At 35.5% G+C, this 72,089-nt stretch overlaps 1 protein-coding gene and 1 non-coding gene across 2 annotated transcripts; both read right to left on the bottom strand.

Annotated features, from left to right (window-relative positions):
- Window positions 1–37,414: 37,414 nt before the first annotated feature.
- On the bottom strand, window positions 37,415–65,635 carry LOC149805928 (uncharacterized). Its single transcript, XM_089950713.1, has 3 exons — window positions 65,440–65,635; window positions 46,951–47,009; window positions 37,415–46,366 (listed from the first exon to the last, which is right to left on the bottom strand). Exons 1-3 carry the CDS (start codon window positions 65,543–65,545, stop codon window positions 45,170–45,172), a joined length of 1,362 nt encoding a protein of 453 aa, XP_089806839.1. The 5' UTR covers window positions 65,546–65,635; the 3' UTR covers window positions 37,415–45,169.
- Window positions 42,680–42,756, bottom strand: Trnas-cga (transfer RNA serine (anticodon CGA)). Its single transcript has one exon. It is a non-coding gene; the product is annotated as a tRNA-Ser (tRNA).
- Window positions 65,636–72,089: the final 6,454 nt, after the last annotated feature.

Below are 72,089 nucleotides of genomic sequence, written 5' to 3'. Positions count from 1 at the left end.
TAAGTAAAACAAATTTTGTTTCCGCTGAAAGCACAATATAACTTGATGACCTCGTAGGTTTTACGAAGTCAATTTGCAATGATCCCACAAAATCAGAGACATAATATATAGAATAAAGTCGGTTGTAAAACGATTCAAGGTGACTCAGTAAACAAAGCTGCTACGGCAGAATTCTTCTTTGCCGAGTCAACGATGTCAACCATATGATTTAAAAAAAAATTGACACAAAACCTGAAATCACTCACACTGCTGAAAAAAGCACTTATTTTGGATGGTGGTCACGATGGCATGTTGATAACACCCAAATATAATTTATCAAACAAACTTTTCTCTTAATTGTTTTGTATCGTTTAGCAGGATGAAAAAGAAAAAAAGAAAAAACAGATTCGAAGATGTTCACTACAATCCTAAAAGTCCAGTTGCTTACACAAATATCATCCTATTACGAATAAAAAAGGACAACAAAACTAAAACTAAACACACGCACAATTGAAAAATGGTTAACTAAAGCACCTACGTACATATTAAATAGAAGCGCAAATAACATTTCACTACAAAAGGTCCCGTGTTATACACACAGATGACAGTGGTTAGTATATTTTGTTGACATGCAAAAATAAGAAAAATATAGCAATGGATACTATATATATATATATATATATATATATATATATATATATATATATATATATATATATATATATATATATATATATATTCAAAATACTCTTATGATGGAAAAGTTAAATCTGAAATGTGCATGACATACACGATGGACATTATGGTGAAGGAAACTAGTTTCACAACAGAGAAGTTCGGTAATTGTTGAAATAAGAAAACAATAAATACTTCATGTTTTACTCAGAAAAAAAGTATCCGTTGAGGAAAGGTTAAAAAGAAACGAAAAAATGTAAGGTAGAGATATTTCATTCAAAATGAAAGGAGAAAATGGGTTGACTTTTACTAAATTTAATCGAAGGACATAACAGTACTCATCACGCGTTGTTCCGTTTGAAGAAAACACGGAAGAAAACAGGTTAAACGTATGGATCATATTCATTTCCTTGACAACTGATATATCTGGAAAAACCTAAATTAAAAAAAAGCGAAACAATCAAACTATTAAAATACAAACTAAATTTAAAAATGGCTACCATCCTAACTTTCTCAGGCAAGTAGTTTTAGATGATCCAAATCGATTCCAGGCTGAGAGACTTTAAGAGAGAGGATACATGGGGCATGTTTTGCAAATAAACTTTGTATTAATACAATAAAGAAGATCTTCAATACGAAGTTAAAAAAAAAATATTGAGGATTAACCTCACTAAATAAAAACTTACATGCGTGTGAAATGGAAAGATTATGACGAATCGTTAACAGCTGGGACCAGCTGAAAATCGTATGTCATTCAAATAATTGATGCACCAAATATACACCTCTCCCCCCGAAGACGCAGGAAGCACAATGCATAAGGAACAGTATCAAGAAGCAAGAAAGGTAATTAGTCTCTAGAAAGTGATAGTGTTTAAAAGACAGTGCATCAGAGCATGAAATAATTAAACCATAACTGATATGTGAACTGTCGCATGAAAAACAAGGAAGAATATCATAAAACATCACAGGTACATAACAAAATGATACACATAAAAGTGCGATAAAGAGATTATAATGTAGACAATATCTGAGCAGGGTTTTGAGTGACATCACAAAACAAAAATGAGATATCGTTAAAAAAGGTGAAACTGATTATGTGGATAAAGGATACTGTTTATATTTTTCCTTGTGACATTGACCTTGAGACATTGGAAGTGACTATACTAAGGATTGAAAAGTGTCGTCATGATTTCTAACTTGTTAAAGCCTACTAAAATACAGGGGCCCCGAGTGGCCGAGTGGTCTAAAGCGCTCACCGTTACGGATCATTGCCATCTCACCTCTGTCTGCGTCGGTTCGAGTCTCGGATTCGGCTAATGTGGTTATGTGAGAAAGCTTGCCAGTAGCTTCTCGTGGGTCGGTGGTTCTTTCCGGGGTTTTCCGGGTTCTTCCTCCACCATTAATACTGGCCGCCATGTATAGCCTATCTTGTGCTGAAAAATGGCGTTAAACCCTACAACAACAACAACAACAACTAAAATACATATAGTAGTTCAAAAGTTATACTCCAAACAACAATACAAGCCAGAGTTAGTTTATCTTGCCTTTCACTTCACCTTTAGCCCGGGGGCGGGGTTACAGTATGGGACATACTTTCTATACCTGACATAAAATTGGCTAAAGCATCATTTGAAAATCTTCACTAGTTCAAAAGTTATGACTATCGCAGGATATAAGTCAACGAATTTACATTAGCCCTTGCTGTGACCATGTCAATGATTCAAAAGTTGTACCCGGAAAAGGATACAATTCAGGGTTTCAGTTCCTCTTGCTTCAGACTTCGTGGCTACAGAATGCGACATAACGACTATACATTAGATGTAATTTGATAAACTTCATCAAAATATATTTATTGATTCAAAAGTTATATACCTGACAAGGATACAAGTCACAGATTTACCTTTTCCCGTGCTGCAACATTGACCCCGCTGCAGGGGGCGTGGCTATGGTGCGCAACAAGGTCTAATCACCATACATATTTGGGTATAATTTAATTTGCATAGCTACAGTGGTTCAAAAGCTACAGTCCCATAAAAGATAAAAGTCACGTAATTACATTTTTCTTTGTGATGACTGACCATGAGGCAAAGGGTGTGACAGGGGGCCGGCAGAATAATGGCGAGGAGGAGGGCAAACATTTTGTGGTTAACTACTAAGATTTACGGATGAAAGCCAAAACATATCTGCAGGTGAAATCTACAAGTGCCCCCCTCCCTCATGTGCGAGTGTGCAGGGACGTAGAGACCGATTAAGGGATTAGGGGTTCGGCCCTAGCCCCCTTGCGGGCCCGGGCCCCGGCTCCGGTCCCGGGGATATATCCCCGTTTGCCCCCCTCTTGTCGGCCCTGCGGGCGTGGTTATGGTATACGACACACTGTCTAGTCGTGCTATATACCTGGTCAAAGATCAATTAAAATGAATTAAATTTTCCAATGCTGCGATTTTGAGCTTGGTTCAGTGATGTCGTAATGTATACTTGGGCAAAGTTTAATGAAAATCGAGCTGTTGCGAAGTTATTTTTTACTGGACAAGGAAATGTTAACCGACTGACAGACCATGCCATAACATACTACCCCGGTCTTTAAGAGGTTGTTTAAAAACAGCTATGCAGAACTTTACCAGTGTCTTGCTATATAATTTCGTACAGTATCAACTCAGCATAGCAAATGCTTTTAGCGATTTAAAAAAAAGCAACGTTACAGCTATGGCCAGACAAGGAAAAATTAACGGAAATCACCGTGACATCATACTTCTGACTGTAGACGGGCGCTTAAAAACCCATCTTCGCTAGCCAAGGTTCCGTTAACCTATCTACACCTTGGCATATCGAGCAGATATTTCTGAACTTCGGGTCTGTGAATTTCATTGGATGCGGCGGCTAGCTACCACATCCAATCAAAATTATGTTGTTCAAATCTGAACACTGTTCCTACGAAATCGGGTCAAGGGGAGCACTCAGCTTAAATGGACTGATAAATAAGCACTTTTCCAGTGCCCGTCCTTGTTTGCACAAATACCTTTCACTCAAATAGACATGTAATGACTTCCCTCTGGAACGTAGTCTTATGTTACTTGTTTAGGCTCGAATAAACAGTAACACAAGAATGAGTGAAAACAACAAGCTTAGAAAAATTTGACAAATTATTTATTTTCGTGGAAAAATACTGTAAAAATGAAGAAAAAAAGATAAGAACTTACGGTTTTAATTATCAAATCCCAAAAAATCCAAGAATAATATTTTAATAATGAAATGTTCTAATAAATTCAAGTTGGAGTCCCGACGACGAATCCAAAATGGAAGGCGATGACGTATGGTGTATCCTGTACTGTGTTGAAGTCTACAGTTCATTGTAGAAACACAAGAAATAATCCAGTGTTTGAATTAATGAAATTTCTTTGTTCAAGAATTATGCATGAGCACTCAAAATATTTCCAAAGAAACGAATTAATCTCTTCGAATCCAAATAATTCGAATAAACATTAAAATGTTATTCCCAAAATGACAAAACAAAAGAAATACCTTTGCGTCCCAGTGTTTAGAAGCCAGACTGATCTCTCTCTCTCTCTCTCTCTCTCTCTCTCTCTCTCTGAGCATCACTATTAAAACTAAGTAATGCGCAATTTCGGAAATGCCTGAGTTGCGAAATAGAGGTTCACGTGATCATGTTTACATATAAAAAGATCACATACCCCCGTATGACCTTGATAAGAACCAATAATTTTACTCCGAGAATAAAATTTTAAAAAAGTTGTTTACTTCACTAAAATCTATTTACAAGTCGAGGGTCACGTATCCAACACAGCCTCGATCTCAACCTTGTTTATTACCATAATAAAAATAAATTAAAAAAAGACTTGCTCACTTGACTGTTACTAATTTTGAATTAAGGTCGGGAACTAGGTCAGCTTTATGTTTTTACAAAAATGAACTGTCAAGGTTAAAATATTTTCTGGAAAAAGTATCGAGTTCCTAGTAAACAGAACTACATTATTTTGACATAATGAAATTAAAAAATAAAAAGATTTCTAAACTTACAAACAATTAAATCAGATATAAATTAAATCAAATATACATAACAATATTCATTCTTTCAACTTTAAACTTACAAAGTGTCCTATTTAGGTCAATTGCCACTGCACAATGCACCACGCTGTTGGTAAGTTAGCATTACATACTAAGGGAAGCAACACATGAAATCCAATAGATGTCGCTAGGACAAAGCACCGATATAGCTATTCGATCCGCCAAGGTGTAGATAGGGTTATCGTAACCTTGGCTAGCGAAGATGCGTAAAAAAGGCTAGTACCGAACATCATCCTTGTATAGTGCTGTAGGTTAATTCAGTATACCATTGTATTCAATCTAGTCGTGTTACATTTGCAAATGCATTTAATTAGAGTTTTAAAGATAATATACCGAAATTCACCATCTCAGTTCAATGCATCTAATATATTGGTTAACTATTTGCTTTAAAAAAAGCACAGACCCTGATCTGCATTATTGTTTGCAGTTTGACTCGATTTTAAATGAGTATATACGGTTGCCTCTATTCATTCATTTTGTTATCATTAAGAATTTTTGGCAGATCAGGGTCTATGTTGTTTGTTCCACTGATCATTCCACATAAAAATGCACAGACCATATATGCATGTGCATTTGCGGCGACAGATCTGGGTCTGTGCAGTTTGCATTGAGACTCCTTTTATAAGCGAATACATACGGTTTGTGTAGCATGAGATTCTGTTGACTTATCTAAACTGGCAGTGAGTATGGTAACATCAAGTTGCAGGAGTTACTACTCGCTTTTAAAATTCACAACAGTGTCGGGTTCGCGATTCTCATATATAGACTGGTATATTTTATTGGATTTAAATTTGGAGTGCCACCTCTAAGATTAGAAAGGCCAAAAAACATTTGCTGTGCTTTTCTACCAGCGTTGAAGATTCGATTAATAGAACGAAGTGACCTATCTTTTAATAGACCCATGTGAGAAGCCCAGTCTGTTTCCTGAATGATTGCATCACGCAGTATTAGGGACGACGTGTGGTTTGCATCTCTAATCTTTCCAATACAACAATACATGCCTTTTGAGTATTTTTGTCGAGATTAAAACCAGAACTCCACAGTCCTACGTGTTGATCTGAGAGACACCGATAAAAGTTCATGTAATTGTGACCTTTCGAATTCTCAGTCCACTTATTTTTAGTATCCTAGCAAATAAAGCACTGCAGATTCGTATTAGGGTGAGTTATCGTTCGTAATTATTTGTTCCGAACGACGTGCGTCACGTTCAGAAATTTGAAAGTTGTGATTTGATTGGTGAACCACAAGGTCAACAGAACTTCTTGGTGCCCATCAGATTTCCCCATAGGACCTGGTTTTAGTCAGAATGGATTATCAGGTGAGTTCGCAAGACACGAAATGATAGGATAGGAGTAGTCTAAGCTACCTGTTTTACAACCTAGGTTGCTTCCGACCAGCTAAGGTGCAACTCATCTGCGGATATCAGATAAAGAAAGGAAAAGAGGACGCCAGCCTATCGGACGCATTTGTCTGATTTTAATCCATTTGGGATGATATTTGTTATTTAAAACCGCAATTTGTTAGCTTTTGCAGGCATTCTTTATCCTCCAGATTCCAATATTAAACATTCTAAAGAAGATTGCATCATGCCAAACTGTATTAAACGCCATTTTGTTATCAAGGAAGGCAGCGCATGGCAATGATTTCAAAAATTTTAGAATAACTTCACAAGTTATTCTGTCTTGATCAGCGTGAACTTAACCATTAAGTCTGACATATGTGTTAGACTCGCCATAAATTGCTGACTGCGAGGGATGGAATCTGCTCTGTTTGGGTCATGACTTGAATTTTAATTAGGACTCGCTCGGTTAGAGACAGACAGTGCAATGTTAATGCATGGTCAATAGCAGTAAATGTCAAGTGTTGAGACAAAAAAAAGGGAAAATTTGGAGAGGCTTGGGTCATTTGAAACAGGTGTCATTAAATGATATATTACAGAATATTTATTAATTAAGGCGGTATAGAGAGAATCATTCTGATTTCAATGCGAGTGATACAAATTTTGGCGGTTAGAGAAGTAATCCTGATTGAAAAAGCTAAAGGAGGAGGTATTTCCCAGAAGAAATTCAAGGTTTTAAAGTAATCTCCCTCGCGATATTAAGCATTCCAAGTTTCTGCCGAGGGCCAAAGTCTTAGGAACTCCTCAGAAAATTAATAAGTAATTTCTCTCTTTAAATAAATCGTGCAAGGGTCGTTATTTTGTGTGTGTTATTTTCCGCTTTATATACTATGGCATATGAGTAAACACTTCATAATTCTGAGTTTGGCACGCGATATTATGGTCACGTTACGTACGATAAATTTTGTATCTACGATGGAAGTTCGTAATATTACACCTGGCTCTACTAAATAAACAGGCTTATCGTCACAATCCAACCAAACAGGCCAGGTCTCAGCATAGATGAAAGTTCCTCTAAACTGTAATCGGGAAAACATAGATCAAGGTTCTTCCAAGCTGTTATCGGGATAACATAGTTAAGGTTCCTCCAAGCTGTTATCGGGATAACATAGATCAAGGTTCCTCCAAGCTGTCATCGGGATAACATAGATCAAGGTTCTTCCAAGATGTCATCTGGATAACATAGATCAAGGTTCCTCCAAGATGTCATCTGGATAACATAGATCAAGGTTCCTCCAAGCTGTCATCGGGATAACATAGATGAAGGTTTTTCCTAGCTGACATCGGTATAAATTAATCCTTAAATTACTCCTAATCTTCCAGAAAATTTTACACCAACTCGTACACCATTCTCTTCTTTGTTGTAACCAAATAATATAAAATGTATTGTGAAGCTTATGCATTTGCTCTATGGATTACATTCTTTCATGCATATACTCTATGAATGGCATTCTTTCATGCATATACTCTGTGGATTGCATTTTTTCATGCATATACTCTATGGATTGCATTCTTTCATGCATATACTCTGTGGATTGCATTCTTTCATGCATATACTATGTGAATTGCATTCTTTTATACATATACTCTGTGGATTGCGTTCTTTCATGCATATACTCTATGAATTGCATTCTTTCATGCATATACTCTGTGAATTGCATTCTTTCATGCATATACTCTATGAATGGCATTCTTTCATGCATATACTCTGTGGATTGCATTTTTTTTCCATGCATATATTCTGTGGATTGCATTCTTTCATGCATATACTCTGTGAATTGCATTCTTTCATGCATATACTCATTGAATGGCATTCTTTCATGCATATACTCTGTGGATTGCATTCTTTCATGCATATACTCTATGAATGGCATTCATTCATGCATATACTCTATGAATGGCATTCTTTCATGCATATACTCTGTGGATTGCGTTCTTTCATGCATACACTCTATGAATTGCATTCTTTCATGCATATACTCTGTGAATTGCATTCTTTCATGCATATACTCCATGGATTGCATTCTTTCGTGCATATACTCCATGGATTGCATTCTTTCATGCATATGCTCTGTGGATTGCATTTTTTCATGCATATACTCTGTGAATTGCATTCTTTCATGCTATGCATATGCTCTGTGAATTGCATTCTTTCATGCATATACTCTGTGAATTGCATTCTTTCATGCATATACTCTGTGGATTGCATTCTTTCATGCATATACTCTATGGATTGCATTCTTTCGTGCATATACTCTGTGGATTGCATTCTTTCATGCATTTGCTCTAGGGATTGCATTCTTTCATGCATATACTCTGTGAACTGCATTCTTTCGTGCATATACTCTGTGAATTGCATTCTTTCATGCATATACTCTGTGAATTGCATTCTTTCATGCATATACTCTATGTATTGCAGTCTTTCATGCATTTGCTCTCTGGATTGCATTCTTTCATGCATATACTCTGTGGATTGCATTCTTTCATGCATATACTCTGTGAATTGCATTCTTTCATGCATATACTCTGTGAATTGCAATCTTTCATGCATATACTCTGTGAATTGCATTTCTTCATGCATATACTATGTGGATTGCATTCTTTCATGCATATACTCTGTGGATTGCAATTTTTCATGCATATACTCTGTGGATTGCATTCTTTCACGCATATACCCTGTGGATTGCAATCTTTCATGCATATGCTCTGTGGATTGCATTCTTTCATGCATATACTCTATGAATTGCATTCTTTCATGTATATACTCTGTGAATTGCATTCTTTCATACATATACTATGTGAATTGCATTCTTTCATGCATATGCTCTATGGATTGCGTTCTTTCTTGCATATACTCTGTAAATTGCATTCTTTCATGCATATACTCTATGGATTACATTGTTTCATTTCCATGCATATACTCCATGGATTGTATTCTTTCATGCATATACTCTATCAATTACATTGCTTCATTTCCATGCATATGCTCTATGGACTGCATTAGTTCATGCACAAATATATCTTTAAAAAAACTTATCATACGATCAGCTGTTTTGATTCTGCTTCGACGTACCATTTTACATATTGCTTCTCAAGGTCGATCAGTTTGGATGCTATCTGGATATTAATGACGAAAGCAAGTCTGATATTATGGTGATCTTTCTTGTCTTCCTTGTCGTCGAAGGCCGTATTAATATCTTTGACGTCTTCTCTAGATCTTTCTCTGCCTTCGACCTGGTGACTCGATTAACATCAGTGATTTGCATTTTTTTAATATAATTTCCTGCAATGAATTTTATGGTATTTATTACATTCTTTCAAAGTTTTCACCGTGCTCGCTCCAAAGGAATTCCTAACCAGATTAATTTATCAAGTTACTCCGATTTACGTATCTGAAAAATTGTATAGCATTGGGGGGGGGGGAGACTCACTGATGAACCGATATGACCCATTTAATCTAACTAGCGATTTAATATTTTCTTTGACGTTACAAAAACACCATAGGGCTGGTAATTTATTTTCGTCATTGGCAACAGTTGTGAATTCGTTCACGATACTATGTGTGTCAAATTGTGTTTAATGGCATTATTAATAATCCACTACAATTCTCTAATCGCTGATGTGCTTTCAGCGTTTAACGACCTATCTGCGAGCTCACAGCACTGGAGCTCCCAAATAATGATGTGGGCTGGAGAAGAAAATCTTTCACATGGTCGCATATGCTCCACAATCACAGATGCGCACGTGCCATACATTTCTAGTGATACAATTTATGGGGAATCTAGCAAGGGTTTCAGACTGGAAAAACTGAAATTGAGCAGATGGTATAAAATCCCCATTGTCATATTACCACATTCAACATGATAACATCTTTAGTCAATACACATTGGAGCATTGGGAGCAGAGGTGTACATGAATATTTCGATCGAGCCCAGTTTGGTGAAAAATTGATACCTTGAATACAGTTGAAAGATGAAAGATTGCAACCCACATCATTCTGTCCTAAAATGTCTTGAAATCCATTACACATGGAAACGTTACACCTGAGAAATTTATTGCGCTAGCATTCATGTCACTGGAAATTATTGCATACCGTTCTTTCAAATACAGTTTGTAACAGTCATCAAGAACTTCTTTTCTCTATACTTTGATATCATATAATGAAGGCAGGTATACAAAAATATAAGTATGTCTTTGTAAAATATATCAGTACATATTCAAATGACGATTCTCAGTTGCAAACAGCCCATCCAGATTACTAGACTGATACATAATGATAAACAAAAATGTAAACAAATATTGAACTGCGAACTATTCCTAACAGCGAAGACGCGTGATATGATCAGTCTAAAATAGTATAAAGTTTCACACAGATATCTCGAACGATTTTGGCGTTTTCTACAGAAACGAAAGTGCGACGGCGGATGGCTGAATTTTTTTTGCAAGTTTTTGCAATTTTTTTGTTAGACTATTTACGTAGGCACGTTTTCACAAAACTGGTCGGCGTAGAGATAATATCCGAAATTGTATAGTAAATAGCCAGAGAACAGAGGCGCCCACTTAGCGGCGATGGCGCAGTCCACTCTTGGGTATCACGGTACCAATTGTTTTTCCATAGACCTCAATGCTAATGTTTTGTAAAATAAATATACTTGCTATCTTACCTCAGCATGCATGTCACACACTGTCATAGAAAACAATGTTAGGTTGTCAATTTGACAAGGACAAAACCAGGTACTTCAATGCATTTAAGAGAGATAACTCTGCTGGAACTAGACACGGGTAAGAGTTATCTAGTCACAACAGACATTTTCAGCTATGTGTACCACATTTTAAAAAAATCATAAAAAATACAAAATATGACCTAGATATGAATTAACATGATCTCACATGTTGCCAAGAGGTTCAACATTTTTTTAAGCGTAACAGAAAGTACAACTCTTAGATAATGCAACAATCACAGATAGTGTTGTTGTTTATTTCTGAATGCAATGTTCCTACACCTCAGGTTCCGCCCACCTGGGCTTGTACAATTCGTACCGTTATACCTTTAAGGTCTCACTGGATAGTTTCGTATTTTGACACCCCCCTAATTTTTAAAGTAGAAGGCATTAGCCTAATTATCACAATCCTAGCATTTATCAATTTACACATAAGCTAAATCTGTGATGTGGTTTACATTTACTTTGAGTTAGGCTTGGAAATGGGTTGGCTTGTTGGTGACTGCTGTCACAGTTGGACATAGTACACAATTAATTTTACTATATGTTCTCTACATTTGTTTCTCAGTACTGACCTTTCCACTGTGTGACAATCAATGCAAATCATATGTTAATCTAAAATACCTTCAAAGATGACTTCACGGTAAAGTTCTTGTCAAATGTTGACCTGCTCTTTTTTTAGATGATTGACTGTCAACATAGCAGCATGTAAACAGAACACAGATTTCACTTCCGGATCATCACCAAGGCCTTATTACTCACTGTGCACTGTCGCCAAAATACATACAGACAACAACACCCTGAGCTCATATTATCAAGAAGAAACAGTTACCTTTAAATCCCTACCAAAAATGCATAAATAAAACTCTTCTATCACCACCAAAATGAGAGAGGAAAAAATGTTCTAAAAATAGACTAGAACTACATTCGTGGGTACTGAACTGGAAGTATTAATTGTGATGTAATTCCAGTTAGACGAGCATTGGAGATCAAATGCGTAAATTGGGCTGCAAATGAGAAGCCGACTTGGCTTACGTATTCACGTGTATCTGCTACAGAGGTAAATGTCTAAAAATCTAGATGGTTGAAGAGTGAAGAAAAGCATGCTAATTTGGTATGGTACTAGTGAACTTCATTCATGCATAAGGCACATGCTGATTCTTTTAGCTGCCTTGTCACAGGAAAATATTCAAAACTGCTCTTTCCTGTCAAAAATGAATGTAAAAAAGGGTTTGGTGGTAGTGTTGGTTCAGTATAAAAGCCACCAGTTGCATATGGAATTAACCTTAATACCTCAGTCAGAATCTTACAAGCATCCTTTTAACAAAAATCATTAATTAGTTTTTATTTGTATCTTTAATGTAATATTATATCATTTTTTCTGCAAAAGGTCATCGTCAGATGAAAATATGCCAAAAAACTGTCCACTGAAACCTAAGACGCTTCGAGAGCTATTCAAACTTTGAGACCGTCTCCATTATATGCAATGTCGCTTAGCGATCATACGATGTACATATACGAAGACCTATATTATATTCTTACAGAGAATATATTTTGTTCTTGGATCTTAAAATGTTTTAAACATCCTCTACTTCATAAAGCACACGATGAAGCAAATACTGTTTTAAACTCTGAAGGTTGTCACAGTCTTAAGCTGTACAGGAAAGAAATCCAAAAAAGGGAATGACAAAAACCGTGAGAGCTAAACAATTGAAGAACCGAATGTCTAAAACACAACCCAGAAGTTGCAATCACCACGAGAGACAAGTACACAAGCATGTTACCAACTGCGTTGCTAGAGAACTATACAGACGTGTACTACATCTAATATAGTAAGTGTGTGTTCGAAACCTAAAGACTCATACATTTATACAGCTGACAATAAATTAACTATTATTTGACACCCTAGTCAATCAGTTTAGTAATTGCTAATTTATTTTCAACTTGTTTCTCCATGTTTTGATATCGTTAAAATTATTTATTCTCCAGATCCTTACGTATTGGAGTAAGAATGTGAATTTGAACAAACCGACTAGTAACTGTTAAATTAACATGATCACATAATGATACCGTTACCGAGGATGTTTAAGTCAAAGCTAATTGTTTGATCTAATATGATATAATTTTTGTGTCAGCATTTGAAGGTTAACCAAATTCATCAATTCCTATCAGATACATTTCTGACATGGTTTTATTAGATTCAATAAAATCTCAGAATCACAGAAACCGAAAACAGACAAAAGATTTTAGATGTAAAGGAACCAGAATCTTATTTAGAACTGAGTCCTATTGCAGGTTGTACGGGAAAGAAGATATTGAGTACTGAGTCCTATTGCAGGTTGTACGGGAAAGAAGATATTTAGTACTGAGTACTATTGCAGGTTGTACGGGAAAGAAGATATTTAGTACTGAGTATTATTATATGCTCATTTTTTCCCCTGTTAACTTTACATTGTCAGAATCGTTCAGTATTCACCGATACTAAATGCGCGCGACAATACATATATAGCATTCACGTGCATAAAGGAACTACTTTCTATTATAAACAATCACGCAGACGCCAGCACTTTTGATTTGTACACAAATCATGTACACTCGCGTAAGAGGCTCTTTACGTTGTGGTTGTTTAAATTTGTTTCTGAATGAACTAAAACATGTTTCGTGGACTGCAAAAAAACTTTTGGCACATTCAGCGTTGATACAATGTTACGGATTTAGGCTAGCTACATTATATAAAAGACGGAAGATAAGGTCCTTACAAATAACATACAAGTGACAAGGCATATGCTGTCTTCTTTAGCTGGTGATAAGAATGGCAAAATAAAATATACTTACAGTTTTACATCCTGAATTTCCTCAAAATGTATTTTCTTAATTCTGCAAATCCGAATTACATGAGCCATGTCATGGGTTTTCAATCTGGATTACACATTTCGAAATTGTGCTGTAATTTCAATGATAAGTGCAATTGCATCCTCCTTATTGCACTCAAAATGAAATAAGCATTAAATTCCATAGCGTCTTTTTGATAATTGCAATTGAAAGACTTCATATTTTCTCCACATTATGATTTCAAACATTCAATGACAGAAACAGAAACACATTTGCAGACGTAAACACGCTTCTCCCGCGCCACTTCAATCCGATGTATTTCATGTATAATTTGCACAGATGAATCCAGTCCAAAATCACGAACTTTCGTCGAATCGAAACAAAATACCAAAATATATTCATTCCAGATCAAATGGAACAGTTGTTGCAATGCGCATTCATTCACAATATGACTGCAAATTTCAATTTTAACTAGACACGCCATTTTCTTTCGAAAGTTATGTCCAGCGCGCGACTAAGTTCAAATTTATCTGGGCGGAGTTATGTACGCATCAATAATGATGTCATTATGTAATGACAAATCTGCGCTTGTGTATTTAGTTTGGAATACGGCATTCATTCATTTACGTTGTTTCTTGTAGTGTATTTTGTTTATATAATTAAATCTTAGGTAGAATAAAAAAATGAGCATATAATAAAAAGGTTACTTCATTTGTATGGGAAAATATGAACTCGTTTTGTCGGAAGGATATATTACACTCACAAGTTCGTGCAGTATTCCATCCCAAAACTCGTTCATATTTTCCCATACAAATGCAGTAACCTATAACTATTCCAGGTTGTACGGGAAAGAAGATATTTAGTACTGAGTACTATTGCAGGTTGTACGGGAAAGAAGATATTTAGTACTGAGTACTATTGCAGGTTGTACGGGAAAGAAGAGATTTGCAAATAGTAGTGCCCAATGTTAAACAATGCTTACAACAGATAGAACAGAATGAGAGAAATGCTTTTGCAACTGACGTGGAGAAAATATGAAATCAATGGAAGATTATAACACACTGTAATCACAGTTATCACATATACAGGGAGATTTCCATAATGAAATCCTATCAAATGATCAAAAGATTGAAAAGAGAATGGACGTTTCCAGCATAACGAACTACTTACTTGAACACGAATAAAATGACTAAATGTAATATACTGTTAACATTGCTAAAGAAAATTGATTTAAAAGGGATGACCAAAAATAAGTACAGACGGCTCAAAATACAACAAAAATGTAAATAAATTCAATTCCAAAGTTATGAAGATAACTTACGATTTCTCTTCAATTGATATGAGTGTTAAGATATAAACTCAAATGTACATGTGTTCAAGTTTACAACAAATTATAAATTCAGGTGAAACAATCAAATACGGATATTTAACAAATACTTTGAACGATAAGTGATTAAGACTACCGACCTTTGTTAAAACTAGTAATGACTAATTAAACAACAGAATGAAACATGTGATTTTCCTTTGGCTTTCAACTCTTTGAAAAAAGGAGTTTGCAACGGAAATAAGCATTCAGTGCTCAAATAGATGTAAAAAGAAGACTCTTGTATTAAGCGGTAAAATTAACGCAGTGAAAACAGAAATAATGAAAACTTAGAAACATTCAAAGCTGAATTTAATAAGGAAATGCTAGTTTGAAGCGGAACTTAAACCTTTTCATGGCTGTATATTGCATTTTGGTTTTCGCTATGTGCTAGTCAGAAATATCTGTATAGTATTCGTTTACTTTTACATTTAAGAGATGTATTTTCAACGATTAAAGAGGCATGTACATTCAACTGGAGTACTGTTAGCTATGCAACCAAGTTATGGTTGTTGTACAGTTTTAAGTCTTAAAAGTACACCACAGACGTTTGTAAGCAGGTATTATGTAATTAGATGTTTTACATCAGTATGAGACTGAAATAGAAACAAATCAAGCTATCAAAAACTTTTGTCCATTTGAATATTAAAGACTTTATAGTCTTTTCTTTCTTGTTATTGATACTCTGAACGTTTAAAATAATCTGAACATACCTCTGGTACAGGCGCAGAGGAAGAAGAGAATACTTACAGTCTAAAATGAATTTGATCAAAACACAAAGTATTTGGCTTTTTTTTTCAGGGCTTAAAATAAAATGAGCAGTAGTTTCAAAATAATCTGCTCTTAAACAGTATAGCATATAGAGAAACACAGCGATGCATAAATGTAATAACTGGAAGAGAGAGAGAGAGAGAGAGAGAGAGTGGTTTAGCATTCACAGGAAGAAACTACATGTTCAAATTAAGGACTTAATAGTGTTCTTAGCGGAGCTTGAATTCTCAACTTTAGGTGATATAAGCGTGATGGCCGAGTATTATGAGAGCGCGCACTTATCCAACCACCCGGGGTGGTAGGGACCTACCTGGCATTGGCGAGGATAGAAGACCATTGAAGTGGTATCCCAAAGACGGAATGGTCAGAACGGTGGGAGACCAGAGGCCGGAAATCCCAGCCGAGAACATTTCCGTGGATCGGGGAAGACTCAGGGGGCAGAGATGGATACCACGGGGAGGAAAGGTGAGCTGGTGTGTTACGGCTGCAACAGACCAGGCCATGTTTGTGAAGGATTGTAGGAAGTATCGACCGACAACTATTAATTCGGTAACTCCGAATACTGTTAAGAAACAGAAAACAGTGGAGTTGACAAACACGGCGGTAGCTACGTTTAATGGTGAGATGGCAACCGCTATATGATACCGGTTGTAGTTATCCAGCCTTAATAGATTGTAGATATGTCAAGCCTGGAGATTACACAGGCGAGACGGCTGAAGTCCAGTTTGCTAACCGGACGAAAGATTCGCTCCCGGTCGTTAACATTGATCTTGATTCGTCGTACGTAAAGGGACGAATTCAAGCAGCTTGTTTGACGGGACTGTCTCATGACGTAATATTAGAGTGTATGTATGTGTTACCAGAGCAGAACACTACGACGTGTACACCTGTACACGTTTGGTCCGTTGAGACGAGGACTATGAAGCGTGGGTCAGGGTCAAAACCGCTAAGACCCAAGACTTCGCCCATAGGCAATTTGCTACATGGAGAGTTGAGAAAACTTCAAGAGGAATATTTGTCTCTCAACAAGCTACGCAGGTACGCAAAATATGGGTCCATACGGAAACTGCCAGACGGCGAGGTGAAATTCGCGACGAAACGCTGTATTTTGTGCCGGTAAGCCAGGAAAGGGACCGGTACGTTTAAACAAGGTGTTGTGCCCACAGTGAAGCGAGTAGAAACGCTTAGGCTGGCACATGAGGGAATTCTACTGGTCAGGTGTGTACGTGGGTGTTCGAGGTTTTTGTTTGTCGCGTGACACGTGTCAGCGGGTGGCACCTAAGACCTCACATCGCCCAGTGCCACTAGGAACCACTCCACTGATTGACGAACCTTTCTCGAGGGTGGCGATGGACCCTGTACGTTCGATAAAGCCGGCGGCAGAAAGCGGTAATCGTTATATATGATAGTCGATCACGCCACCCGGTACCCGGAGACCGTGGTCTTAAAAAAACATTGACTCAGTCACGGTAGCTGAGGCCTTGTTAGGAGTTTGATCGAGAGTTGTTGTCGTTAAGAAGATACTAACTGACCAGGGGACGCAGTTTGTGAGCCAAGTAATGGAAGAGGCAAACAGATTACTATCCATTAGACACCTTACAGCTACCCCGTATCATCCGCAGTGCAATGGTTTGGTGAAGCGTTTCAGTGGAACAGTGAAACAGGCTCTGAAGAATCTCTGTGAAGGGTCACCTGAGGAAGTGTAAATGAATCAGATTACATCTCCAAAATGTGGAGAGTAACAATCCCTGATTTTACTCTTCAGGAAGGGGGAGGGGGGGCATATGTAATTATGCATATTTCTGTTGATCTATAAAAAACACATTAATTTGGGCCAGAGAAGAATTAATTAGATTTATGGGAACAGGTGCGTGTTAAATCGCTATACTGCAATGATTTTTAATGTCTGTATCGTGAAAGGAAGTGATTCCTAATTAAGCCTTCGTTTATTTAACAGTCAGACAGACTGGAAAGAAAAGGTTAACTTTGATCGTTGTATCGAAAATGTCAGAGTTGAGATCGTCCAGAATCAGTTATTTAGATATCTAGAAGTCAGGCTGACAGCGATTTTTGCGCCTAGTTTTAATAGGCGGTAGATATATTTAATACTCATTGGTTACGCTAAATAAGGGGCGTATTTCCCACACGAAATGTCTTGGTTTTAATATGTCCCATTGCAAAATTTAGTCCGTCTACGTTTTCCTGCAGGATGAAAAATATAGGAGACTCCGAGATGAATTTAGAAGAAATTCTCTCGTAAAACATTTATCCGAGGGACCGGATGTATGGAAAGTCAACGGACACAATTCTGGCGGTAGAAACGAGCAAAGCTTGAAAGCACAAGGTATTTTCGTCAATTTCATGTAATTCGTTGATACCAATATAATGATTTGCTTGAATTTATTTGCTTATATTTGCATGACTTTATTTGTTTAAATTCGTAGATCAATTTTCTTCATATGAGTAAAACTGTATTAAGTTCGTCTATCTGAATTCGTACAATGATCTTCTTTATATAAGTCTGACGAATTGTTTGAATTTGTTGTCTTGATTTTTATAGGAATCAGGTATTCTAAGGATTTCACGCATTACTGTAGTTGATATGAGTTACGAGAATCCGTGTGAATTCACCGATCTTAGATAATTTCACGTATGATAAAGACTTGAGTGCGTATTGAATGAAATTAACGTTTTTAAGCCATGAAGTGAGATTTCATGTATGTTAAGGACTTGAATGTGTGTATTCACTGAAAATAACGTAGTTAAGAATGTAATGAATTTCATTCATTCATTTGTATAATTGAGACGAGAACGGAACTGTTATGTCTTGTGTGATGTTAATGTGAGTCGTTGATGAAATAGCTGTTAGGAAGTACATTAATCTTATGAAACTAGGTTTGTTTATGGTCTTCCATATTTGGCTTGATCAGATAGCCTTTGGTATCTGTTTGAATTCCGATAGGACGATATCTGACATAACGAGAGGTGAGTAATAATCTATTCCCAGTAGGATATCTGACGGAAGATATTAGGTTGCTTTTCTGTTTATTTTGAAAGGGGAAATAGCTCCACTGACGTATCTATGTACCTACTTATCCAAGTATCTACGTATCTACGTACTTACGTATCCACCTACCCATACAAATGTGAGGGCCGAAAGAGGCGAGACAGTAAAGAGTTTGGAGAAGAAAAAGCGAAAGTACCAAGAAGAACAGCCACAGTGAAGTTGGAGTGAACCGGAAATAAGCAGGTTCTGAAGTTGTACAAGGCAATGACTTCGATTGTTCACTCGATTCTATGATGAACCAATTCCATCATTTAAATCAGATAGGCTATTTATTTAAGTATTTTTGTGTTTGAAATTCGGTGAATGATTTATTTCAAAAGAGATGTGTATCCTACTAATGTAACGTATTATTACAGTTGTTTATGTAATTGATTAAATTGTTGTATTTCATGTACGGGGGTTCGTGTCATTCTGTTCGATACATCTGCTCAGATCTCTATTTATTTCCTCTATAAGTTTCACACTTTATATTAATATTTACTCGACCCGGGCAACAACACCGAGGGCGATCACACTCTAGATAACGATAACCAAATAAAGCGTGCACCTTATCAGAAGATACAATCCGCCAATCAACCCCACCAACACCTCCAGCCCCACAAGCTGCATAAAATGCAGTGATAAACAATTTGGGTGGAGTTCTCATAAAATATATTACGATTCCTCTTGGAAACTGTGATATTTTCAAGCTGAACGAATGCAACGTATTCGTGATATTGAAACGCTTGCGTATACTTGATTTGGGTATAGAAATTGGGGTTAAACAATGATATCAATGTCAAATAAAGAAAGCTGAGATCAGGGGCAGGTAATGTATATAATATGGGTAATATAATATGAGTAAATTCATAAACTAAAATTTAAAATACCACTGGCCTTCCATGTACTAATAAATCCTTGTCCCCTTTATCTCTTCGCTCTTCCGCAAAATTTCAGATTTACAGAACCCTTGCAAAATCTCTCATATGAAAGAAGGTGGTAACCAAGACGATGAAATAGAAGAAATTGCCTCCAGTACGATACATTCGAAGCGACTGCCTAATTGGCTAATGATAAACATTCAAAACAGTCAACGCAAATTAAGCATGTTTTAGGCATCACTGAATGTTTTATGATGTTACAAATGTAGTAATACAATGTTTGTACCAAATTTGATAGAAAATTAATACATGAACTTTTTAAATACATCGTTATCTGTTTAGCAAGACTTACAATAGAAAGTGGTTACCCGATAATATGAATGTGCTCCTGTGATTGAATCGGACAAATGGTTTGATTTGCAGGTTGATGTCTATCAAGGAACGAATTATATATTTTATGTTGATGCCTGTGGCAGTCTTGATATGGCTTTACAGAAAACAACTAACCCATCTGATCAGATTTTAATAGTAGAAATTTTAAAATAGCAAAATCGGCGATTGTACAAACAGCAACTCTGTAATTACAGATTTCGGAAAAAATACACGCTTTCTGTGTTTAACAGCAATGGCAAAAGAACAATGGAAGCTGTGTGGAAAGAGAACTATGTTATTCACGACGAAATGAAAATCAAAACTGAAGATATTGTGAACGAGAACAGAATAAACTAATTATGATTGGACTTGACCTTCCTTTTCTATTAAATGTTTTTACGTGTCCGTAGGTAATATACCCAGGTTGTTAACAAAAACAGCAGAAAGAAAACAAAAACAATAACAAATAAACACATAAGCAACCACATTTTTTGTAAAACAACTGCTGTTTGTTATGCACGAAAAATGATACTTGTTGCAATGAACATTGTACATCAGTCTCTAAGATAACTTTAACACTATAAATCCACCATAAAGGGGTTTTAATTTTCTTGGATTCTTTTTAGTATCACTAAGTCATCGTCAACAATTATTCTCCTAACTCATGAGGTATATTTCTGATATTTGAACATTTCAATTTCATCCATATATATTTTTGATGTTGTTCCTTTTATAATATTTTCCATCTTGTTACTAAACGCACTCGAATTCATTAGCTTGAATAAGTCTTTCTCGAAATCATTGCTTTTTTATGTTGGACTCAAAGTAAGACTTGAAGCCATGGTTGTTCTACAAATTGGACAAATTTGTATATCCTTTTCAGTATTATACCCAATTGTAGGTAGTTTTAAGCTTATATGGTGAGTGACACATATGCAGTATTTTTCAATGTATATTGATAACTGTGGTTTTGGACCATTGTAATCATCAATCAATTTGTTTTGCGAGGAACATACATAATTTCATCTGGAAATAAATTGCTCTTGAGCAAAAGGATAGTCCTTATAAAATGATGCAATTGAAATGGCAACTCTTAACTGACATTTGTATCACAGTTGTTCGATATTTCTAATCTCCAAATGCACTTCACAAAATCAATTTGCATGATAATTGTCCGATATTTGGAACTATTCTTCTTCTTCCCATCTAATTATTAAATAATTATCCATTTAAAGTTTGTTTGTTTTAAATTTCTTTTTTTCATTCTACCAGCATGACCATGACCAGAGCACAGAGGCTGTTAGAACCGATGTACATAATGCAAGAGCTTGACCATAACCTTTTGTACCCATCATCATTGATGTCCTATCATCTTTGTCGGGAAGTATTCTTCAATGCGACTTCGTGCTAATTCCACCCTTATTTTGCTCAGCAATTAAAATTGTGTCATGGTCTGTTAAATATCCAAGATTTACACCTGATTTATTTAAATTTTCATCATTTGATAATTAAGGAACTCTTTAATAATGACCAGTGTCTAAATTATTCGTTTTCATGGAGACATAAGATATGTTAAGAACAGATGTTATATTACATCATTGTAAATTTCATGGTATAATAGTCTATATTTTGGTATGGCTACTAACAGACAATGAGGGTGGCAGTGGGTGAATATTTAAAGTAAAATACAAATGTGAATGGATGCATAAGGGCCGGGTCTTTTTTCGATTAAAGTTTAATGTAAAACTATTTTATGACATTTTACAGATATATCCCATTTCCAGATCTCTCAGCTCGAGAATCTCAACTCCGCGTTTTTACTACTTTACCGAAAACTTTGTGCTGACGATCATAAGATTGAATTAAATCACAATTTTGTCACGGTGCCGTAGGGATTTATCTGGAAAGAAAGTCTAGAACAAAAGAAAATGCTATTCATAATTTTAGCAGGAGGTCAATGTATCAGGAAATGGTGATTTAATTAAACGTTTCTTCCGAGATGTTTGCTGCTAATTCCACCCTTATTTTGCTCAGCAATTAAAATTGTGTCATGGTCTGTTAAATATCCAAGATTTACACCTGATTTATTTAAATTTTCATCATTTGATAATTAAGGAACTCTTTAATAATGACCAGTGTCTAAATTATTCGTTTTCATGGAGACATAAGATATGTTAAGAACAGATGTTATATTACATCATTGTAAATTTCATGGTATAATAGTCTATATTTTGGTATGGCTACTAACAGACAATGAGGGTGGCAGTGGGTGAATATTTAAAGTAAAATACAAATGTGAATGGATGCATAAGGGCCGGGTCTTTTTTCGATTAAAGTTTAATGTAAAACTATTTTATGACATTTTACAGATATATCCCATTTCCAGATCTCTCAGCTCGAGAATCTCAACTCCGCGTTTTTACTACTTTACCGAAAACTTTGTGCTGACGATCATAAGATTGAATTAAATCACAATTTTGTCACGGTGCCGTAGGGATTTATCTGGAAAGAAAGTCTAGAACAAAAGAAAATGCTATTCATAATTTTAGCAGGAGGTCAATGTATCAGGAAATGGTGATTTAATTAAACGTTTCTTCCGAGATGTTTGCTGGTTCAGTTATGCATACAACGGTGTCTGTATTTCATTGAATTTCAAATAACAAGTGTGACCAATATTTGATGAAATACTGCATGTAATAAATCACCTGTATACAGCAAGGATGATTGACATAACTGCACTCAATAAACTATTTAGATCTGTAATCTCACAAAACACGTGCACTTGAATCAATGCAATTCTTCTCACCGTTCACATGAAGTTCAGAAATAGTTTTATTGTACCAATCAGAATGTTAAACTCATCTTAAATTCCACCAGTGGTTAAAATTAGAACATATTAGTGGCCTACAAATTTATCGCTTCCACACACGAATGCGAGCACTCACTCATTCGTGAGTGCATGTATGTATGAATCTTTGTATCTATGTATGTATGTATGTATGTATGCATTATATTGTTTCTGAAAAGAAATTAATGAGAAAACAGTGGTTCCACTCTTAAAAGCCACCCATTTTGCATGGAAAAGGCGACTTTGTAATTGGGGTCAACTTCTCACGCTCTCTCTCTCTCTCTCTCTATATATAAATATATATATATATATATATATATATATATATATATATATATATATATATATATATATATATATGGTGCAAATAGACTATTTTGGAACTGGACATGCTGATCAAAGGGTGATCTCTCTTGGGAATTGTGCTTTCTCAGAAGGAGTGCCACTGTATTTTTGAGATTTTAACAGCTAGGAGTGTATTTTAAGTTCTCATTCTCAACTGAAGTTTTATGTAGTTTTTGGCAGTAATTGAAATATAAGCTGTTGATCACATTGCAGAAATGAAATAATTCCATTTAAAGCATGTGTTAATATAGGTTTCATTACAGTGGTGAGGCTTATGCTAGACTCTGATAGAAAGTAATTTAAATTAATAAAAACAGTATAATTAATAATTTAGACATCTTGAATTTTAAAAAAAGATGCGTTATCTGAAAAACTGAATCAACTAATTGAAACCCACTCATTTTTAACTTGTACTACTAGTCGAAATTTTTTTCTCATCAATTCATTTAATTTAAAAGTCAGAAACACTTAACAAGCTGCAAGTCTGACTCATTTATGAATGTCGAAACTAACAGAAGAGATTTTGTTTATTTAAAAAAAAATCGTGCACATGAAAATTAGAACCTAAAACAACATCAATGGTTGTCTTTGTCTCAACCCTTCCATTGGGTCCAAAATATTAACTGAACTGAACCTGCGACGCGCAGGGCCTCCATTTGGGGTTCATAAGGAAAATAACGTAACTTCTTATATTGAATAGTTCAAAACACATAAAGCTTTCAATATTCACTATTTAATTTAAATATGTCAGGGATGTTCATAAATTACTGTAATTTATAAGATGCAATATATTCGTTAAAAAAAATATTGGTAAACAAAAATTCCTACAAGGTTAATGCATCTTCCATCTGTTGCTATTTTAATATGTGATTTATTTGCACAAAGAACTGTTTTCATCATCAACCTATTTTCACAGTCCAATCAAACTACGAACTAGTTCATAATACAACATATAGGGTCTAAAGCCGTCAGTCAAAGCTGCAATAAATCACATCGGTTACAAAATTTAATTTATATTAACTTTTCATCAGTTCAATGATAATGTGCACAGATCACATTTGAGTTGGGAGTTTCGTATATGGTGGTGTTGTTTGTGATGGGCGGGGGGGGGGGTGACCTTTTAAAAATATTTTATGAATATAGTAGCTGTATGATTCTCCATTTCTCGCGCACTTTTCTGAATAGGAAGGGAAGTAATGAGGTTCGATTGACAAAGAAAATGACGGTCAGCTTTACACCACGAGAACACTGAAATAATTTCAAAAGAAATAATGCAAAACAAAACACAGAGTGGCAGAGAAGTAATTAAGCCTTTGTCAGAGTAAAGTATCCGCGCATTTTTCGGTACAGTGAAATAATACTATAATACCAAATCATTATGATCCTTTATATGCACAGCAGTTAGTGAAATGTTAATATCTTGTGCCCTGTGTTGAATTTAAGCTTATCAGAAATAACTGAAAGTTCAAGGTCATACACAAAGATTGAACTGCACGTTTAAACTCAGAGTATGACCTCGGATCTTCTATATTTCGGTCTGTGGAAGACGGACACCATCGAAAAGTTAGTTTTAAAAAACTGAATGAAAACTGAATGAATACATTTGAAATCGTGTTTACAATAAAGGGTTATGAGTTGAGTGAATATAATAAATTATTTAAGAAGTATAAACTGGTACTATCATTTCTGACTGATTGTAGCGGAACCTTCTTTTGCCAAGTATGAAATCGAGAACACCGGGCATTCTTCACCACACACCTATTAAGAGTAGCGCCTTTACGGGGAACACGATTTTGAATTCTAATGACTGATACGTACACTCAGATACGAATTGTTTCAGTTTTCAAGATACATACCTTAAGTAACCGAAATTCTGCTTTTATGTTCAGGACTCGGGCGATACTAATGATATGAAAAATCAGATGATATGAAAGAATGTGAACCAGTCTAGAAATGGGTGAACATAAAACAGTATATATGAGTCTGACTGGCCAGGATTGGTTGATAATGAAAGTAAAATTGTAGTGAAAAAATCTTTTGAAAGTTTATCTTAATTATAAGCTAACTGGCTCTGTCGTAGGAATGGGATGTTTTCCGTGTGTGTGTGTGTGTGTGTGTGTGTGTGATTAAGATTTTTAACGTAGCTTTAACAATTGTCCAGTCATATCGCTACGATGTCTGCAGCGTGGCAGTTTAAAGTGATGTCTAGCATTGGGGCATCATGCCGCAGACATGTAGCATGATGTCCCACCAGTAACATTAACACGTCAAACTATTCATAAGCCAATATCAAAGCCAAACGTGGAATAATTTCTCTAGTACTTATTTAATTTCTTAGAAAAACAGCCCACTGGATGATCTACACCATTTTTGTCTTCTTGAATCAATTATGTTCGAACCAAATATCACTTTCATCAATATATATTTGAAATGATTGATTGAAATTTTGAGCTGAAAGAACTGGTGTACTCTTAAGTATGGCCTTAACGTATCAAAGCCTCCTGACCAATGAAACTTGGTTTTCTTACTCAGTAAATTTGACAGGGGACCAGGAATTATGGACAAATTGGTACAAAATGTCAGTTAGTATCCAGCCATACCCAAAAATCCAATCCGGTGCTTTTTACTAATAGGCATAGGGAATTCAGAAATAACCTTGTCCTTATAATCGATAGGTTTAAGTTGTCCATATGTCCTAAAAATGTAACACATGCAAGACAAAACTCACCCTTGGATCAATTACTTTTCAAATTTTTATCGGTGAGTCTGTCAAAGAACTTCCGATTTGTCTCTAAGTGTTCTTTCCATGTGTCGTTGTAGCTGATGATATCATCGATGTAAGCATCATAATTATCTACACCAGAAGTAATCATGTTCATTAAACGTTGAAAAGTACCAGGAGAATATTTCATCCCAAACGGCATCACTTTATATTGATAACGTCCATCTGGAGTCACGAATGATTAAATTTCCTTTGCCCTTTCTGCCAGTGTAATTTGTCTGAACCTTTTCAAAAGGTCAAACTTGGTGACATGTTTTGCATTTCTAATTTTGTGAATGCAGTCGTCGAATAGGCAATGGAAAGCAATCTGTTTTTGTCACACTGTTCACCTTTTTTATAGTCTGTGCACATGCAGAAAGTATTATCTGGCTTCGATACAAGTATACACGGTGAATTCTAGCTCCTTGTACTCGATTCTATGAAATTATTCTCCAGGAAATACTGAATTTCTTGTTTGATAGGGTTCATCCTGTATGGATGCTGTTTCACAGGTGTGGAATCTAGACTTTCAGCATCATGGTAAGATTGTATTTGTTCTTGTAAGAACATCTGGAAATAAGTGCTTATATTCTAGTAATGGCTGTATTAGTTCGTTATTTTCTTGTTTCTGCAGATGTGAAAGTTCCCCTTTATGTAGACCACCAGCCACATTAGGCTGCCTCCTTGTATCCTGCTTTCTAAAGCACCCCATATTTTTGCTAATGACTACAAATGATTACACATGATACAAAAATAATTTACCCAGTGTTAAAATGTCATACATAAAACAACATAAATAACTATTCATCCCAACTACATAAAAATGTCGCCAAATCACTAGTAATATGTACATTACTAATTGTACAAAAAAAAGTGTCAACTCTTTCCCTATACTTGGCATATTCGACACACCGTCGAAAAGCATATGGATGTATACATAAACACATATCATAGTCATCGCCATTAAGCATGTTACGGTATCCTTAGTTTAATAGTCACGATTAGTGACAATCGTAACATCCAACAGAACTGAACTAAGTACCATCTTCTAAGGTATGCAACTGCTTATATATCTAACCTATTCAGTTAGTAATTTTTTTAATTTGTCTTTTTTTTAAAGTTTGAAGCAGATTCTTGCTTTGCGGGAAATACCTTTTCCTACACGAGAGGAAACACATACGACAACTAGAATAGTGATCATACTTCCAAGCAAATTAAATACATATCCTATGTATGCATATATAGAAGGTTCATTTAGGATAAGTAACTAATAGCAAGTATTTTTCGTTATCTTTAGACGGGTTATAAAAACGAAGGGCTGTGTATTCACGAAGATATAAACTTTGGCTGATTAATATTTCGCGAACTACATGCGGCGAAAGAAGAGAGGAAAAGCAGTGCAAACATATAACTGATTTTAAAGTATGCATTTAAGAAATTTTCGGAATTTTCTTTGTTATTATCAGTACCAACCATAACTGCGCTTTTGATATGGAAGGTTTGAAAGCCATCGGTTTACAGGTATGCTTGTAATATGACTGTCAGTCAAAGGACCGGGTTGACTGGAAGAAGACCAATATGGCAACCCCCACTGCTTGGTATCATGCTGTTTGTCACATATAGTGTTCACAAGGCCCAATGTGTATGAAAAATGTAATGCTCGTTTCATCTTGATAAGCCTTCATGCACCGAGATATTTACAATGAAATGGCCCAATACTGTCTTAATGCAGTGATCTACTGCGCTCAAAATTCAATAACATATTGTGTAAATACAGTTACCGTAAATAGACTGTTGCTAAATACTTAAATTGCAGTTATAATAATAATTAATATCTTTTCACTTATTACGTAGTATACGTGATATTTGGCTATACCGTACACACACATCCACACACTCTGTTACACTTTTTCGTCATTAGCCCTTAAGTTGTTTACTTTGTAGAACTCGCTGTTTCAATTTAGCGTGCAAAATAGTGGAAATATTGTATTGACATTTTACAACGATCATTCATTTGATAAATAAAATGTATAAATGGGTGCGATGTTTCATTGTTGTTCTTTCTTTTATAATACCTCGTGTGTAGCCCCTTTTGTGCCCCTTTAATGATACAAATATTACTTGGACTGTTTCATGACCGCTGACACAACCTATGACGGTCATGGGCAGTAATTGTTTAATAATCTAGCCTCTTGCTTAGTTTTAAACTGAGTTTTTTTAATGTAATTTTGTTCTGTTCTTCTGACATCTTTTATATGAGAGTGTTAACCATGATGTTACCGATAATCGTAAATCTTATTTAAATGTTTTGAAACTGCCTTTGAAGAAATTCAGACCAGTAATGTTGTATGCATCGTCGCAAGCCACGGGCGATACTCCGCCATGCGCCTTTATCACCCGCAGCCACGAGTGCAGAGATTTCCTTGTTGCTCTTGAATATGCCTGAAACTGCATAACAAATCTCTGTGAGCACTAATAATTTTTTTCCTCATCATTGTGACCCAACAAGACCTTTTACGCTGTTTCAGCGAGCCAATCAAAGTTTCACTTTCAATGTCTGCATTGTGGCAGTTTATAGTGATATCTAGCACTGGAGCATCATGTCGCAGACACGTAGCATGATATCCCACCCAGTCACATTATCCTGACACCAGGCCGACCAGTCCTAACACTAACCTCTTAATGCTGAGCGCCAAATGAGGCAGCTGTTAGTACCTTCTTTGGTATGACTAGGCCGGGGATCGAACCGATGACCTGGTAGAAGATTCTAATACTGTGTTTTTGACATGATGATGTGTTTTTGTTTATGTGTACACACGAAAACGAGGAAATCTCAGCACAGGTCTCACTGGTGAAAAAGGAGCATAGATATCCGCGGCTCGCGACGATGTATTTATGCTGCATTCATTATCGCACCTCTGTTTAAGGCTTGAAGATAATATTTTGGAAGTATTACATATTTGGCACATTCTAATGATTTGGTACAAAAACTTTCAGATTATAAAGTTTCAGTCATCTGGAGCCATAAGTCACGTGTCTTTTAAACCTGGTTTTATGCGTTTGAATCGTTTCATAAAAATAGTTAGCTCTAAATTAAAACGAGTGTCCAAATTGGCAGTGAATTTTAATTTCTGAGAGATAGCCATTTCATGCATCAATCCCGACTAAGGTAATATGAAGTCATATCTCAGATTAAATATAAAATACATGGATAAGCTGTTATAATATTTGCATAGGGGTAAACTGTTATGTTTTTATATGGATAAGCTGTTATGTTTTAAATGGATAAGATGTTATTATGTTTTCATATGGATAAGCTGTTATTATGTTTGCATATGGATAAGCTGTTATTATGTTTTATATGGATAAGCTGTTATTATGTATTTATATGGATAAGCTGTTATTATGTTTGCATATGGATAAGCTGTTATGTTTTCATATGGATAAGCTGTTGTTATGTTTGCATATGGATAAGCTGTTATGTTTTTATATGATAAGCGGTTATTTTTTATATGGATAACACTGGACAACAAATTTTTACAAAAGTCATGTTACTGAAATAAAATTAGTCAATTCTTATCAATTTTTATGTGCTGAACACGAATATGACAGTCAAATTGCAAAATTGGCTCTAGTTTTTTTGTAATCTGCAAGAAATTAATGTTTACATAACGAAATGCATTCCAATAGTAAAAGGTCAACTGTAATAGCCTACCTATAAAAAATCAAGTCATTGACTACATCTTAGATTTCTTCGCCTGTCTCTTGTACAGCTGTTCGGGAGCATCTCTGAAGAGTGTCCAGCAGTAGTCAGCCAGCATTGTAGTGGACCATTTTCCCTGGTATCTTTGTTCCATTGTTGCGATATCTTGATGAAAACGTTCGCCGTGTTCATCACTAACAATACCACAGTTGCTAGGAAAGAAATCCAAATGGGAATGAAGGAAGTGAATCTTTAGAGACATATTGCAGCCAAGTTTCTTATACTTCATCAACATGTCTTCTACTAGTTCCTTATAGTTTTCTGCCCTAACATTTCCGAGGAAGTTTGTAGAAACTAGGCGAAAAGCATTCCATGCTTGTTTCGCGTCACCTTCCAGCAAGTTGTTGAACCGGTCATCTTTGAAAAGCTCTCGAATCTGAGGACCCACAAAAACTCCCTCTTTAATCTTTGCTTCGCTGAGTCGAGGGAATTTTTCATGCAGGTATCGGAATGCTGGCAAAGTCCGGTCAATGGCTTTCACGAAGTTCTTCATCAAACCTAGTTTGATGTGAAGGGGTGGTAGCAAGATTTTCTGAGCCTCAACCAGAGCTGGGTGTTGGATATTCTTCTCTCCAATGGCTACATTCTGCCTGTGAGTCCATTCCTTCCTCATGTAGTGCATTTCCCTTGCTCGGCTATCCCACTCGCATAAGAAACACATGTATTTTGTATATCCTTGCTGCAGTCCCATTAAAAGGGCAACTACCTTCAAATCACCACAGAGGTGCCAGCTGTACTTGTTATACTCAATGGAATTCAGTAGCTGCCTTAAGTTATCGTATGTCTCTTTCATGTGGACAGCATACGCTACTGGAATAGATGGAAGAATGTTTCCATTGTGCAAAAGCACAGCCTTGAGACTCAGTTTCGAAGAGTCCACAAATAGTCTCCATTCTTGTGGGTCATGAGTGATTTTTAAAGCATTCATGAGGCCCTCAATATCGGAACAGAATATCAGATTACTTTCCTTTCTGAAGAAAGGCTCCAATTGCTGGTGGCGCTTTCGATATGCAGTAATTGTGACATCTTCTTCTAGAAGATTCCATTGTTGGAGTCTTGATCCTAGCAATTCTGCCTTGTTCTTTGATAAGTCCAAATCACGAATCAGGTCATTTAGTTCTTCCTGTGTTATTCTGTGTGGGGTTGATGATGCACCACAGTGAAAATCTGGATCACTGCATGCTGATGGACCAGGAGAAGAACAGGTCGACTCACCTTTGTCTTCGTCAGATGAATCAAGAGAATATTCTGCTGGAGGTTCTGGAATAGGAAGTCCCTCACCATGTGGAACTGGTCTCAATGCAGACGGAATGTTTGGGTAGACTATTCTCGACTTCTTTCGCTTCGTTATTCCGCCGGAAAGAGGAGGAACCAAGCAGAAGTAACAGTCATTTAGGTGGTTGCTTGGCTCTCTCCACACCATTGGGACTGCAAACGGCATTGATGACCTTTTGCAATTCAACCACTTTGAAAGCTGTGTTGTACATGTAGCACAGCATATATGCGGAGCCCAAGGCTTGTCTTGGTCACCAACCTTGCATCCGAAGTAAAGATGATATGCCTTCTTCACTTGAGAATTGATACTTTTCTTCTGGTTGGCAAATGTCACTTCCCCACAAATATAGCAAAAATTGTCCGCGGTATTAACACACTTTCGAGGCATTACTGTTCTTTATTGTACGTAAATGGATAAAATAATAAGTTTTATGTAACAGTAGCTTGAACTGTCTCGCACAACGTCTAAAATATTTTAAATGCTGAACCTATCTGATTGGGCTTTATATAGTACACTGCTTACGTCAGCTTCAGCAGCCGCCTGGCATTAGTATAATAGGCCTACACATGTATAGTACACTGCTGACGTCAACTTACTTCAGCAGCCGCATGGCATTAGTATTGCATTGCATCAGAAAATGATGCAATCAACTGTGGATGATGTGAGCATGATGGTATTATGCAATGTTACATCATTATTCCGGATGTTGCTGCAGTCCTACTGGAGAAATTTACACAGTGAAACATAGAAAATGAGGTATATGAATATCTTCAAAACGAGAGCCAATACAAATTTTTCACGGTTATATTCGTGTTCGGCACACCAAAATACTACAGATTAGGGCCTTTTCAAGTCAGTAATGATTTCACTGTTGACCAGTGTAAGCTGTCATTATGTTTGCATATGGATAAGCTGTAATTATACTGGCATATGGATCATAATTAGCAGCCGTAAGAGTCTGTCATATTCCACATCATGGTCTCCGTCAGCCCAATTCCACAAATAGGGTGAAGCTATTTTTTTTTATGATCACTGTATTTAAACTTGTTTCATTTCTGATAATTCATGGAAGTGAAATATCTTCTGAGTTTATTCATTCTTTTGAGGTTATTCATTCTTTTGAGGTTATTCATTCTTTTGAAGTTATTCATTCTTTTGATTTTATTCATTCTTTTGATTTTATTCATTCTTTTGAGGTTATTCATTCTTTTGATTTTATTCATTCTTTTGAGGTTATTCATTCTTTTGAGTTTATTAATTCGGCAGAAAATGCTGCTGTTAAAGAGCTATGTACTTTTGATTGCAGTAAACAGAAGACTAATATAACGCTAGGATGTAATTTAACAAGAAATATCTGTAATTGGAATTCTAACAGCAAATTTCGCATATCCCTTTATGTCCCTTCCATTATCTTTTCTTTCTTCTTTTTGTCTCTCTTTCTCCATTTTGTATTCAGCTACTGTATGATTGACATATGGTGAAAATAATCAATGTAGCTTGTTGATTTATACTCCCATTTTATTCAGGGTACGACATTTTAACTAAGATGAGATGGGGGGAAAAAAGAAAATAAGCGAAGCCACATCATGTGTGGTACTTAAAACCCCAATTGCTACATTATATCATTATGTTTCTTTTAATCTTTCAATGATGGTTGTGTAAACATACGCTTGTACATCTTTAATTGGCATATAAAAATAGATTTCTCAATTTGTGTAGAACAATATTAGAATGAATTCGTTCTTTTGGCGGGCCGACAAGCCACTGCCAAGATAGACTGCATATAGTCTCGTTCGATTCACATCCAGTTTCACTTTATTCACAATTATGAATTTACAAATAACAAAAACAAGATTGTACACTTCAGACAATGCAAGGACGCATTAGTTCTGTCTCAATTATGTATTCAAAGGTCATTTTAGTTCATGCAGTTGACTTGGTTACCGCCATGATTATTCTTAACACAGAAAAGCACCGACTGGCTAATCTTGGTTCGTGTGACATTATCAAAACCATAAAGTACGTTAGCAGACATTGCAAAGGCAGATAACTCTCAAAGAGGCAAATTAGAACATTGCAAATATCTAGGAACATATATTCGATCCAAAATCCCAAAACATCAGTCAGAGATGATAAGTGAATAAATACATATTCGTAAAGAATCAGTATCTAATTTTGCTTAATCCTAAATTCAATTTTACTTATTCTGGACAAATGTTGAGTAGATTAATTATTATTATTATTATTATTATTATTATTTGAATTACCATCACGTCTGTTTGCAATATGCACTTACTTGTATATGAAGCTGCTACTATCTCTTATCACAAAGGAAAATCATTTTAACGAAGACTGGAAAACGATAGATATACAAAGTTGAAATACGTGTTTCAACAATTCGGATAACAGCTAACAGTGCAGAAATAATCATTGCAATTTTTATTGGCCACATCAATTCACGACTGAGTTAGATATGACACTTTATTATGTAAAGCTAATAGTGTTGTAAATCATTTTGCATGCAGATTAAATCGGACTTTTTTTCAGATGAAACACGTGTGTTCTATATTACCTTTATTGTTTCTTTGCCTTTATTTTAAACTGTGGAACTTAAAACAATGGTGCTACAGAGTGGGGATTAGATCGTCTGAAATTTGTATTGAAATATATTTGTATGGACAAATTGATTTGGTATTGATTCGTTCGGATATCCTATAATAATGATGAATATTTCTCACTGCATTTTCAGCAAGCTATTTGTTATCAGCCTTAAAACAAACAAGGGCATGAAAAAAGAAACCTAAATAACGTTTTTCAAATTCCCCAATGGATCTCTGATTTTGGTACAAAATTAACTCAAGATTGTATAAAAGTAACGATCCCTGTTCTTTTAATCGATAGTTCTACTGAGTTTTGCCATTTATTTTTGGGGCCCCAGGTGTCCAAGTGATCTAAAGCGTTCTCCAGTACCGATCACTGCCATCTCACCCCTGTCCATATAGGTTGACGTTACGGGGTCAGACAATGTGTGTATATGAGAAGCTTACAAAAGCTCTCCGTGAGACACATGCTCTTTCCGGGTTCTTCCTCCACTGGTTGTACTAGTCGCATGTAAAGTCTATTATGTCCCGACAACAACAACAACAAAAACAACAACAATATTATCCTGTCAATCAGGCTCGTAGCTAAACCATTTTCTCGTCATACGCAAGCATAGAATGCCTAAGTCATTCCCTTCGTCGCGTAGCGAACAGCAAAGAAAGTGGTTGCATACATTCAATGTAAACACTGGTCATGAAATCATCGAGTGATTTTTCTCATATCAAGGTTGATTGACGTAATAACAAATGATAGAAATAATTGGTTTGAAATCCATTCTTTTTCTTGTCAAACTTTTCTTACGCAGCTGCGTTTCTGCGTACAGGCAGTTACGCGCCTGTCAGTTAAGCTGAAACAGGTTCGATGACTTGATTAATAATAACAGTTATCGCAGTAGATATAAGAGAAAACAATGGATACTAACTATAAGATTATCATCTCCAATTTTGCAAAGAACATACCTATTAGCATGTACAAAATGAAGTAATCGTGACCTGTCGGTTTAACGCTCAGTCGTCATTAGCTTATCATGTTAATCATTCCTGTTTCCTGAATTGTATAAAACTGAAATCTTACAACAGTTAGGAATTGATTATTCTATATCATGTGGATGATTGTTATAATTTCAAAATATGGAGGAAAAATGTCTTTAAAAAATGTTGGCGCTTAGTCACCTTGTATAAGCTGATTACACTTCCTCCGTCATTTTCACGCCAAGTAAAATGTAAAGAACCAGCTTCTCTCTCTCTCTCTCTCTCTCTCCATTACAATTATATATCTCTTCATCAGGGGCGCCAGAATATGGGGGAGGGGAGGGCAAACATGTAGTGGTCAGCTATTAAATTTTACGGATATAGGCCAATACATGTTTAGAGGAGAAAATCGGTGGTGATGCCCCTCCTCCTTGCCCCTAAGTGCGGGTCACCATGATCTTCATCCATGATAAATGTTGGTACATGTTAAAATTTTGGAATTAAGGAAAGCCATCTTACCTGGAACGGCATACATATTTGGATTGATAGATTCAGGTAAATTCCAATTAAATCCCTTAATTTTAGTGCGCCGCAATTATTGCGAGCATATATTTATTGTAATGACAGAAACTGGTACAGATTACAGAAACTGGTACAGATTACAGAAAGCTCGCTTTTTGCGCTTTTGAACATGAATTTTGTGCATGAAACGCAAATTCATTGAGGAACGGCTCGAGTAAAGCTTACAACAGTTACGTCCCATGTTATCTGTGAACTACAGACTTTAAAAAAGCAGACAATACAGTCTTATCCCTAACCTGGTACAGTCATCGATATGTATGTTTGCTTTGCCAAAGTATTCTTTTCTTTGTATTGAACGGCTGATAATCCATCAAAATTATCTTTAGTTAATGGCACCCTTTTGAGACTGTGGCGATATCGACAATCTAAAACTTCAAGAAAGAATATTGACAGGACTGTAACTAGGCTATCTTATCCGTTATACTTTGTAAATGCAAAATGGTTCTGAATAATTTCCTGTTCACAGTGGAGAAAAACTAAGTAAATCGTTTAGTTTTTAAAGTATTATATAACAATATACCATATATATATATATATATATATATATATATATATATATATATATATATATATATATATATATATATATATTCTGGTTTAAATCGCCTAAGGCAAAAATGGTGAAATGGAATTTAATTTTTTGTTTTGTCTATATGTCACCGGAATACTTCTTTGTTCAAAGGAAAATGTATATACCTTTGCAGAAAATAAAATAGCTACCTTAAAACGAAGTATGCTGGATATACCTACATGATTGTGGATGATTTTATGCTTGCGTGGGTACAAAACCAGATTTTATCAAATATGATACTGTTCTTGACCTACTTCAAGAATTTAATTATACAAAAGATGACGACGTGTATGGTCGGAATAGTCACGACGTAAGGGAGATAAATCACTATGGAGAAAAACTTCTGCAACTATATCGGGAACATAGGCCAGTTTTTATCATCATCATCACCATCATCATCATCATTATCAGTCCCGTAGTCTGGTAGACCGTTGGGGCACCGCAGAAGACCAAACAACGAGCTTCATTCATTCCTCTCGATTTTCCGTCTTTCTCAGTGAGTCGCTCAATGTCAAGTCTGTCCACTCTCGAATGTTATCTTCCCACCTCTTTATTTGCCTGCCTCTCTTTCTTCTTCCTTGTACAGTAACTTGCAGGATTGTCTTGACAAGTCCTGATGATAGTAAGACATGCCCATACCACTGCAGTTTACGTTTTTTTCACTGTGATCAGGAGGTCATCGTGAGGCCCAATGACTTGTCTTATCCTTTGCCGTATTTCTTCATTGGTGACACGGTCTTTGTATGTGACGCCGAGGATCTTTCGGAAACATCTCATCTCTGTGGCCTGTATCCTTTCCTCTAAGTCAGCTGTAATGGTCCATGATTTGCAGGCGTAGAGAAATATGGAGATCACCAGTGAGTACATCAGTCTGACCTTTGAACTGAGTGCGATGTTCTTGTCGCTCCAGATGGGATTCAGTTTTGTCAGCGCTGCCGTTGTCTGTGCAATCCTGAAGAGTACTTCAGGTTTCGATCCTTCATCTGTTACAGTTGCCCCCAAATACTTGAAGCTGTGGACTGTTTCTAGCTTCGTACCTTGGACCCAGATGTGAGGGTTGATGCCCTTGGTGTTGCTGGTCATCATTTTGGTTTTCTCTGTACTGATTTCCATGCCGTAGGCTGCAGAGGTTTTCTCGGGGCTCTCTACTAAGCTAGCTAATTCTTGCTCATTTGCTGCTAGTCTATCAGTGTCGTCCGCAAAACGTAAGTTGGTGACTGTTCTGCCTCCGATGCTGACTGTCCCTTTATTCTTTTCAAGCGCGTCAGCCATGATTCTCTCCAGAAAGATGTTAAATAGTGTGGGAGAGAGTAGATAGCCTTGTCTTACTCCGACTGTGTTCTGAACCAGTCCCCTATGCAGCCGTTGAAGTATACTGCACTTACGGCCTTGTCATAGAGGTGCTCTATTACTGTGATGAGCTTGGCATTGATGTTGTACAGTCTCATGGTCGCCCATAAGGCATGCAGCCTTGTGGGCGACCATGAGACAGTTTTTATGCACAAATTTAATGCCGCAATCACCGGCCTAGTATAAAAAAAATCATAAAAAATAAAAACACAAGTGAGGTTAAAAAAAGTCCATATTTTTTATACTTATATTTAAAAAAATGCACAAGAATATTATCCACTTGACCAGAGAAGTCAATGGCAGTTCATAACAGAACAAGTTTATGCACCCTAATAGCAAATGTATACATGCAATTTTCACATCCGACGGTCAATTTTGACACCATGTGATGCTCACAGTGCAAACACATGCCCTTTTCCTAGATGACAATTCTGCAAAACACTGTGTACCAAACAGGCTGATGCAATTGAAAATAGTTGTCATCCAATCCGTTTTTTAGATATTATACTTGCCCCGAACCCACGTGTTTACTGCTATGGAAGGCTAGCTCTTCTTCCTAGCCGACTGCTAGTATTTAACTCTCTACATACTACTGAATAACTGTGGAAGGTGTAAATGCCTGACATCGGTTTAACAACACAAGCCCGAAACACCTAGTTCACAAATATATGCATATCTTTAATTAGTAAACAATAATAGCTGAAAAAGTCACACCATAGCCTTAAGTTAAGAAACTTGCCAGGGTCCAATTTACGAGACTAGCTCCTGACACCTCATATGACTGGGTTAAGGATCGCTAATGGTAGATGAAAATCAGATAAAGCAATAGGAAATTTATATGTATTAATGGCAGCTCTACCTCATTAATTGATTATGTTTTAGTTGAGGTATGTGTTTTACAAAATAAAATGTCCTTTGACGTAGATGTTAGACTGGAGTCTATGCATATGCCTTTTGTAATTTCCCTTCATTACATGGGTAAATTATAACAGAAAGCTGTAAGTTATTCTGGAGGTAAAGTAGTAAATAAATACATATGGAACAAAGAAGGGCTGTCTTTAATTTAAAAAATATCATCTGTTAATTATATAAAAAATCGTATACGATATTAAATTATATCAGCTACAAAAAAGCTCAATAGATGCATCGAAAGAATTAATGGAATTTACCATGATGCATCAAAACGAAAGGAAAACAGTCAATAGAAAGCAAAACCTAGCTGTGACATCTCATTGAAAACTTTCTTAAGCGCATGCTTGATTCGAGAGAGAATAAATAGCAGCGACAGTTCAGAATACAAGGCATAGCTAAATTGCTTGAAGATTATAAATTCCATAGAAATATGAACGATAATAAAATTAGTTGTTTTTGTAATCAGCATAATACTCGAAAACTATGCAACATTTCTGGAGCATTGTAGAGAATCAGAGCATTCGTGCACACAGCAACATTTCTGGAGCATTGTAGAGAATCAGAGCATTCGTGCACACAGCAACATTTCTGGAGCATTGTAGAGAATCAGAGCATTCGTGCACACAGCAACATTTCTGGAGCATTGTAGAGAATCAGAGCATTCGTGCACACAGCAACATTTCTGGAGCATTGTAAAGAATCAGAGCATTCGTGCACACAGCAACATTTCTGGAGCATTGTAGAGAATCAGAGCATTCGTGCACACAGCAACATTTCTGGAGCATTGTAGAGAATCAGAGCATTCGTGCACACAGCAACATTTCTGGAGCATTGTAGAGAATCAGAGCATTCGTGCACACAGCAACATTTCTGGAGCACTGTAGAGAATCAGAGCATTCGTGCACACAGCAACATTTCTGGAGCATTGTAAAGAATCAGAGCATTCGTGCACACAGCAACATCACATCCTCATCTTGACTTAATTCATTTTTCCAGTTATATTGACCTGTTACAGGAAAATGAAAACATTCAAATAGTTCACGATACTCTTGGTAGCATAAACACGGAAGAGGACGTCAGCATAGCGCGGAATAAACCGAAGTGAGACAAAGCTATGGTGAAGATGCTTTATCCAGCGAAGAATAACTGGTTTTAGAGCTGGTTATTCTACAGTAGATGATATGTTTATATTATATACGTTAATAAAAAGTGAATATTAAAGAAAATATATGTATAGACTGTGTACAGTATTTATAGACTATAAAAAGCCTTTGATAGAGGAGAGAGAAATTGACTGTACCAAAATCTAGTTGGTGAAAATATCAGTGGAAAAATGTTAGGAATTATTAGGGTACATTCCAGTGATGTAAAAGCATTTCTTAAGCCCACCAAATGTAATACAGATGTGTTTATCTGTCAGGTGGGCGATCGTTAAGATTGTTTTTTTTAAAATCGCTTTTGCGCTTTTCCTAATATATTTGAACCATCTAAAACCCTTCTTAGTTGACGGAAACGTGGGAGTTTCATTAGAAACCTTAGAACTAGTTTTTCTGTTGTATGCAACCGATTTAATTCTCTTTGCTGACACTACCCACCAGTTGCAAACTATGCTCTATAGACTGTATACATACTGCTTAAAGTGAAAATTAAAAGTGAATCTGGAGAGAAAAAACAAACAAGAGAGAATGTATTTCGCAGAGGTTGCAATCTCAGAAGTTATGAAAAGTGGTACTATGGTCCTCCAGAGGTAAATGTTAAATCATATTACAGGTATCTAGGATGCCTATTTTTAATCCAAAAAACTCCTCGTATGTGTGCCAGAAAACTCTATCCTTGAAGGCTATGCATGTTTTGATGTAAATTCTTTCAAACGTTGGCATAGTATCTGTAACTGAATTGTTTGACTCGAAGATAACTCCCAATGTTAACTAAGGGACTGAGCTTTGAGGATTTCACGATGCCAATGACACTGAATAAAGTTAATTTGTCATTTTGTAACCATATTCTTGGTATATTTAAATCTGTCCCATTTGAAGATAATTAATTAGGAAAAATTAATATGTTGAATACGAACGTACTAAAGGGGGGGGGGGTTGTGACTGATCAAGTTACTCATGGATTTGACAATGTTTGATGTACTCATGGTTGAAATATGTGAAGATATTTTTAGGCAAAACCCTCAGGATAATATATAATCAATGGAGAGACTGCGTTTCAATAAGTCATTGAAAATATAATTCATTTGTCAGCAATATCTAGAATTGTTAGAAGATATAGAATGTTGTTACATAATCACTATGCTTACAGCGGGTAACTTGCAAAACAAGTGTAATACAGAAAGATACAAAAACATTTGTTATGAAGAAAGATTGTGTCAAATTTGTAATGTTAATAATGATAAGGAATTTCATTTTATACTTGCTTGTCCGCTATATGGAGAGGGATTAAGAAAACATTTACCTACCTTTGAGTATAAAAATAGAACTTCATACAAAATGATGCTAGGAAAATTCTGATGAATAAGTTTTTGCAGTGCTTGATATACAAGCCTTGAAGATTAAAGAAGCCGTTCTATCGTCAGTCCCTGCTACATAGACATTATATCAATATCCCAAAACGTCTGTTTGCTTCATGCAGGCGTTAAGGTTCTCTTTATTGTGTGATTGCTGTGTAAATACATTTATATTTCACCTAAATAGAACACAAACAATATTGGTTAACTGCATATATAACACTTCCAATAGATACGATGTTCTTCTGTTACACACTGAAACACCTTTCTGTACTGCATGATGTACGGATATGTATCATAGGCCAGTGGCCCGGATTAATAAAACATTATTATTATTATTATTATTATTATTATTATTGATTCCTGCGTGAATTTTGATTTACCGATAGCGAGCATTGTCCTAATACGAATAACTTTCCTTGACTGTAAAGAGCAAAAGACTTGGCTGGTCATGAACTATAATATAGTCAGAAAAATGAGATAACACGTAAAAATCGTCAAGAAATAATATGACAATAAAAGTTTTATTTCTCCTAAACAGTCATACATTTCATAATGCCATAAATTTGATAACGAACAGTGAAAAAAGCCCTGAGACTCTAACTATACTGTGTTCTTGTTGCTTGAACAGCGGAAAGTTCAAACTTGATATAACTATGTAATACATGACTAATAGTCAAATCTGCTAAAACAAAAAAAAAAAAAAAAAAAACACGAGTCCCTTGAAGGGACTGAGGGACTGACGCTAAATTGGAAAAAAATTAATGTACAGGAATCCAGGTTGTGACTATTGATTGCTGAAACTATGTTTTGAAAGTTACATTACAAAATGTTCATTTAGGTCGATCTACATATAGACAGAAGTGTTTACGTGGCAATATCACAATCCCTTAAAGAGGACTAATTATAAAAATTTTAAGATGACCATCAGGTTGGAGGTTAGATCAGCATCATTTTATGTACGACCAAAAAGATATCATAAAATAATGTTAGTAACAACGTCCCTCGAATAATTTCCAGGAATGTAAGATAAGAACATTTCTTCTTTGTAACTACAGTTTGATGTAACCATAGCTGATATTATCTAACCATATTCTGTAACCATAGCTGATATTAAATTTTCAAGATGGCTGCTGTGTAGGCCATATTAGATGTTAAATCGACGCCAGTTTCATATGGATCTTCCAGACAACACAAGAACTTTTTGGGTGACAACCCCATGTCGATATGGCAATCCATTCAGTACGAGTAGCGATAATATGAATTACAATATGATCGCCGTATTGGTTGTAAAATCTGTACCATTTAGGGCTAACTATATATCATAAGAGGACTTCTGATGAAAACCCAATGTCGATATTACAATCATCAAGAAGGAGTAGCGATAACAAGATTTTCAAGATGGCGTCAACATTATATGTACGAACGACACCTTTTTGATTTATGGCAAACTAGACAGTGTGTGTGTGTGTGTGTGTGTGTGTGTGTGTGTGTGTGAGAGAGAGAGAGAGAGAGAGAGAGAGAGAAAGGAGGAGGAGGAGGAAGGGAGGTAATGAAACAAACTTGTGCTAACAGATGGACGGACGGACGAAAGACGACGAACAACACGCCATCCAAAAACTCTTTTTGGTGTATACCCAGTAGAGCTTATAATTGGTCACATACAACATTATGGTACGTTTAAAATTATTTGGTCAAATCACAGTTGTTCCTAAAAAAAAACCCACAACTTTCAAAATATATTTCCAAACATTGATATTTAAAGGACTCATTTTTCAATATCTATAATATACATTTTGTCGAGACACATTTCTTTTCAATTGTTGGGGTGTGATTTGGATTTTTCACGTAGCTTTAACAATTTTTCAGTCATGTTGCTACGATATCTGCAGTGTGACAGTTTATAGTGATGTCTAGCACTTAGGCATCATGCCGCAGACATGTAGCATGATGTCCCACCCAGTCACATTATTCTGACACCAGGCCAACCAGTCCTAACACTAACCTCTTAATGCTGAGCGCCAAGCGAGGCAGCTGTTAGTACCATTTTTGTAAGTCTTTGGTATGACACGGCCGGGGATCGAACCCACGACCTTCCGCTTTCGAGGCGGACGCTCTAACCACTAGGCCACCGGAGCGGTCGGTTTAATATGTAGACTTTCTGTCATAAATGGCTGTTTTCGCTAGTACTTTAAGCCATAATGCGCACCCAAAACTTTAACATCACAGATCAAAATATCGTATTAACAACATAGATCAAACTAAGATCATATTATACGCCGGCTGATCAAGGTCTACGCTTTTCGTCACACTCACAATCTAGTACGAACACCAGGTTTTTTTTCTTTCTGCAACCAGTGTTACTTTCGACACCTATTATTGAAAAAGTATATATTTCTTCTTCAAATATCTTACCGAATGTTCGTCTAAAAAAGATTTACCAGTTTGGGAAGTACCGCTACAATTACCTCAGACGCTCTTTCGGAGAGTCGAAGTAATTTTAGTCACATCGGAAAGAGACGAGAGTGTTCCGATTGGGCATTCGGTAATAGCGTATCTGGGACTACGCTGTTGTCAGTTGGGTGCATGTTATGCAATGGTATACACATCGTAGTGAAATATCAACAAAGAGAGACGGATGCAAAAATCGAGTTACAATAAGAGCTGACTTGTGAGACGTAGGAAATAAAGAAAGACGTTTCATCTCGAAACAGACCTAATGTAAAGGTGTTTGTGTTATCTTTTAACCAGGCTTAGTCAAGCAAATTGAAGCAATCTTATTAGAATGCGCACGTGCATATCGAAACCTAATATGTTTATAGACACCATTGAAAGGAATTTTCTAGAAAATTCAGATTTACGGCGAATGAAAATTCAGCCATTCAGACTGAATCAACCTCCTTTGTTCATATTAAGGAAAGTCAAACTTTATCAAACAGAGTTATGCCTCTGTGAAAAGCTGTCGACGTGGGTGCGCAAAAGTGAGACACCCTTCTGTTATTACCTGCGCAACAGGAAAATTATCTCAGGCGGCTGATAGAAAAAACAATCAACTCTGACGGGGCGGGTTGAGTTCATCTGCACAGTTATGATTGGACTAACGTAAATTATGAAACGTAGTTCAGTGATTTCACATATAGGATGCAATTTACAAAAACTCATTCTAGGTGATGAAGAGATTCTTATTACAAAATAGGGGTCTGTTTTAATGTTATGTTTTTCTTTTACGACATTTGCTCTCCCATTGTCAATCTGGGTTGAAAATCTGTGTTTCGTCAAGGTGATTTGTTATAATTTGGAAAATGATTTGGAATTAGTTATGAATTTCGCAAATAAAAGGGAGTGTTGTTTAGCAGTTCGCGATCGATAGAAAACTTTCGTATCATTCTTCAGTTGAAAATTATGATGCGAGTTGTAACTGAATGTCAGTTTAATTAAGCAGCCGAGTAGTTGGGGAGGGTGTGTATGGTCTCTTGGTATAGTTTGATTCCGGTATTTGAACATTAAAGAGTCTCTGCAGGGAAGTAACTCTCAATACGGTTCAACCTTTTTCTGCTAATATGTTTGTTGTTGAAAACAAAACTTAATTTGAACGACTGATAATAAGGAAATGAAATGGCACAAAAAGAGGAGACTCAGTGTAGTTTTCCAGAAGTGAAATTCACGATTTAAGAAAGAGTTTTAAAATGAATTTCTCTCTCTCTCTCTCTCTCTCTCTCTCTCTCACACACACACACACACACACACACATTAACAGACACAGACACACACACACATTGCGCTGATCAAAACTCAAATGGCCGGTAGCTGGATCAGAGCCAATGCAGATGTTAGTCTGAGCCTAGCAGGATGCATTGTAGCCGTACAGTTTATGCGGGAGCCTTTTTTCCGGTAGTCGAAAATTAAATCACAAAAATCTAAAACGCGAACATTCGCATGTAAATACAATCTTGTTTTGATATACAAACTGAACTTTACTTCTCTGAAATATCAGTCTGGAGTCTATACAAACAAAATCCGCCATAATTTTGGATTGTGGATCGTCAATTGTTTGTTAATGCCAAAACTGAACGTCGTATTTGTCTGTATTCTTGTGATCTCAGTACAGATTTCTCTTTTGATGCAATCATAAACATATTTTCAGCCTCAGGGTTGACTAAAATTGGACGGAATAAAAAAAAAGCGTTGCTGTAAATTGTAGTACGTTCAAACGTTATAATATCAGTCTTTTGCATTTTGTATTGAAAGACATCATGTCCAACAGATATTCGGAACATCAACGTCTTCTTCTGATAGTTTAAGAACATATTTGTACAGTTTCGCAGGTGTGACTAAAAAAAAGCTGGCAGCGACACAGCTGGAAATAACTTTTTTCATGTTATTGCTTTACTGCCGACGCATTTTATTTTATTATTTCTGCCATCTTAATTTCTCCACCTCGAGTGCGATGCATAATAGGAAGCCAGGGTACCTGCTTATTTGAAGAAAAAACAAATAAAAATATTGTGTAGTATGCAACGGAATAAACCTGGGATGTTCCAATTCGTCAAAAACGTCAATATGATGGTAGATAATCCGGATTTTCGTCGTAACCGAACGCTTCAAAATCCTTATGATACAAACGTTTCAGTGACAAAATTTGATCTTTAGATAAATTTAAGTAAGCATTCTTCAAAGACCCTATTCTTTGTCTTCTTATATCTTCCTTTGTTATGTTTATTTTCTTACGTTCATCTAAAACCATCCGATAGAAAGAAGATGAACTGAGACGCTGACTTTCAACATTGTCGGGAAAGTTTGTTTTCAAAGGTAGGTAGCCATTGAATTGAAATGCAGCCCATATTCTCTTTGCTAACTCAAGCTTATTTGCGCACTTAGCGTGAAGTGGAAATATTCTAAAATTGTAGTCAATTTCGTCTTTTATTTCAAACTCTGTAGGATTCACAGAGTTTATAAATGTAAGCATTGATTCTAATTTAAGCTGTTGCAAAGTGATGATGAGGTCCGGTAAAAAAGTTTCTTGTTTGCCGATCAAGTGCGGTTTGAACGTGCAGGGGTCACAGAGGTCGCTGGCTGGAAGCCAGTGCTTGTCTTGATTCCAACTTACAAAAGATCCATTAGTCAATATAATGTATTGCACAAACTCTGAAAAAGTTACATCCTTCCCACATCGGAGAGATTCGGTTGTCGCATTGTACCTAGTCCTCCGTATTATCTCTTTTCCTTTCGTGCTCCAGAAATCTGGAAGAATGAACTTATCGATATAAGCCGACCATAAACGAGTGTACGGGTTCCTTACCGTCATTGACCGGAAAGAATTCATCATAAAATCAAAGTCACCCGGATGCTTGATATTAAAATGAACAAAGAATTTCGAATTTAAATAATGCGTTTGAAACTTGGTGATATCCAAAGGGCTTGCTCTATATTTGGATTCACCGTTCAAATATTTTAGAAGTCGAATATAAAGTGTGCACCCAGCTTTCTGCACAATGCAGTAGGAAAAATTGGCAGGCTTATACCCAGAGATTTCAGTCATGGCGCCTCTTGTATTTATATTCTTTCTGCAAAATTCGTCCACTCTTATCTTTCTCTCCTCTAAAACACGAATATGTTCAGACGAAAAATTTGTGTGGAAAGTGGAATTTTTCTCTCTTTCTATAGTGGAGGAGACCACTGCATCATGTGCTGATTGAAATTTACCCTGACTATCCGCTGACGACGTTTCTTCGACGTCTCTGTCTGATGACGACTAAAATGAAAGATAAATATTAAATAAATAAGTTTAGTATAATAAAAAATACAGCAAAATAAACTGACGATGTATCAAAGACATGTATGAAGCTATCTATCTATCTATCTATCTAGCTAGCTAGCTAGATAGATAGATAGATAGATAGATAAATATGTAGGCAGGCAGGCAGGCATGCAGGAAGCTAGGTAGGTAAATATATAGATGGATGGATTTAGTTGTAAATAATATGCAGTGCGTGTTTTCTCGAGGTTCACGCTGAGCTTGTGACCGCCATTCGCGGGTCATTTACAAATATGTAAGGTATGGTTCTCCCAAATCACTGACTATATAATGCCTTCATGTTGAAAGTTCATTTTTATTTATTTACTGAGAATTTATAGTTTTGTTTTTTTATAAAGTCGATAAAGAAAAAACATAAATATGGTTTATTTTCTGCCTTGGGAATTTCTAAATATTGCTTTTGCTGCATTATCTTGCTAATTCGTGGTCTTGTTCCATCCTTCCTATTTTTTCGTAAAACAAACGACACTTCCAATAGGAATGGACTTCTGATATATCTTAAGAGGATCTGCTAGACTTACCTCCCATGGTATTTTTTTAACTTCCACTCTACCAGTTGTCTTGTCCCCAACTACAACTTCTGTAAAAGATTAAACCATAGTTTTAAATTTTATTTCTTCTTTGTCTTTTTTTTCAGCACACAAATATATATGTACGTAGATGCTACTCAAGTCCACCTGTAAGCAGAGACGTGCAATCCACATTAGCTTGAGCTAGATTAAATTGATGGTCAGTGGTATATAGCCCTTTTAACATATATTACGCCAAATTTGAAACGAAATGGCCATCTATGGGAAATTCAGTCCGGTATAGCGAATTTGGAACTCTATGGAAATTTATAGAAATTTAATATTAGCGGCTCATAACCTTCTCTTGGAGTTTATCATTAGTTGTTTGTGTCCCTCTATGGGAATTTAACATTAGAAATGGCACTATAAGGCACTATAAGGCTTGTTGGAGCGTTACTTCACGAGACGCTCTAGAGTTTATTAAACTTTACCAGAATAGACAAACCTAATAACAGACAGTAGATTACCCTGATTGACCAATGCTTAATCTGACCGCCCAACACCTATTCTGACTCACCAACACTTATTCTGACAGACCAGTATATATTGTAACTGGCCATCGCCTATTCTGACTGACCAGTACCTAATTAGACTCACCAACAAATATTCTGACTGACCTACATCTATTCTGTTTAGTCCATTCCTATTCTGACCATGTGAAGGCGTATAATGATGTAGTTTACCAAATGCCACTCTCTTACATACCCTTTTGGTGCTATAGATTTAGCCAAACTAATAACGTGCGAACTGGATTTGCTTCCTTCTTTTGTTTGTTTAAAAAAGGTGTAGCATTGTTGTCGTGTTCCATACTTGAGACGTGGAAAATCTGAAGCAGTGATTGAAAACAAAAATGTCATTTATGTTGGTCGTTTACAAGTGTCTAAGACCTTAATCCAAATGTAGAACTTTACATTTTGTGTTTGATAAAATTATGCATTTGTGATTTTGGAATAGAGCCAACCTTCCTGCTACTCTGTAAAACAGTTGGAATTTCATAGTTTAATTAATACGTAGAAGGTCGACATTTTGCAAATTACTTTATTATTAGCCAGGACAAATGTCAGAATACGTGCTGATTTGTCAGACTATATGTTACTTAGTCATATTAGGTATTGTTCAGTTACAATACATGTTAGTCAAAATAGCTGTTGAATGGTCAAAATAAATATTGGCCAGTGTTGCAGTTAGAGTAGTCATTAGTCTAAGTGTGTGTTGGTCAGTCAGAAAAGGTTTTGACCAGTCAGAATAGGTTTTGGTCAGTCACAATAGTTGTTAATCAGTGCGTATATTTGTTATACTAAAACACGACCCTTGAACAGGCTGGTATGGCAAATAGAAGATAAAATGCTCCATTTAAGCAGCTTGAAACTCGAAATAAAACCTTAGCGCAGGCTTGCTACAAGAAGGAATTTCCACAATTTGAGTATTTCTCCTGCTAATTTTTTCTCATATTAAGATATCAGAGAAGGGTTGCGTTGATCACTAAAAACTAAACAATTCTTGTATTTTACTGTCTGGGTAGTGTCAGCATGTGTTCCCTGTTGCACAGTAGCTACCTACGTGTGTGAACAATTAGAACCGCATTTTCTACAGTTGGAAAGGGGGCAGAACATGGCCTTATTCAATATAGTCCAATTATGTAATGTTAAAAGTCCAAATAGGGAGCCATAGTGTCATCTGTAACATTAAATTACCATAGGAAGCCATAAACCGCTAATGTTACATTTCCACTGGGGACCGTAAAGCGCCAATGCTAAACACGCGTAAGGGGCCAAAAACTGCTAATGGCGAATTCCCATGATTTTTCGCATCCTTTATTTCAAATACAAATTCCAGACTCTAAGACAACAATAAAAATAAAATAAAAAATTAGCAGAAAATATATGGGTAAGTGAGTGGTATGCCAAGGACACTGACTAAGAAAAAGTCCTGCATGGTTCAATTTTGGCAATATTCTATATTCAGCGTCTACGTCTGATGATCTAGAAATGTTAATGAATATTCTCTACATGCATATAATAATTGAATACGGAACGAAAGTAGCTAACTCAACAACTGCAACAGCTGAGAGAGAGAGAGAGACAGACAGACAGAGAGACAGACAGACAGACAGACAGAGAGCAAACAGATCGGAAAGTTCTTTCCATTGATAATACAGAAGAATGATTGATAACATTAAAATAACTTTTCAATGAAAATAAATAATATTATCATACAGGTATGAGGTTCTCGGTTTACGGCACCCATCGCGTTGTCTGCACGTATGAACAACAACGCCATGTACGTATGACCAAAACAAAATATGCGACGGAGTCGCTGGTATACGCATTCGTGCGGAGCTGACATACGTGTAAATGTGCGTGTGCGTGCGTGTGTTGCTTTATTTCAATTAACCTGTCCGCGCCTCAGAAAGACCAATTTCATCAATTATTAATAAGGACTATGAATGATCTCTCTACCCCGTCCTAATTACACTGCTAAATCAATTCTCGGTTGTTACTTCATACTGTTTGTATATTGATTGACGTATACTTCGGATTACTACCACTCCGGTGGCCTAGTGGTCAGAGCGTCCGCCTCGGATGCGGGAGGTCGTGGGTTCGATCCCCGGCCGAGTCATACCAAAGACTTACAAAAATGGTACTAAAATGGTACTAACAGCTGCCTCGCTTGGCGCTCAGCATTAAGAGGTTAGAGTTAGGACTGACTGGTCGGCTTGGTGTCAGGATAATGTGACTGGGTGGAACATCATGCCCCAGTGCTAGACATCACTATAAACTGCCACACTGCAGACATCGTAGCAATATGACTGAATTTTCGTTAAAGCTACGTTAAAAATCCAAATCACACACACACACACACACACACACACACACACACTTTTGATTACTAATTGATTAACCACAACAAAATTAGAGGAAGTAACATACAGAGATATATACAAGACTTTAGGCCTATGCCCGTATCTATGTATGTAATATGTATAATATGTATGCATTATGTATGTCTGTTTGTTTGTATGGATGGATGAATGCATGTATATATGACATTATTTCCTTATTAACAGACATTACATCAGGTTTATCAGTATTAGGATAATGCATGATCTTGAAATAGCAAGGAATCAGATCACATTTTGCTTGAGTTAGCACATCTACAAATGGGAACAGCTAATTCAAGTACAACAATAACAATATATATATATATATATATATATATATATATATATATATATATATATATATATATATATATATATATATATATATATATGCATGTATTCTTTTATGAAAATTGTATAGTTTTATAGTGCCTTTGGTATAAAGCCATTAGGTTACAATGTATCCGACCGATGAATCCGGTAACTTTCTTTAATCAGTTCGTCTCTCCATGCACATTATCGATTGGCAGGAAAAATATCACTTAAAGAGTGATTATTTGTATTAGAATGTACTGAAATATTAACGGAGAACTGAAAATCCATACAATTTTATATGAAAACGGTGATTATTCATTCTCTTAAAAACTTGCAACTTGACGCCTATTACAATTTTTGCACAGGTTGTCAAATACATTACGTAACATGATATGCAGGCATTGTTAAAACGTAAAGAAATACAAGTGTGTAGGAAATATTGAAAAGGTGCTTTCTGTTATATTAGTACACTGAGAGCACTGACTTCTGTTTCACTGAAATGATGAACAACATCTTTTTATATTTTCTGTCAGTTTTGTCAGATACAAAAAAATCTTTCAAATTTCGAGGTCTTCTGTACGCATGAATCAGCATCAGTGTTTTTAACTTGTTACTTTCTTCTTTATAAGTTGAGGAAATTCCAGTATTTATGAACTGTGAGACCTAATTTAGGTCAGGAAAAACTATATTATATTATGAGTAAGAATACGGGCTTTATTCAGTGCATAACCAATTACATCTATAGGACAGATCCTGCTTTGGAAATATGTTTTTAAGTCATTCAAGGATTTTTTTTTATCGGACAAATCTAAAATGACACGACTGTATCTTTTCGCCTGACTATATATTATACCGTTTTTAGATTAACCGAGATGACAAGATGAATAATCCACACACTACTAGAAATTAGTTTCTGTAATATGAACATCTGTAGAGGTCGTACTGTCAGAATATTTCATAAAATTTAATCTAAAATCGATGCATGCGCACTGGATGCAGAATAAGTAAATTTAATTGTGGAGTGAAACTTATTTAGGTGATCAATAAACCCTCTTACTTCTTCATCTGAATGGTTCGCGATCATAAAGATGCCATCTAAAAAAAAGTAACCTAACAGTTGGGTTAATATACTGGTTTTTGCTTCCCTTTTCATAGGGGTAAATTGGAAGAAATAAAAGATTTTCTTGAAAACCATAATCTACTGGAATCATCGGTTAGATACTTTGGAACCCATATGACACTAAAGTATTATATAAAATTATATATACACTAGCATCTCATCGGAGAAATCTGACCAAGATAAGTACAATCGTTATTTATTGTTAAATGATTACTACTATTCAGACAGTGAAGTCTAAGATGTTGTTTTTTTTACTTTTTGGGAATATATTTGAGATTACTGTAATAATTAGATGTACCGAGGTTCGACTGATACGTAGATGCAATAGGACTGAAAACGTAGAAGCAATAGGACTGATACGTAGAAGCAATAGGACTGATACGTAGAAGCAATAGGACTGATACGTAGATGCAATAGGACTGGTAACGTAGAAGCAATAGGACTGATACGTAGATGCAATATAAAGATAAGGTAGAAGCAACAGGAATGATAACGTAGAAGCAATAGGACTAATAACATATAAGAAACAGGACTAATAACGTAAGAGCAATATGAATGATACGTAGATGAAATATAACGATAACGTTGAAGCTACAGGACTAATAATGTAGAAGCAATAGGACTGATAAGGGAGAAGTAATATAACTGATAATATAGAAGTAACATGCCTGATAACGTAGAAGCAATATGATTGATAACGTAGAAGCAATATGACTGATAACGAAGAAGCAATATGACTAATAATGTAGTAGCAATAGGACTGATAACGCAGAAGCCACATGACTGATAACGTAGAAGCCACATGACTGATAACGTAGAAGCAATATGACTGATAACGTAGAAGCAATATGACTGATAACGTAGAAGCAATATGACTGATAACGTAGAAGCAATATGACTGATAACGTAGAAGCAATATGACTGATACTCAGAAGCAATAGTACTGATAAAGTGGAAGCAACAGAACGTATCTAACATGAAACATAACAAGGCTATATGTAAATCGGGAGAAAAATTTATAAAGAGAGCAAAGTACTTCTCTCATATTTCATCTTCGCACTGAAATGTTTTAAGTTGTAAAAAGTTTAGGAAAACAAAAAAATTAAAAGGAACAAGTACTAAGATGGTAAAAATTGTGTTTCTTTGTTATACTTAATTTGCATATTTATCAAAAGGATTTAATTGGTAATAAATCAATTTTCGTAAAAACATACATACTTAGCAAGCATGCATATAACTCTTGAATTAAAAAGACTTGTAATATAAATGGGAGACTTTGATCAAAATGTTTCTTATACCTCATTATGTATGCATGCATTTATAAACCCCGTACGCAGGTATTAGTATGCATGCATGCACTTGTGAACTCCGTACGTACGTACGTATGTATGTATAGATGGATGGATGGATGGATGTATGAATGGATGTTCAATATACATCATTCAGGATGGATGAAAATTATATTTAAGGCAGTATTTCAACAAAATAGTTTGAGGAACAATATAAATTGAGATGACGGGGAACAATTGTTAAATTATTTTCAAACTCTAATACAAGTTTATGAAATTCCGTCATAGGCACAGTTAAAAGTAACAGAGATGTAAATTAAACTTTGTGCCGCAAAATAAATTCACATTTGTGCATAAACTTTCTAACTCCCGTGTTAACGCATGGACCCAAAGAACGGCTACATGTACATAATTGTATGTTTGTATATTATATTATCTAGTCTAAGTAGGTTTATTCGAAAATAATTCAGGAATGCATTAATAGTAGTTTGATTATTTCTATTAAATTCAGGAGGGCAATATTAAATTTTCGATTTTATTTTTTTGTGCGGAAAGTACTTATGCACCTGCAATGTAGTGGATAAAATACTAAAATTATATTAATAATTGTGTACTAGTATGAACGAATATAGAGAAAATACTAACATCGTGGTAATACCTGTGTACTAGTATGTACGAACTTTGTATCATTGATTATATGAATACTGTAGATAGATCCCAAGGGAAGTGTACACATACCCTCACGACAAACCGTATTTCTTGTAGGTTGCTTGGTGCAAGTTCATTTTCAAGGTTTTCATCTGAATCTTTTTCTGTCACTCCAGATTTTTGCGTATTTTTTCACTTATGCAGAGGGAAAGGGAAACGGAAAAAGAAAGGACTGCTATGAAACTGTGTGCCGTGAAAAATTTATTTAGGGAACGGAGTTTATTATTACTTTTTATCTTTATTTTCATACGTCACTAATGATTAATGAGTGGAAATTCATTACTGATCTATAGGAATAGAACCGACAGCATACAGTTCCTTGAATGTTTATATATTCGTATTATTGCGCCATGGGCTGATCACAAAATGATATACCAATAATACTGGTATATCAAATTGCTTTATACAAACCCATTAAATTAAAAGCCATGTATGTATGTATGTATGTATGTATGTATGTATGTATGTATGTATGTATGTATGTATGTTCAGAACAGCAAAAGACTGCAAGAGATTTACAGATGATTTCCATGATTTCGTTGTGAATTATCTTGTCAAATATATTCATATAAATGAGCGTCAAGACCGAAATATTTAATTTCTGTGAGATATATATATATATATATATATATATATATATATATATATATATATATATATATATATATATATATATATATATATATATATATATATATATATATATATATATATATATATATATATATGTATGTATGTATGTATGTATGTATGTATGTATGTATGTTACACTACTAATGCTGGTACAGTATATTTTAAATTAGATTAAATGGATAAATACACATTGAATGCAGAGTAAGAAATAAGTACTAGCTTACTGTATATGGTTTCTGTATACATCCTTGCAAAATAGACTGCACCAAAAATCAGCACTATCCACCAAACGCTGATTTTATTCCTTCCGGAAAGAATAAGTCTGCAAGATTTCATGCTGATGACAAAATATGCCAAATTCTAGTCTCCCTAATAACATTTGAAGGGTTTCGTTTAACAGCTGATTCTCCCACTGTTACATTCAAGATGGGATCAAGTGAAGAGAAAGAAATTATCGACCTGTTTTGTGTTTCTCTGGCACGAACAGAAGCTAAATATGGCTTAATCGCAGCAACCTCGCGACCTTAGGCTTCCGTTCCACTAAGGTAAGCAAAGTCATCTATGGAAATCAATGATGCAGACTTTAGCCTCCAAAACCTCTAGCAATATTGAAAAATAAAATCGAAACAAATCAAATACAAACAACTCAGTGAACGCGACTGCATCGCTAGCTCGATGCCGGCTGCAGCTGGATATATATATTAGTAAGTAATTTACTGTATATATCTAAAACTATCATACGGTTGTCTCTTTTCGTCTGAATAAATTATCAACAAAAGAAAGGAAGCGACAGGACTCGTACTATTCACTGTTTTTATCGGCAATCCATAAGACACAATACTTTGGTATTTTCCCCAAATACATACAAGCTTACAGACTAGATCTGCAAACGTGGATACATATTTGTCTACTTGAAATGTGACGCTCGCCATACTTTTGTTACAAAAGTATAGGACCTGTACTTGTATTTACTCATTTGACGGTTCATCGAGAATTACTATTTCTATTTCAGTCTGCAACAAAAGTATATGACTGGTACTTGTATTTACTCATATGACGGTTCGTTGGGAATAACTATTTATATTATGTCCGGCAGTTGTATTTACTCTTATCACGGTTCACTGTTTCTATTTCAGTTTAAATATAAAGACTGATGCAACAAGGTTTTTGCCGTCTGGTATCAAGGAAAATAGTTTACACTGGTTTTAAATGTACAATATCTTTATCTGACTATGCAGGGCCCGTCTTAGGCCGATTGGACTGATTTGGCCCTATCGGGTCCCGCTCGCACAGGGGCCCCGCGCGTTAGTAATTTTTAAAACTATATCTATAGAGAGAAAGTAATTTTAAAGCGATGGAAGAAATTTTTAAGTGCAATACCATAAAAAACTTGTTTTAAAAGTTTATTTACAAACGCCGTGCTCACAGGGGGCCCCGCTCGTAAATTCAGGGGGCCCCGCCATTATGATCCAAATCGGGCCCCGCCTTTGCTAAGACCTAAGGCCGGTCATGACTTATGAATCTATTCAAAAAGAAAACCAATGTTAAAAGCCAACGGGTATGACAAACTAGATCTCTTACTAAATAATTTCCTAGTAGTATAAGCATAGATTTAGGAACAGCGGCCTAATGTTTGGACCCTAAACCCAGCTCCACCCAATTTATATCCTCCTCTGTTTGACCCTAAATCCTATGCGACCCCCTTTTCATCTCCTCCAAACTGTTATTTAAACTCCAGGCCTGACTTCGAACTTTTTCATAAAACACACACACACACACTTTATTTTTTAATCAGATATCTCTGTGTCAAGCAAATCAATGTCTATTTTGATTGAATTAATTTTTTAAATAAATATTTTCAAAACAGCTCCATTGTCTTTTTGTAAAGAATCTAGAAGAAGATTGGCTATTAACATTTTCCAAGTATTCTCCTATTAAATGCACTGCTACTCTAACTTATTCGTCAAATGGTTCATTTTCGTTTATTTATATTTCATCAACTCCCCAGGTTGTCTGTTTATGACTTCCAGACCTAGAGATTTTATTTTGGTCCTTTCTTGCTTTTGTTTTTGTCAGACCTACTTCTGTCTAATTATATCCTCCGCACATTTTTGGATCTATATAGCGATAAGGTTATAATTCATCTTCTCTGTCCTTAAAAACAAATTCGAAATTTCTCTTCATTTAAATTTTGCTAACACAATATTTTATTGTCGATGGAAGAATTATTCTAAATGAAATAATAAATTAGATTATTTATTTCAAATTCATGTTTAATATATTTTTAACTTTTACAGGTTTTTGTGCAACTTCATCTGGCTTTGTTGTGAAATCATGGGATTGTAACCTCTGCTAAAGTTAAGCCGAAAACTATTGACGAAATGTTCGGTTAAGCAATAATGAATCAAGACACGATGACTTTTGTGTGATAGGTAGTGAATACAATAAATGGTTGGTATAACGTCACCGCGGAGGCTTTACCCATATGCGGATTTGTCAAGTTTTATAACGTAAACGTTTTCCTCGATCAACAAAACAATAAAAAGAATTACTTCAACGGCTCATGCTCTGCTCTGCTCGAGTCGCTGCCTAATAAAACTGTTTTTCGCACGGTGAGTCCATATAAACAATTACAAAGAGGTAGTATAAACAGAATGAATGTAAGAATTAAAGGTGACGATTCAAAAGTCATAGAGTTTAATGATATTCCAGAATCATACGTAATTATGATATCTGACGCATATTAGCGCCTGTACAGTATATAAGACCAGGCAAAGGCAAATCATTATGTCCGCGTCATGTTAATAAATGAGTTTTGTTAAACACACGGAGTCATTTTAGCTATTCAGTGATAACTAGTATTCCTCAATACGCAAATGAATACCAGTGAGATGAAAAGAAATATGGAATCCAAAATGAGAGGCAAAACTTGTCTGCGATGGATATGACAAGTGTAGACAAAAGCAGAATTTATCTACGTGATAAATGACAGAAATATCTTTAGGCGGTCCTGGTGATTTAAGTTTAAACTAACAGAAAATATGAAAAATATAAACACATTAAAACATGACTTGAACAAAAAAAGTTATACAAATTTAGATATAAAAATCTGATGCAGTTAATGATTAAGACTATTCTGTTTGATTTGATAAACTATGCAAAATGGGTAGGATTACAAGTTATCCCAACATTAGACAAGCCATTCCCAATACAAATGCAGTTGTACAAATTAATCAAACATTGTAAGCGGCAGAAGTGAAAGAGAAAACACAACAGCAGCAAAGTAGGTGTCATGATAGTTAAAAGATAAAGCTTTGAAGAAGAAGAAGAAAAGGAATAAAGAGGAGAGATTTCCAAGGCAAGTAAACAATGATGATTCCAAGGCAAATAGACAATGATGTTTCCAAGGCAAGGAAGCAATGATGTTTCCAAGGCAAATAAACAATGATGTTTCCAAGGCAAGTAAACAATGATGTTACCAAACTTCAGAAGGAACAGCACTGAGTATTTGATACACGTATATAACTATCGATTGGTCAATATATATGTTATATTTAGAGTCAAACGAAAACACATTAGTTAAAAGGCTTCCTATCCCTGAATACTTTTGAAACAACTTAAAGATATTCAAATTTTGCTCAGAGGCAAATTCAGGTCTGCCAAAGATTGTTTATAGAGATCGGGACGGGCATTTCGTTAAGACCACGTATGAGTTTTCGACTTTAGAGAATGCATCGAATGCATTAGAAACAAACGATACGCAATTTCTGCTTCTGCCCCGCTCTTGCACAACGGATTGTCTATCGGGTGGTTGTCGTACTGATCTTTTTTAAGGTTTCTGATCCTAGTATGAACAATAGAGTACATGCGATCACCAAAAAGATAATAAGACAGAACGCAAACGTTTAGCGGGGTAATAAACATTTTAAATATTAAAAAATCACTCTCCGATTTGACATGTTCAGAAAGTGTATTCCATATGAGAATAAAAGAGTTAAAGATTTTTTGGTCATTTTAAGTATGGAATTTATTATTCAGATGTTTTGTCGATTACGGAATTTGTATCTTGTCGTTTCTCCCACCAAAAAGGGAAGTAGTTCATTTAAAATAACATGACGAGTCATTAAAATAAGTCAGTGAGAAGTGCAGAGTTTGTGAGATTTTCTTCATTCTGAGAGGAGCTGGGGACAGCCGCATTCCTCACAAATAGTGCGTGCGTGGGCACCTCTGAGTTTGTGGTATCCATCTAATTTAATATCATCCCTGTCAATGGAATTATCAAGATGAATCTCCGTTAGGGGAATAATGTCAAAGTCATGGAAATTTTCAGACCGAAATTCAAGCTTATTTCAGACAAACCTAATGCTTAAGCGAACAAAAGAAAATACTGAGAAAATTGAAGTTAAGCTTTGTGTATCTGAAAGTACGTCATCTGTTCTTAACGAGAAAACATAATTTTAAGATGTGTGTATCTGATGCATCGGAGTGGTACCGAACTGGATTCAGTTTGACATCACTTGCTAGTAATGTTAGCTAACAGAGGAATATGTTGTAACACATCCATGTTATAAAGGGTAGAGCTGATATCTTTAAAGTTACTTTAAACAAAGGTGACTCGACAGAGAATGTATGACTTAAGTCTGAGAAAGTAACTAAAATTGAATGACCAGAATTTGTAGAATGGATTTTACAAGCATAATGGGAATAGCTGTATCCCCTATGATAATAATAATAATAATAATAATTAACGAGGATAACACATTTGATCTTGACTGACCCATCTGCCATGTGGTCCTCGGTTTTTGTTATTGGCTATGTTAATTACAAAAATAAAAGAAAGAAATAAAACAAAACAAATATATGTATGTATGTATGTATGTATGTATGTATGTATGTATGTATGTATGTATATATATATATATATATATATATATATATATATATATATATATATATATATATATATATATATATATATGTGTGTGTGTGTGTGTGTGTGTGTGTGTATATATATACATATATGTGTGTGTGTGTGTGTGTGTATGTATATATATATATGTGTGTGTGTGTGTGTATACATATATATATATATATATATATATATATATATATATATATATATATATATATATATATATGTATATATATATATATATATATATATATATATATATATATATATATATATATATATATATATATATCGGGTAAGATATGGACATATTATTTATGGATATAATGATAAAGTTTTCTATTCAGAGCCTTTAATATGCCATTCCAGCTGTCAAGAAAGAATTTCTTTAATTATATTTTAAAAGGAGCCAGGGAAATTGAATTACGTATCCTCAGTGGTAAGGAATTCCATACAGTAGGTGCTCATACCGTAAATGAGCTTTAGTAATGATTGGTTTTCGACCACGGAATCTGGAGATCGTTGTTAGTGATCGATTGGAGATTACGCTCAGTATTTGATGATCTTACTTCAGTTAGGTTAGATATATAATCTGGAGAAAGACCGTTTAAAGACTTGTATGTCATGATTCCTTTAAAATAAAGAATACGTTTTTGTATAGGTAGTCATTGCAGACATGAAAACAAAACGTTCGAGGGAGTCATAACAACAGGAAGTTTCAGTATTATTCGGGTGTCCCTCTTCTGGAGTTTATCAATTCTGGACAGATTATATTTGGATGTGTTTACCCATATGGTACAGCTGTAATCTATGAGTGGTAGTATATAACCCGAAAAATAAAGTTCGAGTGATTGGGGAGGTAGAAATTTTGAAAGCAATTTTAACAGAGTTATTCTTTTGACTCTTTGCACATAGGTGATCGATATGTGCATTCCAGCTGAGATGTTGATCAATGTAGAAACCAATAAGTTTTTGATTTGTGACAATAGATACGTCGAAGCCATTTTGAGCCAGAAGTAAATCAATGTTAGTAGATTGAAGCTACCTTGTTTCGATTGTCATACATTTCGTTTTAGATATATAAATATGCATTTTGTTTTGATGACACCAAACTGATATATTGTTGACGTCGATTTGAAGTTTATTTTTAATGGATTCTAGAGATTTACCAGATAAATGCAATGTAGAGTCATTAGCGAAAAGAGCTGTATTAGAGTGCGCTGGACACAAGGCTATGACATTGATAAATAGCAGAAAAAGAAGAGGTCCTAATATAGATCCTTGAGGAACCCCACTTAAGATATGTCTTGGTTCGGAAGTATATTTACCCGTGCGAACAATCTGGTATCTGTTAATGAAATACAACGTTAACCAGGCAAATGAGTTTGGAGAAAACTTGTAGGCTGAAAGCTTTTTTAATGAGCACCGAATGCTCAACCAAATCGAATGCTTTTTTAAAATCAGTGAAGATTGAGCCAGTAAGCTCCCCTATAAATATTACAAGATTTAAGAATATTAGATCATCGTGCAGTAATTTTTTCTGTATTTGCGCACGTCTAGCTCAAACAAGACAAGTCCTACACTCATTCTGTGTAAAACGGTAGTATAATAAATCGACTGTATGTCTGATAGTACAGTAAAGAATGCAAAGGATTGTTCATATTTGCTTTTTATATAACAAAGTTGACACATTATACCGGCAGATTTATTCATGTAAGTTTTGTAAATTGATATCAGTCTGGGAACCTATTTTATCTTTAGATTTTACAACTCTGTTTTAAAGTTTATTTTGTAACCACTGTTTCAAAAAATAGCGATCTATAACTTGACTTGAATCACTATCGTGCAACAAACCGATTTTGTTCTGAGCAATTATATAACTTGTAACTTGCCAGTTTTATATTGTAAATAAATAAACTATTTCCATTAAATCTTATCCACATTCGGATACCTTTCACTGCTTTAACTGCAATGTGAACAAAAATGACGCAATGATAAAATAAACACCGTAATGTAGAAAAGTATGTGAAAGTTAAAGAAGAAATCAACGGTCAGTAAAAGCTTGACAACATACAGTAATAGTTAAATTGACACTTCTGTCTCCTTCTTCTCAGATAAACAAGGTTTTCTCTACCTGACCAACTAAGCCTTATTTACCGTTGAGACAACGGAATAAAATCATTAATTTCGATTTTTTTTCTCTTTCACTAAATAATAATAACTATTTTTACAGCATCACAATGAACAAAACAATTTAGAGGAGGTAATCAAATTCATTTTTATAAAGCAAACATAATGGCTTGACGAATTCCTTCATTTGTATATTTCTTTAAAGGGATTCTTAAAGAAATTGGTATGTCCTGTATGAAGACCTCGTATTCTGGTGCACATTATTGAAAAATCAATTCCCTCAGGTTACTGAAACTATATCGGTAAAGGCATACAAGATCGTTTTCAATTGTTATAAAATAGCATTCAATCACAGATTTGCATGCTAAATATAACAGTCATCTCGAAGAACATACTCCTTTGTACCAATCTCCTATCTGTCGATTCGAACAATTCAGTGCTACACACTGGAAAGATGCTGACTTCGTTAAATCAAAAACAGATCGCAGTAAACAAAATTGCCTTTTGGCACCAATGACATCAGACACGTTTGGTGTTTTGGAACTAAATGAAGGCTCCATACTCGGCAGTGAGTAATTTAATGTGCAAAATAACACGTTTTATCAGTTCTATCGCTCGATGAATCACACCATATCATTACATAACAAGATATTTACTGCCTAAACAGCTCATATGGTACAGTGTATATACACTGAAAATTGACCCTTAAGGTCATACATAATTTTTTCACCACTCTCCAAAGCTTAATACAAATGGCAATAACAAAAACAACAAAAACAATCTTGTTGGAATCAGGAGCGTAGCAAGAATATCTGCCTCCCCGGGAAAAACTAAATCATGGCTTCCCATCTCAATTTTTTTTATAAAAATTAGTTGATGTAAATGCTGTGACTCTACAGCGCCTGAGGCCCCCCCCCCCCCCAATCCGCGGGGTTTACCTGGTTGGTTGCTATACCACTGCATGTGACATATGACTTTTCTCTGTCACATTCGAACTATTTTCATTGTAAATAATGTGCATAGCTTATATTATTTCCAATGTATACAGGGTAAGTCATTTATTAAAGATATGAAGAAAGATTTGCTGTGATTTAACCGCATTCAAGTGAGTTTCACATAACAAAATTCTACCATTACTGGCTGGCACATTCCGTCAGCAACATAATCCTCTACAGCACAGTTTCAACCTCACATTAAAAAGGATATTGCCAAGAACTTAGTCGATTCAGCTCAAGTCTATATAAATTCAGTATTTTTGTTCAAAAGATAGTTATTAATAATTTACAGCATTTTTTTTTTACTCCATTTTATTTCCCGTGCCCCGCCCCCCCCCCCAAAAAAAACAACAAGAAAAAACAACCCATAAAGCCCAGTCTTTTTATACTCTCATTCAGCTTGTCTTCTAAAAAACAAAAATACAATCTTCTTACATATTTATTTTACTGCAAATAACTAAATCAATGAAAACTGTAAAATACTCGTAGGCAGTCGTTATTGCCTTTTACGACTAGTAGCCTTTAAGCATTTGTCAGCAGAAACACTGGATATCGATTGTCAACAAAATGATGCAAAGGACGGCACTGGATATCGAGCTCAAGCCTTCAGCGGTGCAAAGAAAATGCTTATCCGCTTCATATGTATACCCATAAACCCCTGAATGTATTGTATATGCAGCATTATAGTGTCTACAGTAATACTACAACAAACGTGATGAGACTGATCTGTTTTCATTTCCAAGGTCCGAAAATGGCTCTTGTTGAATTCTTTGCACTTGATAGGCTGATGTGATTGATAAAGAGACGGGTATTAATACGATATGGTATATAGATCATTTGTGACGCGTAATTAAAGACATAATCCAAAATACGTACTGTATCATAAAAATAATTGTTAATGTTTAAATTTCAGTATTCTTTAAGGTAAGGTTTTTGTAGCATATACATATTTATTGATTTTGATTGTTCATTTCCAATGTGTGTGTGTGTGTGTGTGTGTGTGTGTGTTTCAAGTCGTCTGATTTATTGAGGAAAGCAATCAATACTCTGAATGTGTAAACAAAACTTATTTAATGCTGATATTCCTACATATAACACGAGAAGAGTATCGATATACCGGTAAATACTGGACTACGGTAAACATTTCTTGACAATGCCTACGTTTGAGTGGCTATTGCACGAAGTTAAACATTTCGCGACAATACCTACATTTGAAAGGCCATTGTACTATACTATGGATTTATAGTTTTTTTTAATTATATGTGTCAAAATGAGATACTAAAGTTTATCAGAAGAAGAAATTGATTTCCTCACAGTAGCGATACTACCTTTATTGCCCCAGTGTTATTGTATTGATATTACTTTTGGATCTACTTTCTTTTCCGTTGTATTAAATATATCTGCCATTATAATGTTATTCAAACATATCTTTGTATTTATACATATTCCAATTTTTCTATTTCTCCTACTTTCTTTCTCCCTCCCTCCCCATAAAATCAGGATGAACAGATTTTAAATAATATACATTATTCATGTAAACGATGAGAAGCTGTGCCATAACACTATTCTTTCAAAATGCATAAAAACGAACCTTGAAAAACAAAGAGTAAGTTTTAACTATCTTCTAAAAATAGAGTCCACATGAATCGTGCAAATTGTCATAGACTAAACGAATTCGTGCAAATACATTTTGCACTGTACGACAAACAGTACAAACTTAAAGGTAGGTGGTTATCATTAAACACAATACTACTAAACGAGTTTAATTAGCAATTTGAACTCTCGTTACACTCACGGGAATTTCTGAAAACGAGGAGAAACCGCGGATAGACGAGAGTTGATTTCAAACCGAAATTAAATGACAATCGAGACTGGTTGTTGTTATTGTTGTAGGTTTTAACGCCATTTTTCAGCACACGACTATCGAGACTGGAGTGCAAGACTGGCAGGTATACCGATTTTTCATTTGAATGCAGAAATAAACAAAAGCCTGTTGGGTAGAGTCATAATCATTATGCTGTGTGATTTTATGGTCTTAAGTCTGTCAGTGCAATTATTTTTTGTTGTTACGCTTTGAAGTCGGTCAGTTCGAATGTTATGTAATGTTACTCTGTGAAGTCTGCCAATTCGAATGTTATGTGATGTTACGCTCAGAAGTCTGTCGAATGGTAATAATAATAGAAATAATAATGAGGACTTTGTATAGTGCCTAAGCTTTAGAAGCTCTAAGCGCCTTACTACATTATACAACACCTATAACATAAAAAACATATATAATGATATTATTACAAACAAGCAAAAACAAACACCATGAAATTAGAAAACATATAAAACATGCTGAAAATATTTAAGGTAGGAAACATTATTAGGTCTTTATGTTTGCTCTTGCAGTCGAAATAAGTGAGTTTTAAGAGCACTCTTGAATGGGATCACTGTGTCTTTGTGTCTAAGTTCAGTGGACAATTCATTCCACGTTACTGGGCCCCGGTACGTGGTGATTGTTTTTTTTATTGAGGTTGTTGTAGTTGTTGTAGGGTTTAACGCCATTTTTCAGCTCATGGCGGCCATTATCAATGGTGGAGGAAGAACCCGGGAAAACCCGGGAAAGAACCACCGACCCACGAGAAGCTACTGGCAAGCTTTCTAACATATTCAAATAGGCCGAACCCGAGACTTGAACCCACAAAGACATTGGTGAGATGGCACTGATCCGTAACGGTGAGCGCTTTAGACCACTCGGCCACTCAGAGACCCCTTTTATGGAGGTAGTAATGCAGTTGTTAACAACACTGGCACAGAATTAAGAAAATAGCCATCCAAGTAGACGCTTTTGCCATAAACGTTTATAGCAAATAAAAACTTCTTTTTTTTGTAAACATAATGCAATATTACACTCGTGCAGTGAAAACGTATCGCCACTCGTGACTTTACGATGTTTACACTTCAACAGTGAATTATTTTTATACCTTAAGAAGAAGAAGAACAACAAAAACCCAACATATATAAAATTCATATCATGTACGATTAACGTCAGCTGATAGTCTTGTAAAAACATGACGTACATTGAATTAAACGAAAAGTTTTATGAATATAAACACATATGACAACATTAAAGGTGGCCGTGCCCTGAAATTAACATTGATAATCAGACATAAACCAGACGTTCATACTTGGAGTGTGTATTCAAGATAATGTGTGTATGTGTGCGTTAGAGCACGCACGCAAATGACTGTTTCATTGTACAATGCCTCCACCAACCAATCCTATTGTGGGGTGTTAGGCCTAAAGAACAAGCAGATCTTCCAGCATTGGCATTTTTTTTATTCGTCTGGATTGAGAACTCAAATCGGTTTTGTTGTTTTGCATCAGTCTATACGTTGATTGATGTGTGTGCGTGTGTGTGTGTGTGTGTGTGTGTGTGTGTGTGTGTGTGTGTAAATATCACAGTTCTACAGTACCTGGATGTCTATGTACGAAGAAGGCAAGAAGAAATATGGCTACGATGGAGGAATACCCTGTCACTTGCATGATTCGGCGAATACGACTAGCACTCCATTGTCTCATCTTTGTTCAACTCTCCTACACATGATGTTAAATAATAGATGCAGTTACACACTCAGCATCTTACGCTCTGTGTGCACCCCCTGCGTTGGTGTACGCTTCTAACATGTGTAGCTAAAGGACAGACCAATATACTATTTAAGAGTGTGTGTGTGTGTGGGGGGGGGGTTCTAATAGTTTGAAAAATAAATTCTTAGTCTGGTTTATAGAGACAAAAAAAAAATAGACATATTTTATCCATTATATTGGTTTGAAATTTTTTTTTTATCTTGAGGTAAAATTATTTCGACTCGAAACAAAATCCTAGCACACCACCCAACCCCGAAAATGAAACCTTCAAATTAATACAAATACACATCCTCAGCCCATTCGTTATCTAAATCACTGTGAATTGCAGAGTACACATAAAATATATACCAATCGGTATGCTTTCTATCTTGCAGCCAAAATTGAATTAACTTCCGATCGATCTAGAATTTGTATCTGAAAACAAAGGCAAGAGGTCTTAATCATCGAACCCAAAATTGTTACCATGAAAAATAATTACTACATAAATGTGTGAAAAAAGTAAATCAGTCGTAAAAAGTCAAGTCATTCAAATAATTATCAGCAAATACACATTTAAATAGAGGGGAATATAATATATATGTACGTTGTAGCTTTTATCGATACCTCAGCACATAAGTGGCTATGTAGTGCCAAGTTCGATAAAGCTGACATTAAACTTTCTTTTGTTGTTACATGTCCTTTAGGGGCCCCGGGTGGCCGATTGGTCTAAAGCGCTCTCCGTTACGGATCACTGCCATCTCACCTCTGTCTGCGTGGGTTCGAGTCTCGGATTCAGCCAATGTGGGTATGTGAGAAAGCTTGCCAGTAGCTTCTCGTGGGTCGGTGGTTCTTTCTGGGGTTTTCCCGGGTTCTTCCTCCGCCGTTAATACTGGCCGCCATGTATAGCCTATCGTGTGCTGAAAAATGGCGTTAAACCCTACAACAACAACAACAACAGCAACATGTCCTTTACATCGAGGTTAAATATATCAGTAAAATTTAGAAAAGGGGCCCATAAATATTCTTTTATGTGATTTTGTTATATAATGCAATGTATACAGAGACAGGTTTTAATGTACCGAAATATTTCTATGTTGATATGGCCTATATTCAGATTTTTTCTCTTTATATATTTTTGTCCAGACATGCGACTTAAAAAATTTGAAGATATTTACATATGCAGCATTTTGAATTATGAACTATCACGCATAGTATACTCTAAGCTCGTTTTTATCAAGTTTAGATGTGCATCGTCCCTTGGAGTAGGGTAAACTCCATGTACTGTGTTACAGCTTCTGTGTTGTGAATGGACCCATTTTCGTGCCAGTTACTTTAAATTGTCAACTGGTGAAAAAATTTCCATTAGCCTAATGCCTATGACGTGTTGTCCTAAATGGTTTTAAAAAAGATCAAAACTGAAAAACATTACATGTCACACATACATTTTCCAATAATATCGATACAGTTCTTTTTGTTGTTGTAAGAAATAGTCAATCAGCAAATAGTTCACGCTGCTCTGAACGTATCTCCCGGAAACTAAAGGAACAGAACCCAAATTCAGTGACTCAAGGATAACAAATTCAATTTTCCTCTTCAACTCCATACATTAATTTTCCCACAAACTTATCTTGCGCAGATAAATACAATTAGTGAGTAAGTACAGAGGAAACGCACGATCTCCAGTTTGATGAGTAATACACAGCCAGATATTGGACGGGGTAGGGTGGGGTGGGTAATAAAGTTGAATGCTTCGACAACGGAAGTAATTTTATTTTCATAAAGGTCAAATATACAAACACCTGAATTATTTCTGGATGGCAAAATCCTGAACTTTTTTTTAAAATTCCCATAAGCACTTTTGTTTCGCGATTCAAACAGTTCTTAATTGGAACAAACATACCAAAAAATACAGCCAAAATAGGAAATCTAAAATCTGCATTGATGCAAACATTAAAGTTTAATCTTTCCCAAACAGCTTTTTCAGATTTGTACCTGACTTATATTAGACCATTACTGGAATATGCCAGTGTTGCTTGAGAAGGTTGTAGTGTGGAGCTTTCAGTTAAAACAGAGTACAGCTTGAACTTGCACATGATGTTACTGGTCTGACAGGCATGATCTTGTTTCAGTCTTATTCAGTTCAGGCTTCTTATAGGAAATATTTTCTGTCTTCCAGTTTCAATTATTTATGCAGTATTGTTTGAAATGGTATACTTTAGATTACGTTACTAGTGGAGTTCAAACAATCCCTGCTTTCAAAATCTAATACTTTCAAAACTTCTGATATAGAGATGAAATATTATCGTTTTTACACTTAAGGTTGAGGAACAATTGCAGATCCCTACGACAGCATCTCTACGGAGAAAGTTCAAGTGACACTCGCGTCTGTGTATGTGGAGAAGGCGCCAAAACCAATGGATAATATTTATTTTCCTGTCGAACGCATATTAATCAAAGACGCATATTATTACTGGAACGAAAACATAGAAATTTAAATTTGGACTTATTATGAGGAATATATTCCAAACTAACGAAATATCCAAAATGAAATTAAAGGTTTGGCAGAACCAAATATATTAAAATTACGCAACGGTTCCATTCAAACAATGCTTGAATCTTTCCCTTTATTGGGTCAATATTCTTTTCTCTTGTACCTTATTTTTCTATTACCAAATTTTCCACTTTCATCTTCGCCATTATAATATGTATTTATGAATTAATTTTGTACATATGAAAGTTATCCAAATTAAGCATTTTGGTATCAGAGAGTATTTTTATATGGGTAAGGCGACCATAGCTTGTTAGAAATTTCTAGTCTATCCCAAGTGCAATGTTTGCCACAAAAATGTTTAAACCAAGCCCAAATACTATAGCTTCAGATCAATAATTCTCAAACGTAATGCGAACACTACTAACACGACACGCAAATAGATTTATCAAAGTACCACTGAAAATAAAATATGATGATGACGATCATTATGATAATTATGCTGAATGCTTTATTTTGTTGTTGTTGTTATTATTATTATTAACTTAATTTTTGTGTATGTATGGTAGTAGTAGCAATTGTTGTTGCGATTATATTTGTCAAGCTCTTGTTATAACGGTGATTATTTCCTCCCTTTTTTATTATCTCCCCTGAACTGATACTTCCACAAACTAAAGAAAAAAATTCTGACATAATTTCAAATTGTGAGATTATTACGACTTTTTTTATATCTAGTACGAATGTAAACGGGAAAATTATGCATATTTTCTAAGCATTATTTTTTAATTTTGATTGCATTAAAATTTTCTGTCCCATTTACAGCGCTGTTACTAGGTATATATTTCATGTGTCTGACACAATACAAAAAGATATAAATAATGCCTACAAATAAATGTTGCTAAGATTGTTGGTAAGGGGAATATTTTTTATATAAAAATTAAACCTAGCAACAACATGTACTTTCTTCTGCACAGTGCAGATTTCCCCCATCCAATATGGATACACGTGAGTCAGTCGTGATAATGTAAAATATATAATTACTTGACCATACCTATAGGAACTATTTCGCAGATAATGGGGTGAATAAAACAATAATTAGGCTTGTAATTCATTATTAAATGAAAATGTTATGTTTGTTGTAAAAGCCATCAGTTAACGTGAGACCATTATCACCTACGTATGATTTCTCCAAGTAGTTAGGTAATATCGGTTATTAAGATGATCGGTCACATCGTATAAATAAAATATTATGAAAGGTTATACTACGGAACGTGTAATATAGATATATGTATATACCTGTGATCGTGTTTCCTTTAAAAGATATATGTATATAAGTAGTGAATAGGGATACCCTACGGACAATGGGAATTAGCATTACAGAACCCCTTGGGACAATCTACGGACAATGGAAATTTAACATGGCGAAAAATCGTGGGACAATCTACGGACAAGGGGAATTTAACATGGGAATAAATCGTGGGACAATCTACGGACAAGGGGAATTTAACATGGGATTTTTTTTTTAAAAATTTTTTTAAAAAAGGGGTAGGCAATTCAAAGACTATCTCTTTTCGAGAAATATGGCTGGCCCTGAAAAGGGCCTTTGGGTTTTCTTCTTCTTCTAATTTCTTCTTTTCCTCCACCAAGTTCTTATTTTAGCTCCAACACTCTTTCTCTTCTTTTTTTTCTCCTTCTCTTCTTTCTTCTCTTCCTCCTCTTCTTCTTTCTTCCTCTTTTCATTTTCCTCTTCTTTTTCAATTTTTTCGTTCCATGTTCTTATTCTTATCTTTTCCTCTTCATCCTCCTTCTCCTCCTTGATCTCTTTCATGACACCACTAATCTTGTCCTTTGCTTTCCTTAAATTGTTAATTTCCATCTTTACACGATGGGGACTATAGGAATAATGGTCTTCAACGAGTCTTAATAGCATCTGTTCCATTATTCCTAAGTTGTCTAAAACGTCTTGCAAGGTTTGTAATTTGTCCATTTGGTTTGACGCCATCTTCTTTGTATTCTTTGCAGAATGGTTTGAACGACTAATACTGTGGGTTTTTATACGAAAAGCGCGAACGTGAAGGAAAACATCCCCCTAAAACATAAAATGGATCTTACCTAGATGATGACCAAACATCGCGCGAACGTGAAGGAAAACATCCCCCCTACTTTCTCATTTCTTATAATATAACCCTAACTATACTCTTCACATTTGCTAAGAAACCCATAATCTACTATTCACACAAACATACCTGAGCTCTTACTAACACAAACACAAACACACAATCACATACACTTTCACTATTAATAAAGAGTTAGTGTTTATATTCACACTACTCTACCTACACACATTGGCAAATCGATCGTTATTTCTTTTCTAGAGTATTGGGTAGCCCTGAAAAGGGCTGTTTTGTTTGGAACTTCATGGACACCTGGTTAATGGTGGCACCTTCCAGGCCTGGCGCCACATACACATCTTATCCCCCAGTTACTTTTTACCTTTTGGGGGGAGAGAGCAGAGGCAGGATATGTCGCTTCAGAATCCCAATTTTCGCTCTCTGGGATTTTTAAATTTCTTCTCTCCTTTTCCTCCTCCTCTTCTTTGTTTCTTCTTTCCTCTTTATATCTTCTTTCTTCTTCTTCTTTATATCTTCTCTCCCCCTCTTCTTTGTTTCTTCTTTCCTCCTCTCTTATCCTTCCCTCCTCGACAATGGCTTCCGCGGCCAGTTCATTTAATATGCGCCTGGCATATTCCAGATGCACATGAAGCTCCAACAGTTTCTCAAGTCTCGTGTTCATTTTTTGGTGTTGATCAATCAACAAGGGTAGCTTGACTGCCGAACGAGTTTCAATTTATACTGAAAGCGCGGACGTGAAGGAAAACATCCCCCTAATAACATAAAATTCATCTTACCTAGATCATGACCAAAAAAAAACAACAACGCGCGGACCTAAAAGAAACACTCACTCACTTTTTATGCTACCCATTACTATTTAAAGTTTTTATAAATCACTTCAATAGACTATCCACATACACAAGGCAATCCAATCTAACCCCAAATATACACCTCAAACAGCAAAAAACATCATTTTAATCTACTATCCACACCAACCTACTTTATCACTTACAAACACACAAACACACAAACACATACACTTCCACTATTAATAAAGAGTTAGTGTTTATTTTCACACTACTCTACCTACACACATTGGCAAATCGATCGTTAATTCTTTTCTAGAGTATTGGGTAGCCCTGAAAAGGGCTGTTTTTTTGTTTTGCTATGGCATTCTTTTTTAGTTTCTAAGAATGCGATGTCCTCTGAGGATAGACTTTCTGGCGATAGGTCTGCTTCTTCGGAAAGAGAAGAAGAACTCTTTGGTGTCGATACGGCAATCGACAAAGCCTCTGTCAGCTTCAGGTTGTTGCTGCTGTTGCTGTTGTTGCTGCTGTTGCTGCTGTCTCTGAAGTCTGTACTTCTCCGTCCATTCTTCTTTTTCTCTGTTCACTTCTTCTCTGAAGAGCTCTTCTATCAGGTCTTCAGTGATTTTTAACATTCTCACATTCTCTATTTCTTCTGGCTTCGGTATCAGACTGTGTCTGACCCTATGCAAATTCACGTAGGCTTCATTGAGCTTAGCTAGTTTGGAGCACATCTTCTTAGGAGGATGAGTCGACAATGGATGGCTAGACTGGAAACAACCCCGGTTCTTAAAGTGAAAGCGCGGACGTGAAGGAAAACATCCCCACACGATTTTCGATTCGCAACGTTCAGTGATTGTCATGAGAGGGATAGTAAGAAATGAAAGAGCATCAATTCAACATTCTTATAGCTAAACAAAAGACAAAGGCATTTTTTCAAAACACAACATTTTTTTATTCAAAAATCACTTAACACTTAACAACAACTCTAACATTTTTAACAATAATCCAACACTATAACATCAAATAATTTTTTCAAATCACAAACTTTTTTTTCTCAATGGACAATCTACTTTAAACAGGGCTGACAACGT

This window comes from Sinohyriopsis cumingii, chromosome 2 (genome assembly GCF_028554795.1).
Source record: "Sinohyriopsis cumingii isolate HCF-2022 chromosome 2, ASM2855479v2, whole genome shotgun sequence".
NCBI classification, from domain to species: domain Eukaryota; kingdom Metazoa; phylum Mollusca; class Bivalvia; order Unionida; family Unionidae; genus Sinohyriopsis; species Sinohyriopsis cumingii.
This window is presented reverse-complemented; position numbering and strand designations above follow the sequence as displayed.

Excerpts from the sequence above, each read along its gene's own strand:
- LOC149805928 (XM_089950713.1), bottom strand. The coding sequence starts at position 65,545 with ATGAGACAATGGAGTGCTAGTCGTATTCGCCGAATCATGCAAGTGACA. Across the intron at positions 47,010-65,439 it reads CTTCGTACATAGACATCCAG|AAGTTGTAGTTGGGGACAAG; the intron begins GTACTGTAGAAC and ends AATCTTTTACAG. Across the intron at positions 46,367-46,950 it reads TTAAAAAAATACCATGGGAG|TCGTCATCAGACAGAGACGT; the intron begins GTAAGTCTAGCA and ends CTTTCATTTTAG.